Here is a 72,089-nt window from a genome sequence, read left to right on the forward strand (position 1 = left end):
TTTATAGCAATCCGGGGTCTGTACTCGATATCATATTCCCCGAGTTCCACAGTCCATTTGATCATTCTCCCCGAGATCTCTGCACGAGTCATGACTCTTCCAAGAGGAGAATTAGTAAGGACCACAATGGGATGCGAGAGGAAATACGGCCTTAGCTTTCGAGCAGTCATTACTAAAGCCAATGCGATCTTTTCTAATTCACTGTATCTTAATTCGGCTCCTCGGAGGGCGTGACTGACATAATAGACAGGCTTATGATCGGTCCCTTCTTCTTTGATGAGTACGGAGCTAACAGCAACTTCGGTGGCCGAGAGATAGACCAACAATTTTTCTCTGGGCTCAGGCTTTGCCAAGACGGGCAGTTCAGCCAGGTGTTTTTTCAAATCTTGAAAGGCCTGCTCGCAGTTGTCATCCCACCCGAATTTTTGCGCTCTCCTCAGAACTTGAAAGAAAGGGTAACTGCGGTGTGCAGATCGGGAAATGAAACGTGATAAGGCTGCAATTCTCCCTGTCAATTTTTGCACGTCTCGGACGGACTGAGGAGAGGGCATGTCCACAATGGTTTGGATTTTTTCCGGGTTAACCTCAATTCCTCGGTCCGTGACCATGAACCCCAAGAATTTTCCGCTTTTAACCCCGAACACACATTTGGCCGGGTTAAGTTTTATTCTGTACTGCTTCAGAGTAGCGAAAGTTTCAGCTAAATCATCAATAAAATGAGCGACTTCCCGGGTTTTGATTAGAATGTCATCCACATACACCTCGATATTGCGACCTATCTGTTTCTGAAAAACCAGATTCATCAACCGCTGGTACGTGGCCCCCGCATTCTTTAATCCAAAAGGCATTACAACATAGCAAAAGGTTCCCCCGGAAGTAATGAAACTAGCTTTATCTTGATCTTCTGAAGCTAAAGGGATCTGATGATATCCCTGATATGCATCTAGAAAGCTTAACAGTTCACATCCAGAGGTGGAATCGACTAGCTGATCGATTCGAGGGAGCGGATAACAATCCTTCGGGCAAGCTTTATTCAAATCCCTGAAATCAACGCACATTCTCCATTTCCCGGTAGACTTTGGGACGAGAACTACGTTCGATAGCCAAGAAGGGAAACGGACTTCCCTAATGTGCCCGGCCTTCAGCAATTCTTCCACCTGTTTTTCAATTACTTTATCCTTTTCCGGGCCGAAATGTCGTTTTTTCTGCTTAATTGGCCGGGATCCCGGGAGGACGTTTAATTTATGCTCGGCCACTCGGGGTGAGATCCCGGACAATTCCTGCTGAGACCAAGCGAAGATATCAACGTTAGTTTTCAAACATTGCAAGAGGTTTACCCGGGTGGTTGTGCAGATATCCCGGGCTACCCGGACGTTCTTCCCTGGCTCCATTTCTACCACTTTCTGTTCTTCTTCAGCCACAAAGTGTACTTCCCTTTCTCGGGCCTTCTCCTGGTACTCTTTTCCCTTCCCTTCCTTCCATGCTTTCTTTTGGTCAACCCGGACTGTTTCTCCATAACATCTTCAAGAAGAGGGTTGATCGCCTTTAACTTTTCCAACCTGTCCTCGCACTTCCCAATATGATAAGTTGAGGCCACGGCCTTCATTTCATTCATGGCCGCCCTTCCCAATATGACATTGTATGAAGACGGGGCATCCACCACTGTGAACGTAGTCATCACAGTCTTCCTCAAATCTCCCATGCCCAGGGTCAAGGGTAGAGCAATTTCTCCTTCTGGATATACGGCGTGGCCGGCGAACCCGAATAGGGCAGTTTCAATGGCTTCCAGCTGGTATTCATGTAAATCCATTTGAACTAGGGCCTCTTCGAAAATAACATTAACGGAGCTCCCATTGTCTACAAACACCCTCAATACGTCGTAATTGGCCACCCGGGCTTGAATGACAAGAGCGTCATTATGGGGCAGGCTCACCCCTAGGAGATCTTCTGGCCCGAAGCTTATGACCGGCTCGTCTCTCCTCCTCCCCTCAACCTCTAAACATTCCCTCCTACTTCTCGCCTTTCTAGCCCGATTAGAGTCACCATCAGTAGACCCTCCTGAAATCATTTTGATTATCCCCCGACTTGGGGAGGGATCTTTCCTTTCTGCTGGTTTGATTCTCTCCTCCCGGGTATTCATGTCCCCTCCCCGCCTCCCACTTGAGGTGCTTATTGTCTTTGATGGTATATTTGATATCGGACGTCTAGACACCCAGGGTGGCTGTCTAGCCTTATCTCTCGAAGGGCGAGGCGCTGACATAGGATGTTTATTGGAATTCCTCCTCAGGACCCGGCATTCATTGGTATGGTGGGCACAATCTTTATTGATGGTACAATACCCCTTCTGTGCTGGCCTGGGGGTTCTTGCCACAGAATTGGGAAGGGGGGCTTCATCTGATCTGCATTCTTGAATCTCTCTGTCTCGGGCAACTCTCAAAGGCACATGGGAGAAGTGTCCCGAGCTGTTCTTCTTGGGAGCTCTATCTTCGGTCTTGGTGACCCGATCCCCTCTTGCTCTTTTCAAGGCCTCTCTCTTCTGGTTCTGTGCTTCTTCCATATTGATGTATTTTTCCGCTCGGGACAAGAGATCCTCGAAATTCCCCGGCAATTTTTTCGTCAAGGATCGGAAGAAATCCCCTTCCCATAGACCTTGCATAAATGCTGTGGTTTTTGTCTCGGGTGCACAGGTTGGTACATCCAAGGCCACCCAGTTGAACCTTTTGAGGTATGCTCTCAAGGTCTCGTCTTGCCTCTATTTTACCTCAAATAGGCTGAAAGCGGTTTTCTTGTACTTCTTGCTGCTGCTAAATTGGTGCAAAAACACTTTTTGGAAGTCCTCGAAGCAATGGATGCTTTGTGGTACCAATCCCTCGAACCATCTCTGTGCAGAGTCTATCAGGGTGGTGAGGAACACTTTACATTTAATTTGGTCCTCATAACAATGTAGCATGGCCATATTTTCGAAACTAGCAAGGTGTTCCTCCGGGTCAGAACTCCCATCATATTCTTTGATTTTTGCTGATTTGAAATGCCCGGGGAGGGGTTCTCGAACGATGGTGTCAAAGAACGGGCAACCCTTGACAATAGGAATGCAGCCTTTTGAACCAACCTGCCCTTCTAATACTTTCACTTTTTTTCTCAACTCTTCCAATTCTTCCGCAACGGTAGGAGATTTAGAACCGGCACTTGATTCCCTTTCTTCCTCCCCCCTTGCTTCTTCTAAAGGTCGCTCCTGCTGCTGTTCGGGATGACTGTCATGACGAGAGGGGGCCTTCTTGGTTGCAGCCATCTTAACTGCATCAGCTATAATCTTCTGTAACTCTTCGGGAGTTAAATGAATGGTGGGCTGAGGGCCATTAGGAGGAGGGCCACCCGCACCAGAAAGACGGGTATTGTTTTCCTCTTGGACTCGAGAGGTATCTTGGTTAGCTCTCCTAGTGGGAGCCATATCAACGCCTTTAGAACTCAGTATTTCCCACAGACGGCAGAATACTCAAGCAAGAAAACCAATGTAACCAAGTGATGGCTGTGGTGATTGGTGTGTAATAAATGAGAGTATTAAATGCTCATTAATATCTGAATGAATGAATAAATGCGAAACCTGGTATTTATAATGGAGGAGGTAATGATGATCTCGTTTTTGGGGGTGTGCGATCATTAAATATAATAGGGTGGCTGATTGTACCCTATTGTTCTGACGTGTCAAATCGTACTAATCATGTCCAATCTGTCTTGTCACCCATTAATGTTAACCAAAGGAAGATAGGTCGGCCGCGTGCACTCTACTAAGTCAACGTAATTAAATGCTTCCCTCGCATCGAGATGTCAGAGGAGAAAAACTTCTTGGGTAATTGTGCCAGAACTCGGGCGCCAGGTCCTAAACCCACAACCTGTTATACGAGCATTAGTTATTGCATTTACTACTGTCCTGACCCGGGCATCGCTCATGGGCGGGACCCATGACCCGAGAATTCCCGGGATATATCAATGGCCCGGGACATATCGGGGCATCAACATGTAATGTCTACTTGTTTTAGGAAGTTTCTCATTTATCCAGTGATTCTAATGTTCTGTATGTGCCATAAGCGACCATCTGCTATTTTGTTTCTTAAGGTTCGCAAGGAGGATGTCCGCTCACTCGGTGAATTTTCCTAATTTTTGTAACATTTTTATTTGATTACATGTTTACTATTTTTGGGGTCGAAATATTTCTTTTAAAATTTTATGTTTAGACTTAAAGGGTAAAATATAATATTGTGTTATGTCTCGTATACTCGTTACCCTCCTTATACAATGTAAATCATGCCTGCTCACTACCTCAACGAGCATTTGAGTTGGTAAATTAGGTGAACGTTTGACAAGTGGTCAATAATTCGATTTCATTTGTTAATACTTTCTAGGATAAGCATGTTGCACATGTCTTGCTTGGTGCTTTTTACTTAGCTAACTTGGTTTGTAGACTACTACATTATTCCGGATGTTTATCTAGTGTATAATGATGAATAACTAAAAAAAAATAATCATGTCTTGTTGCTATTATATTGTAGTATGATTTGTTATCCTTAATGTTATAATTTGTTCATTAAATAGATTTCAAATTCAAAAAAAATATTCAACAAAATATCCGATTGTTACTTAAATTTGAAGAAGTATCAAAGTTATTTCAATATTTGTTTTTAACAAATGAAAGTTACATAATAGAGGCCATTTAGAAAATTCTTATGACACAAAATTAAAACAAAAAATAAACACTATTTAATTGGTTCTTAATTGATTTATAGTAGTAATAGACCAAGAGGAAAGTAAGCTGGTAGAGGTGCTTCATTCAGTACAGATAATACAATCATCAAAGACAACACAAGAAAAATCGTAATAATATAATAATATAATTTTTTTTTGAAAATAATAATAATATTATTATTACTTATTGATATTAATATTACCATTAATAATAATAACCCCCGCCCTTCCTGCCTCGCTTTCCCATTAATATTTTGAAACGAAGATAGAGATTTGATCCCAACGAGGGTGAGAATGAATATTGAAACGAATATAGAGATTTGATAACAGCGAGGGTGAGAATGATTATAAAAAACCCGCCCCCCGTCTCGTTGTCATCCCTAAGCTTACACTACTAATTGTGATGGCTGACATTTTATCAAATATTACAACAGTAAGATAACTGGCAGCAGTCAAACCCCAATAAGCAGATCGGCATGATCACTTATGGAGTAGAAATACAACAATCAAAATAAGCAACGAACAAGCGATTACAGAATGTTCTACAATTATATAAGGAGCATGAGGTGTGAGCAAAGGTGTGTTCACATGTGCAATCTACTGCTTGATATGCTGAAGGAGCTAACTTTCATTGGAGTTGCCACCACAAGTGGTGCTTCAGGTGAGTCGCTAACCGCAAACTTCTCATGCATGAAACGACTATCAACAATAGACTCGTCTTTCGGAACTACTTTGTAGCAGTAGCAGCTCTTCAAACCCACCTGATTCTGATAGCATTTGTGGGATCCATCCTTCACCTGTTGGAAATTCCATATCACACTAAACTTTCCGACAGTTGTAACCAGGTGGCGCTCCTGCTTCCCGTTTTCGGTTACCTAAGTGAATCAGCATGTTCCTTGGTTAAACTATCAGTTAAATATGAAGGCTGTAACAAAACATATGGAAACTCGAACAATAGATGTAGGGCAAGATGAAATGTCATCATTTTCCAAGAACTGAACGTCCAGAAAATGTAAAGATGTCTACCACTAGTGAGACTAGAATGCAGCCAGTAATTCGAAACAACATATCCTTCCCAAAAATGATCGATAGTAAGGAAATTAATTGAGGTATTCCTACTGTTTCAACATAGTGGTGGCATTACCATAACTCTGCAAACAGAAAAGGGATTAACAGAAATTCCTTATTTATGAAAGAAGCCATTAATTCCATTCGTGAAGTTACTAAGACCACCAATGTCAGATTCCTTAGTCCTTACTAATACTTTATACGTATTCCAGCCAAGAAAGTATGGATGAGCCAGTAACCCTCTGACTCTATCAAGGGTTACCGGTTAATTATTCGATAAAGGCCACAATCGTTATACGACCCTTGATTTCTTGAATAGGTCAATGACAACATGGGCTGTAAAGCACATGCACATAACAAAGAGTAACAATCACAATATCAAATATGACACAAACAAATCATCCATCTTTCTCTCTTCTTCTTGTCTAAAATATCACTTAAAAGTCTCAGGATGAGATTTCCAGAATTTGATTGATACATATGCCAGAAAACGGCATGGTTTAGCGGGTTTATAGATTCAGCACCTCTCAAACAGAATCAAACCATGTCAGATATAAGACAGTATTAAACACCGTAAATCTCTTCCCAAAATATTTCAATATCTACAGTAGTCAATACCCAGAAAATAATAACAATGATGTTGATAACAACAATAACAGCAATGACGACCGTTGTCGTTATATTCAGAATAATAACAATACAGTAATGATAACAGTGATGATAATCATGATAACAATAATTATTATGATGGTGATGAACAAGATCATGATATGAATGATTTTGATATTAATATTAACCAGCTCTTTTAATCCATCGTGAATAAAAAGCTTTTAATAAGACAAGTAGAATACTACTAAGTCAATACTATACAGAATGAAATGCAAACAGGACTACATATGAATGTTAAAATTCACCAACAATAAATGAAGTCTGAAATTCAAATGCTCACATACCCACGAGAACTGTGCGTTGCGAAACTTGTTGTTTGCCCCTGCCATGTGTGAATCCAGAGGATTTAACTTCAACAATCTCGGTGCCGAGATTTTATTCCCCATGCGACCAGCGAATCCAGTTTTTACCTTCCCATCCTTGTCCGAAAACAGACTACATATGAGAATCAAGTAAGTATCGGTGGTTCCCAAGATCCATTTCCCATCATAGGTAACATCCACATGAGAAATGGGGGAACCAAGTCCTGGAAATGCAGTTTTGGCCTGCCTCATAGAACTTGTCGAATACAGTCTAATCTTGCCATCAATTGACCCGACCACAATCGATCCATCACCAGTGGTTGCAAAGCACTGAAAATTAGTCCCTCTTGCAAACTGATGCCCCTGAGTCCAGTTCAATACAGGGGTGTTCTCATTCACGATATCCTGAACGATACCTTTGCGATCACGCATATCCCATCGACACAACCTATTATCATCCAGACCCAAGAAGGTTGCTCCTGATGGATCCATTTGAGCTCCTTTACTATCATTCGTTATATCCCTCATAGTAATATCAGTCCCATCCTTCTCAAACCTCCACTCACTCACAATCCTCCCGGTTTCAATGTCAAGCTGATGCAACCCCGTGGAATGTGGTTTCCCATCCATCACTGGACTCATGAGAAGCATATTAGTCTCAGCCTTCATCAGCAAAGTCTTCCTCGGAGTCATGTAATTCGTGCCACTACCCCCATTTGTCCTACTCAACCTTCCTTCGTTGAAATTCACATAAATCCCCTTCCCCTGAATCCCATGATGATAATTTCTCACGACCTGAATCCCGGAGTCACCAACCAAGAAACTGTTGTCTAAAGCACCCAATGTCAAGCTCTGAATTGCGGTACCAGTGACCCCAGCCTCCTCAAACTCCTCTGTCAAATCATGCCCTCTTACATTTGTTTTCACCAGAGGAGTCACTGAAGAATTCTCTTCCGCATCTTCCCACATAGAATCGTCCGCAATCTCGGGGTTCGCCCACCCCATAAAGTCCTTCCCATAAACCTTCAGCTTATTCTCATTATTAGCTTCATACCCATAAGTATTCTCGAACATACATTCCTGATACTTCTTAGTAAAATCATCATACTCTTCCGTGGTAAAAAATTTGGCTGCCCAAACCCCATTGGCCACAAAATCCACACGCTTCTGCTCCTTAGACGCCTTCAGCTGCAAATTCTCATCAACCTTAGCTCTCACCTTCGACCCAATTCTCAAAACCCAGGAGTCATTCTGCTCAGATCCTTCTTCATCTCCATCATCATCGTCTCCGTCAGCATTAGTCTTGCAAAACGAGTATGAAGCGAGCTTTTCCGACAGAACCCATTTGGATTTAGCGGTGTTCCCCCCGATGTGGAGGTACAGCTTCACCGCATTCTTGGGACTCAGGTCGTTGTTGACGTTATTGTACTTGAGCTTGAGTGCTTTGAGCCTGGACTCAACATCTTCCAAAGAAGACGGCGATTTGGGGTCGCGTTTCTTGTCCGAGAGGTACGACGATGGGGTTCCGTAGCTGTCTTCCGATTCAGATTCATTAGTGGCGGTTTCAAGGAATTCTGATTCGGATTCACAGTCGGAGAGATCAAGATCTTCTCGGCTGTGGCCGGCTCCCATTACGGCGGCGTTCGGAGGTGCAAATGAAGGGAGAGAGGAGCGGGAGTTGAAAAGTTTGAAAATGAAGCATTTGAAAATCTATCTTTGTTTATAAGAGCTTTTGTGCATTTCAAAATAAGTACGCAATTATTGAATGGGCAACTCTCTCACGAATCTTTATCTCTGACACAGATTTACTTTATCGATATTCACAATAAAAAGTAATACTCTTAGCATAAAAAATAATATTTTTTAATGGATGAACCAAATAAGAGATCCATCTAACAAAATACGATTCGTGAGACCGTCTCACACAAGTTTTTGTTTTGTTGAATAGATAAGGATGGATTAATTTATTTCCACGTTATTTGTGCATGAAACTTTATATTTTCAAGCATTTTGAAATTACAATATCATAACTATTTAACTTTTTTTACTTAACTTATGTTATAAATATAATTTCGAACCGATCAGAAATAGTGGACCCTGTCAATTTTCGATGTGTCTAAACGGATTTAACTTTAAGTTCAAACGAGTCGTGATTGGTGTGGATCTTTCATAAATCATAATAGTTCGGTTTGGTTCTAGGTGCAACAACATGAGATATATATATATATATATATATATATATATATATATATATAGATAAAATGAACACAAAAATTTATGTAATAAAACCTTTAAAATTTCTTACGATAAAACAATATATAAGAGAGAAAAAAATCTCTATGATATTTTGTTGGTCACAACATCTCTATTTTACGAAGAGAATATTACTCTAAATATTAAAAGATTTGCAACTCACAAAGTATTATAGAAATGAAATCTTAAACAACTTGAATGTGTTGAGATGAATAATGTAAGAAATTTTAGAATGGGATGATTTCAATTTATTGAGAGCTCTCCTTGATGTGAAGACAAAAATGAAAAAACATATCATCCTCATCTTTGCATCCTTCAACTTTGAGAAGAAAAGGCTAATAAATCTATTATTTTACTATCTTATTATAGTATAATCCCCTTCAAAAACAGTTTCTTAATTAATTGTGTAAAGTTTTAGAGAAGTGTTAGGCTATTTGGTAATTTCAAACACTTCGATTATCCCTCAAGCTTCTCATCACACTTAATTTATTCTTGTAGATTTTCCAACGAATGTAATCCGTCTCTCACTCCTCTCTTCTCATCTCCTCTCGACACAATCGTCTTTGTCCTCTACGGTTTTGCGCCCAAAATATCGTCGCCCTTAAGCACGTCGTATCTGTCTCCACCTCTTTCAATCCCAACGCACAAGCCCAATGCAAAAAATGTACGTTGGGTCTTTAAAACAATTATGATCATTCTATTTGATCTCTTTTACCAAGAAAGTCAATGGTTCGAGCCCGTATAGCCCTAAAATCACTGCAAATATCGTCTTTGTCCACGATACAATCGCATTTGCCCTCGTCATTGCTGCACCTAAGGTACTGTCGCCCCTGAGCTTGTCGTATTTGTCTCCACCTTCTCTGTCCCGTCTCTGCACCACTCTACATTTCAATTTTGAGATGTCGATGGAACTTTGATATGAAGATTTTTAGTTTCAAGATATAACTCGGTTTGGTTTACTTTAATATTTGATCTACTGTGTTTTCTTCATCATTTAGTTCATTGGTTTTTACAAAAGTTACTGTACTTTATTATTCGATATATTGTGCAACAAACTTAAAACAGATTACTCATTACGTGGTTTGTTTCAGATATGAAACCAGCGTGCAAAGTGAAACTAGTCATGTTGTCCCTATTGTGTCGCCTCAAGTTGTCCCTCATATTACCCCACGTGCTGTTGTGGTTGCTGTCACAGCTAGTCACGGTGAAAAATCTAAGAAGTTCACTGGTGTGGACTTCAAAAGGTGCAGCAGAAGATGTTCTACTTGACGATGCTGAACCTGGCAAGATTCCTGTCTGAGGATGCTCCTAAACTCAAAGAGGGCGAAGGAGATGTTGAATCTATTAGTGCGGTGGAGGCATGGAATCATTATGATTTCTTATGCCGAAACTATGTATTGAACGAATTGGTAGATTCGCTCTACAATGTGTTTTACGAAATGAAAACAGCTAAAGAGCTAAAGGAATCCCTTGACAGAAAGTATAAAACCGATTGTGTAGGGCCCAAGAAATTTCTTATAGGCCGCTTTCTAGATTTTAAAATGGTGGATTCAAAGTCAGTTATCAGCCGAGTTTAAGAACTCCAAGTGATTCTTCACGAGATTCACGGAGAGGGGATGACTTTGAGCGAATCTTTACAAGTGGCCGCTATTGTTGAGAAGCTACCACCAGCTTGAAAGGATTCCGAAAAATATTAAAACACAAGCGAAAGGAAATGAATGTAGAAGAGATCATTGTTCGACTTTGTATTGAGGAAGACAACATGAGTTCTAAAAGACGATTTTTTTCTCCAATTGTTGTTAAGGCAAATGTTGTCGAGCATGGCCGAAGCTCGAAAAAGAAAAATTTGTCTCCTTCCAACAAAAAGAAATAGTGAACCACTTGATCTAATTCACAATGATAGATTTGAAAGGTGTGCAAACACGTCGTGGAAACAAATATTTCATTACTTTTGTTAACGATATCACAAAGTTTTTTTATGTGTATCTTCTTAAAAGTAAAGATGAAGCAAGTGAAAAATTAGTCCATTATAAAAATGAAGTTGAAAATCAACTTAACGAGAAAATTATTTGGGTGAAGTTTTAGAGAACTGTTAGGCTAACTGGTAATTTCAAACACTTCGATTATCCTTCAAACTTCTCATAACACTTATTTTATTCTTATAGATTTTCCAACGAATGTAACTCCTCTCCTCTCAACACAATCGTCTTTGTCCTCTGCGGTTTTGCGCCCAAGGTACCATCGCCCCTAAGCACGTCTTATCTGTCTCCACCTCTTCTGATCCCAAGGCACGAGCCCAATGTTAAAAATTCACATTGGGTGTCAATGGTTCGAGCCCTTATTGCCCTAAAATCACTGCAAACATCGTCTTTGCCCACAACACAATCGCACTTGCCCTCGTCAGTGCTGCACCTAAGGTACTGTCGCCCCTGAGCGTGTCGTATTTGTCTCCACCTTCTCTGTCCCGTCTTTGCACCACTCTACATTTCAATTTTGAGATGTCGATAGAACTTTGATATGAAGATTTTTAGATTCAAAATATAACTGGTACTTCGATATATATTTTGGAATTTATATTTATCTTTTAATTGTGATATTTAGATTAGAGTATAGTTGATCTTGTTGTTTTGTAAGTCATGTCATGAAATAAATGTATTATTCAGCACTTTCATTTATTGTATTATATATATATGTACATGCATTGCATGCTTATAAAACATTCGGTTGATAATAATTTTTGATATTAAATAATTTTTATGTAAGAAATTAGAGATTATAAAAATCAAGAATTTCAAATATGGCAAAAACTTGTGTGAGACGGTCTCACGGGTCAAATTTTGTGAGACGGATCTTTATTTGGGTAATCCATGAAATAGTATTGTTTTTTATGCTAAGAGTACTACTTTTTGTGGTGAATATGGGTAGGGTTGACCCGTCTCACAGATTGATATCCGTGAGACGGTCTCACATGAGACCTACTCTTCAAATATTATGAGATATTTTGATAACTAATTAACTAATTCGTATAATAATTTAAGAAACCTAAATTTTTATTATAAGTAAAATTATGGTTTCATAATATTTTTTGAAATTTTTATATTAAAATAATAGTATCAGTTTGTGTGGAGCCCTTAGCTCCTACTCGTTATTACAATACAATCTGATTAGGATTAATTAATTACAACGGAAAACGAGTTTAAAATTTTCTTTACAATGAACCCAAAACATTTTATTTGAATACTAAAAATAGTATTTCATCTCACGTCATAAACATGCCCACACATAATCTAAGCCAATCATATACAAACAACTCATATCCTCGGGACATGCCCCGGTATATAGATACATATACATATATACTGGGAACAAGACATAAACATAAACCTCAGCCCAAGATGTGCCTTCCTCCAGAAGTACCCTCTCCGGCCTCCTGATATCCTAGAGTACCTGTCATTGTCCACACACACAAAGACAACAACAGCCCCCTTTGGGGGTGAGCAAAGCTCCGTATGGAACAACCAATCATATATACCACAGATATCTAAACAATGATATATGATATGCAATGCATGTATGTCGTGGAGGTATCAGGTCAAATGCTCATCCACTGAGCACAGAATCAAACGAATCGCTATCAAATCAATGCTCGAGCTGGCACACCGACCTCAATAAGGGATACTCGTATGATAGCGTCGACAAAGCGCCATCAAATCCCAAATCTCATATCCAATCATCGTGGCCACAAATGTCTATGTTTTACGGGTCATATAATACCAGCATAGCAATTGTGTTCACAAACCTCAGAATCCAATCAAATCATATCAGGGTATCCAAGAATCATAGCTCAACGTGCATGTCATGTATCGATGTATGCATCAAATGATGTGTGTTAACAAAACATTTATTTTATACATCGATATTCCAATCATAATGTCATGTATGCCACGTCAATCAGCAAATAAGGCATATAGACACGTATTCTCATTCCAATCAATCAAATCAATCCGACATATATCATGTAATACAGATATCTGTCGTATGTTACCCGATCGCAACATACCTCAATTCTTCGTTTCCAGTTGATGTAGCCTGAAGATATCGGTATAATACTTTATCTACATTAATAACATACTCATTCCAATCAATAACATAATCCAAAATCATTAATATGAGTTTCAAATATCATTTGAAACTTCAAAAATTCATATCAAATCCAAATCAGTACATAATTCAATTCCGAATTCAAAACTTAGTTTCTTGTCGGTTATTTTACCGCATATTTAACCAGCAAATAATTCTTCAATTTCAATCCAACGATTAAAATTCTCTAATTATAATAAATTGAGAATAATTCAAAACAACATCACTATAATCATCTATTCTTCGTTAAAATCATACACTATTCAACAATCTTCAATTCTAGTATGATTTAACAATTTATCGGATTTATTCCAAAAATCGACAAATTTCAAACATCTCCAAAAATATAAAATTTATACCTCAAATCGAAGACCTCGTGTCAATGATCCCAGAACTGAAGTCGGTTCGTCAATTGGATAAACCGATAAGTTGCACGATCGAAAAGAAAATTGAACCTCTATTCTTCTCTCACGTCTCACGTTCGGCTATGCTATCTGTTGAATTGAGATTCAATTCAACGTAGTTGCATATTTATCTTTTATATATATATATATATATATATATATATATATATATATATATATATATATATATATATATATATTTATTTTTGTAATATTATATTTATTTTATTATTATTATTAATAATATAATATAATATAATATATACTATTTAAAACTTTAACGCTGGTATATCCCTTTGGACCAGTCAAACGATCCAATTTTTCAAACCTCAAAACATGAAACTTCTATATCTTTGAGTTTTCTACGTTATATCCAAATCTCAAATCATTTGGATTTTATATGACCAAGATATGTCATATTTTATTCTTAAAAATTAATTCATTATTTTTCAACTTATTTACCAAAATACCATCAAAATAAATTGAATATTTTTCAATTTATTTACAAAAATGTCATCAATGCTATTTTGTTTTCGGGGTCTCACAGTTTGGGAATATATCCTAATATGATTATATTTAATTTACATATCTCATTTATTGAAATATATCTCATGATAAATACTGATATTAGATAGATATTTAAATACAATACTTACTATGTTGGTAAAAAAAAAAAAAAAACTGACACATCTTGTTTCATTTCATGATACCAAATTAAGTTTTTTCTTTTTTGAAATAAAATTCAGAAATTAAATTGGAATATCCTGAGATACAATGTTTAGAATCCACGAAGGAGTATGGATGTCAACTTTCTCCAAGGGTTTTGAGCCTCATGGGGAAAACCCGAAACGGGGATGATGATCTCCGATTTTTTTGATTTTGGGTTCGGGTTCAGAGATTTTTTTTAAATCCTCGATGTAGTTCGGGGTGGGTATGAGATTACTATCTCCATCCCCGAACCCGCCCCGAAAATAATATCAATAAGAAAATATTAGTATTATTAGTATCAATAATATAATAATAATATTATTTTTTAACATATTAATAATATTATTGTTGTGCCTAAAATATAATCCAAGAAGACCACTTTGAAGCCCATGAGCAGTAGCCCAACAGATAAAGCCCAGTGGAGTTGCAGTTGGCCCAGTGAGAACATTGCGGCCGGTTACATCCATTACCCAAGATGGAAGACGTGGAGTGATCGTGGAATATGGTGGAAACTTCCATGTGGAGTGTGACAAAAGCAGATGGAGGAATCATAAAGTGCCACCGACAAATCAACACAAAAAATCTATATCAAAGCTTCTTCAAATTCTCTTATTAGCAGTCTGTGTATTTTCAATTTCCCAGCAGTCAAGTTTCTTGAATTTTTGCATATTCCTCCAACCTTTTGTTGTTAAAATGTTGTTCATGTTCATAACAACGTAATTAAATTTGATGTTGTTAATGGATTTTCTCTACAATTTCATTATATTCTTCAGTTTAATTTTTCGCTTTGAAGCCATTTCGAAGGAGTTAGAACTTACGACCGAATCGAGATTCGCAACGCTTGATTAGATATCAGATTATTTCACAAATTCGGCACGAACACATGCCTGGCACGCCCCGCAAATTTCGTGATTAACAAGTTGGCACGCCCGGTGGGACCAATACCTCCAAAGCGTACTGAGAAGAGGGAAGGAATTCCCCCATCACAGGGGAAAAGTCATCGCTCACAAGAAGATTTTCAGGAAACTGATGCAGATGGAAGGACTGTTGAAAGGCTCGTACACCAGTTCGAGGAAGAGACTATGAAAGAAGGAATTGATGTTTCTGGTGGTGATGGGTCTCCACTGAACTTTATGTTGGCCATGGAGAAAAATATTCGCAATGATCTCAGAGAAATGACCCAAACTTTCTCTAATGTTATGATGGAATTTGTGGCAGAAATGAAGGAATGGAGGAAGTCTGCAAAAGGAGAGGCTGTTACATCAGAAAATGTTGAACTTCAAGAAACTGACGTTAATTTGCTAAAAGAACAAGGCCAAGGATCAGGGGTTTCTCAAGCAGGGGAAATTCGCCGCTTGGGGGAGGCACTGATTCCTAAATCTGCCAAGGAAGGAAGGTATACTCCTCCGCACAAAAGGGACGAGGAGTTGGGGTTGAAATTCCAGAATTGCAATAACAGTAAATAAATGGCTGCTAATATGTTCTCTGTGACATCTCCTAACTCACATCCAGGGATGTATGGTGATGGGGGAATACGTGGATTTTCAGCGCCAGGTTCAAGGAATAACACTCGGGGGGCAATCTACCCTCCTTACCAGTTACGACAAACTCCAGTGGTGGATTTTGAGATGGTACGTGATGTTATTCAAGAGTTGTATGGCCTAGGAGTGAGGCCAATCAACCGACCAGAATTCCATAAACCGTATCCTGATATTGTGGATCGTGACAACCTTTATCCAAGAGGATACCGCATTCCAGACTTCACGTTATACTCCGGGGAAGACGGTCAGTCCCGCGTGGAACATGTGGTCAGGTTTACAATTCAGTGTGGGGAATTGGAAAATTTGGAGAATTTTTCTAATTACAAGTTACGTTTGTTCCCCAATTCCTTGACCAGCACTGCTTTCACATGGTATGCAACGCTGCCTCGGAACTCTATTATGACTTGGCATGATATGGAACGTCAATTCCATACGCAATTCTTCCGGACAGTACCTGATATTAGTATAGCGGAATTGTTAAGGGTGGTCCAAAAACCGGGGGATCTGCCAATGATTTCATTTGTAAGTTCAAGAAGGTGAGAAGCAGATGCCGAGATTTCCTCCCTGAATCAGAATACGTGAAGATGGCACAACGAGGACTCGATTTTGAACTTAGAAAGAAGTTCCAAGGGATGGAATTCCGTGATTTTTATGAACTTGCTGTCAAAGTGTCCGAGTATGAGGAATTGTTACGAGAAGAGAGTCATAAAAGAAAGACTACAGTGGGCTCTTATTTCTAGGAAGTGGAGGAAGTTGCACTGGCAGACGTAGCAAATTCCGGATCACACACTATCCCTTTATTGAAGCGCAAGAGTGAAGAACTTTCCAAGAAAAATATTCCTCCAGTGCAAACTCCTTATACTTTCGATGCATCAAAGACGAAGGAGATCTTCGATCACTTAGTAAAGAAAAAGTTCATAACATTCCTCCCAGATCACAAGCTACCCACGAGGGAGGAGTTGAAGGAAAGAGATTACTTTAATTATCACAATTCCTTCAACCATAATACTAATGCTTGTTGGGCGTTCAAGAATGTCTTGCAGGAAAGAATCAACAAGGGAGTTCTGAAATTTCCCGAGAAGAAAGAAACAATGATAGTGGATGAAGATCCCTTTCCCCCGGTGGCCAATGTGAATGTAAACAACACTGACTTGCGTTTCTTGATCAATGAGAGGAGAAGGAACGGGTACAGGGACAGGCCCATCGAACCAAGATTTACCATAAAAAAGTGTTGGGTGCCTCGAAAAATAATATTTGAGGTTGAGGAGAAGAAGACAGAAGATGTTCATGAAAAAGACCACTATTATAGTGGAGGCGGTCTGCATTATACTGGGAAGAATATGAGGTATGACAGGGAATCCATGGCTAAAAGGCCAGGGAACCAGTACCTCAGAAGGGGCCCACATCCTTGGTCGATGAATGGCGAGAGGAGAGCTGACCGGAAGTTATTTCAGAAGACAAGACAGAGGCCATCCTTTCTGGATACTGATAAAAAATATGAGAGGAAGTCCCGCTTTGTTGTTCCTCCTAGAGCAGTTCTCGACGGCGTATGGAGGCGAGTAGAACATCCAAAGTTTCCAAAACCTCTTTCTCGGACCCAAAAGCGACGTTTGTTGAGGGAAAAAGCTGCTGATCGCAGGTTGAAGATGAAGGAACCAGGTAAAGAGAAGAAAAAATTTGGAAGGAGGGCCACTGAAGATTATGGTGAGGAAGATGCTTGTTATCAGAAGAGGACGGTGAACCAGTCAAGAAGGATACTTTCAAGGTGGGGCAGATCCTCGTTTCATTTGAGTGTGCCACTGGCTCGTTAATGTTGCCAGAGGAGTTTAAACGCAAAAGGACGTGTGAAACCGATGTCTTTACTGGAAATCAAAATGGTGCAGAATCCGTTCAATCTGATATGGTGAGTGAAAGTGTCGGTGTTTTTGTTGATGAAGAGAAAAGAGTATTGATGAAGCGACCTACAAATGAAATGACTAAGCATATCAAACCACTCTACATTGTAGCGTATGTGAATGGTAAGTCGTTGTCTAGGGTATTGATAGATAACGGGTCAGCTGTGAATATTATACCCTACAGAATTCTTCAAAAGTTGGGAAAGAATGTGGAGGACTTGATTCCTACCGAAGTCTCTGTGGCGGCTTTTACCGGAGAATCTACAAAAACTTTGGGAGTGTTGCCAGCGAATGTTACTGCAGGATCTCGATCCTCGCTGTCAGCCTTTTTCGTAGTCAATTCTAGTGCTAGCTTCCATGCTTTGTTAGGGAGGGATTGGATTCACACCAATCATTGTGTACCATCATCCATGTACCAGCTACTGTTGATGTGGAAAGGGGATGAGGTGGAAGTGGTACAGGCTGATTCGCAGCCGTGTCAATCTAGTTCCAACGCAGTAGAGGCCAGGTATTATGATGGAGCCTTCGGTCCTATTAAGATTCGGAATTACAAGGTGCGTGGACAATTAGGAGCAGTGTACATGAAAACTCAAAAGATTAAAGAAGCAGTTGAGAAGGTTCTCAAACCTACTGCCATGGGCTCTCCTAGACCCATGGTCCAACCTATTATCGAGGAGGTCGATGATTAAGTTCACTAAAGAGGAGATGGAAGTGGCTGCAACTTTCGAATGGAAAGCCACATTGCAGCATCTGGTGAATGAAGTACAATCTCAGGAATTATGGGACATTGACGGAACTGAAATAATATTTGAGGAGGAATGTGGAGGTAGCGAGGAAGATGAGTTAAAAATGAAGGATTTAATCTTAGCTCCGGCTCAGATGAAAGATCGACAGCCGGATACAGATGTTTTATAAGATCGAATAGATGAGAAATGTTGTACAAAGTAGGCTGGATAGCCACTTTGGCTAATTTTGAGATATTGACTCGTAGAAAGTTTCTGTAATATGCGAGGAATAGGCTTTTAAGCCATTCTCCGCTGAATTTGTTTGCAAATAGTGATGGAGCATCTGTGAATAAAAAAAAAAAAAATTGCTCATGGAATCCTTTGCAGCTGATGTATTTTTAAGAGAAGAATGTGTTGTCTTGATAGGCGAATTGATGACATGTAGAGTACGTTTATTACATATTTTGATACTTTGATGGTGTTTGGAAAGTATGAGTGATAATGAGCAATGGTGATAACATGTTGTGATAATATTGAAGAAAACATGCTATTTAGCCGTTGTTCTTAATTTATTTTACAGAAATCCGAGCAGAGTTTCCCCTGTAAACTTGACATCCCAGGAATACAAATACATGAAAACAAATCCCAAGCAGCATCTATAAGGTAAACAACATGTTTCCAAGAACAAAGTTTGGCTTTTAAGCCACTTTTTCAACTCTACATATCAAAAAAAAAAAAAAAACTTACCAAATCATGGCAAACAAGTGCAAAAAGTTACAGCTATTGTCCCTAGTCTGCATGTTTTATTTCCTCTCAATGTCCATGACACTCCACACGTATATTCTCAGCTGGTTGCAGGGATATTCATCAAAGTTTGGTAGTTTTCTTTTTGATAGGCCAGCGGCACTACCACGAGGAATTTTCATCTCTATTGGTCTTTAAGGTATTTTCTTGTATTGTCTTTTGAGATAAACTCTCGATTTCTCCAACTATGTTCCTGCGAAATAAATGGGACCAAGTGATGAATAACAGAGTGTTGATCAATAAACTATGAATGCTCAAATAATAGTGCAACATAACAGCGAGGAAGAAGAGCATCTACTAAGCATGATGGAGGATGGCCAAGTGAATGACAGTTGGGTGATTTATACATACCTCATTTCTATCTTCTGAAATCCATCACACTATGCCATCTCAATCAGAGCCAATTTATACAGTGCTAGCTAATGATTTGGGCCAAAGAAAAGCAACTCATGTGGTTGTGTTCTCAATATGAAGATTACAGAAGGTGCACTAGCCATAGGCCAAGCTCTGAATATGTACAGCAAGGTAGTCGCTTTGTTGAAGTGCAACATCCATTGTGAATTATCAAAAACTCATTCAGACATATTCACAAATATCTTGGGTGCAGCATGAAATGTGTCAAATTCTACAATGTTTTGGTGATAGAGGATTGGGAAAAATGGTGCAACATACCTATCTTGAGAAGGTGTGGCTTGGGAAAAATGGTGCAACATACCTATCTTGATAAAGCCCATTGGAGTTGCTGTTGGCCCAGTGAAAGAATGTTGCGGCCGGTTACATCCATTACCCAAGATGGAAAACGTGGAGTGATCGTGGAATATGGTGGAAACTTCCCTGTGGAGTGTGACAAAAGCAGATGGAGGAATCAGAAAGTGCCACCGACAAATCAACACAAAAAATCTATATCAAAGCTTCTTCAAATTCTCTTATTAGCAGTTTTTGTATTTTCAATTTCCCTGCAGTCAAGTTTCTTGAATTTTTGCATATTCCTCCAACCTTTTGTTGTTAAAATGTCGTTCATGTTCATAACAACATAATTAAATTTGATGTTGTTAATGGATTTTCTCTACAATTTCATTATATTCTTCAGTTTAATTTTTTCACTTCGAAGCCATTTCGAAGGAGTTAGAACTTACGACCGAATCGAGATTCACAACGCTTGATTAGAAGTCAGATTATTTAACAAATTCGGCACGAACACATGCCTGGCACGCCCCGCAAATTTCGTGATAAACAATTATTATTATGAATATTGATATTAATATTAATATTATCATTAATAATAATAAATAATAATAAGTTTTGGTTTGAGAAAATATCCGAATCCGTCATCGTCTCGAGATATTAATATTTTTGAAACAGGGATAAGGACGAGGATGAGAAGTTGATCCCCAAAGTTTCGGGCTTGGGGATTCCCCGAACTCGAAAAAACGAGGATCGGGACGGGTATGGGGTGAGGATAGAATTTGGGGACGGGGATGGCAAACCCGCCCCCGCTCCGTCCCATTGCCATCCCTACGAAGGAGCGTCACCATGAAGTCATTCAACTGAGTTAGGGAGTAAAAAAAGCTTGACGTGATAACATATGTGTCGCTCTATTCATCGTACGTCGCATATGTTTGATCGATATGAAATTAGCCAGCTCTAACAAGGACTAGATTTCCAAAGCCAAGACACTGAACGGACCAAGCTCATCGAGAGGAGAAATAACCATCCGAATATGATCCAATGAGTCCAAAAAAATACATAACGTAAACAAAAGTCCAAACCACTTTTCATTGCCAACAACTCTGCACCTGTAACGGATCCTGGAAATCTGATAGGAGTGGCAAGTGCTCTCCAAATCAACCCCCGATCATCTTGCACCACAATCCCAATACTGAATCTGTTATTTTCCATGTAAAAACCTGCATCCACGTCTAAAATGAGATGGTTCGGGGACGGAGGAGACCACGTTTGTTCTGCCACCTGCTGAACCGCCGGGCCTCCCACAAAAAATTGCAAAACATTCAAAATTCCCTTGCTTAAAAACAATTATCTTTTTCAATAATAATAACATTTAGATAGCTTATCAAAAGCCTTACGAAAAAATTATGATGTTAACAGAGGTTTTTTCATATTTTTTAATATAAATAATAAAAACAGAGAGAACAAAAAAAAATTAATAAAAAAAAAACAGAGAGGACATAAGAAACACTGCAGTATTCACCTAAAGTTTAGATTCTGCATTATGGCCTTATGGGTATGAATACAACGATTTTATTGACAAATGAGTAACTAATATGCAACAACATCACTAGCCCAGAGCAATGTCGCGATACAGCAAGATGACTACTTCGATTCCCTATACCTATAATTATATTTAAAAATGTCACTACACAAAAAAATTTCTAAGTTTCCAAGGTTCAGCACCATGATCCAAACAAGAGAATATATCCAAGCGCTGAGACTGTTCATGAATGTCGTCGATTCACGTGAACGATGGAGATGTTGAAACCCCAGTTCACTAGGCTCCAACTGCACTCCATGGTTGCCGCCCGGACAAAAATGATCCAAGAAACTGGCTGTTATCTCTAATTATGTACAGTGTCTTTTTTAAGTATAGTGTGATTTCAGCTTTTGTATGAACTCTAAAGTGTCTTTATAAGAAGGATCGCCACGGCTCAAAGGCTTGCAAGAATTTATATGATCTGTTGAATCCAACACCTGAAGAGGAACAACAAATTGCAAATCAGTGTTCAACATAAAATATGAAATTTAACATATTAATGTGGCATTTGGCAATTGGATCCAATCCTGGTTTGTATGATTATGCTCTGAATATGGATGCAATCTTGATTGAAGCTGATTAAGATCTGAATCAAACAAATTTGAAATAAATCATTTGTTTTATTAGTTATCATTGATGTTACGAATTTCATGATCATGTTACACTATTTCTATACATAAAAACAAGACTGTAGTGAGATGATTTTATTACATATATCTTTTGGAATGAGAACCGCGTACAGCGTAAATTCGGACTTTGATAGAAAAATGACGATCCTATTGGATCTGAATTTGAACAAGTAAACTAAAAGTTTTGATTCAGGTCCAGGAGTACATACATCCGAATCCAACCCATAGATTACCCCATCAAAATATGAAGCTAAAATTTTGCACTGCCGCCCTTCCCGTCGCTAAAATGACCAAGATTTAGCATGCTTCCCACTAAGTGATGAGTTTTTCAATCAATTGCAATATAAAATTATAAAAATATAAAGATGCACAGAAAAAGCATATATATATATTTTTTTTAAAAGCAAACTCAATTTCACGTGCACTCTGAAGAGCTCGGAGTTGCACACTTCCACCCAGATTCCCTATCACATAATCACGTGTTCACTCAACTTCTTACTAGTACAAGTATGAAAAGCAATCTACTATTGAGGTAAATCTCAGATGTCTGTAACATGTTAGACACCATAATGATAACAATTCAATTACGCGATGCTGAACGCTAGACATATGCCTCAAAAGTTTAGACTGAAAAGGTAAATAATGAAATAGCCAATACTTACAACAAGTTCACCAAATCCAGGATACGCTGATTCCAAGGGTACAATCTCCATTCGAAATGCCCACCCTCCATAACCTTCAACAATTGGGGTTACCTTGGTCTGCCAAAACGTAGATAGACATCAAATCAACAAATGATTGGCACGAAATGAATTAATGATTCAGACAAAATGTAGGTAACTACCTCACAGAAACTGAGGACATCAAGCAACCTTTTCTTGTGAAGTTGACGGACAAAATCATTAAGCTCAACTAACCGTGGAGATCCACTTCTTAGTTCTCCTATCTGGTGACAGCAAAAACAATCCACATCATCTCAATACTCGCAGTACATTACTAGTTATGCAACAAGGAGATAAACTTCAATCACACTTGCGAAGAAAAGGGGGGATAATTTAAAGGACAGCACACATGAGAATGCAAAATACGAACAGTAGGTGCAGGACGCAAAACGAGACCCATACGCCATGGCATGTCTGCAAGTTTGCTACCAAAATGTGGACAACTGTAGAACACCTAAAACATACATGCATAAGGAACCTTTTAGCGCAAACTTAATTTATCTAACAGAAAGGTGAACACGCATAATTTAATCAACTGCAGAAACACATACAATTCCTATGGTATTATTAACAAAATTGTCCTTGTTTTCTGTCCTTGCTTGAAATAACATCTGCTTGACCACCAAGCCTCCCATGCTGCAAAAAGAAAGAAATTTATGACATAAATTCTCAGTAGGCAAATGCCAAATGTATCACAATTTTCCACAATGCGGAGACATGGGATGAAAATCATCTGTGATATCTTGTCATATCACGGAACAACTCCGATATGGAGGTTGACTGAACCAACTATAGTCAACTACAATAGGAATATTCTAAGTAATTGTTTTTTATTTCTGAAAAATAAACAAATTCAACAAACCAAGCCTGTAAAAATACTGTTCTACAGGTTCAAGTCTGTATCTCAGGCAAACAGAAGAAAAATCTTCCTGTACATAGTTGTGGAGTCTAACAATAAATTTTCTACACCTGCCTGACTTCATGAATCTCCTTGACGTCTTCCAAATATCAATACCATTCATTAATTCATTCAAGCTCTTTCGAAATTCAGAGTCCTATGTAAAAGAGAATTGAATATGGGTGCTATATTGTGCTATTATTTTATTTAAGTGATTTGCTTGCCACCTCCTATCTAAGACAGGTTTCTCTTTTTCTATAGACATAAACATTAATTATAAACATAATAAATACAATTCATTAAAGTAGAATTGTATATATTGAAGCAAAAAGTAAGAATGTGAGTTAAACATCAATTTTCCTAAGAGAAATTGTGTATGCGCAGCAAGATGGGAGCTTGCCTATGAGTAACAAATACAACTGGTCGATCCCCAATGCCTGCAGCAACAAGTTTTTCCAACATCATGGAGCTAACTTCCTGTAAATTGCGAAGAAAGCAGAACAGCTAAACATCTAAATAGACCATAGCATAAAGTGAAAATAAGAGAAGCAAACCAAAATGACTGGTGAAAAAAATAACAAAATTAAAAGAAAATTAAAAGTCAATTCTAAGAATTAGACAAGCCCCAAACAGTTATTTCACTTGACTGTCATCTCAAGGAACTAATAAGCATAAATAGAGCACAACATTGTCCTCGTATAATTCATTGTAAGGCTATACAAAGTAGAATTTCTATCTAACCAATTTATGGATCACATTTTATACCTACTATCACACCCCATTTATCTGTTTTGTATCCAGTAGAAATTTAAGTAGCTGTGAGTTGTGGTGGTATGAAGAAAAAAGGTTTGGTATCAGCGAGGGTTAATCATTTGTGGTTCATTTATTTACACAAGACAAGGTTACTGTGCTATGGTAAACAAATACAGACACGCTGTTATTTGGTAAATGATTAAGTACCAAATGTTCAGTAACTTATCTACATAATTGCTAAAACACAAGCACCTGAAGAGGTAGGCTTGCTCCAGACCATTGAGTAAGATTTGTCTGCATGTATCATTGGCTCAAAAGTCAGAGTTCGAAAAAGTAAACAATAATCCCCCAAAAGATCTCTTAATCCAAGTATCCAGCTTCTTAATCTGATTAAATAACTCAACTTTGATGGTAGCATATTGTTGAAATAAATCCAAGAAACTGGAGTAGTTTAAACACGGTAATGAGTTAAATAAGACAACTTGAACCTTGTATTTGAGGCTAAACAAGCGGGCATTGGGGAAGTCAGCTGCAAGCCATTCTCCAGGCCAAAATGTTCCTTGTTTGCCAGCCTCTTCGTCAATCTTTTCGACAAGGCCAGACTTTGTTGATGACTTGTCCTCAGATAACCGCCAAGTTTTGAAGGGACCTCCACGAAGGCCATGGACAAAAACGACGTCCAATGGAGGAACCTCCATTTCCGAGCTGTTTCTTGTTCCGGGTGTGGAAGCAGGAGATTTGTCATCTTGTGAAGATTTGGTATGTGACCTATGTTCTGTATCAATGGCATCATCATCAGCTGGCGACGTGTCAACAAAGTTTGGTGCTTTTTTCTCTATACATTTCCAGTGAGGCAATTCAGGATTAATTAAAAATATCATATCAGAATACCGAGGGCAGGACCGCTTTTTGTTTAAAGAACCACTTTCAGAAGCATCGTCATTTTCAGAGATCCAACAAGCTGGATCACTACAAAAAGCATTCAAGAGTATTGCCCTGGCATAACTCTGAATTTTAAGGTCATTACAACCAGGAATATGCCCTGTAGCACATTCCTCGAGCCATTTACACAAAGATTTATCATCTACAATTGCTTTCTGGATGTCAGGAAGAGCTGAAAGTACAGTAAGTAGTCGAGCTGCATGCCTCCGAATATGAGCTGTAGCAGGAACTCTTATATTAGATGGGTCATATGCATCATCAACAGATGAATCAGCAGGGGAAGATGGCAATCGCTCCTGTGCCTCTAGATCTCGTGATGCATCATATGCTTCAATTGCAGCTAGTTGCTCGTAATCATCTTCCAACAAAAGACGTCTAAGCAAACACAACACTCCGCACTCGGCTATTTTGTGTTGACAAATGGGATCTTCAGCACATATTTCTGCTAGAGCTTTGATGCCTTTTAGAGTGGCCAAAGCAGAATCTGCAGCAGTAATTTTTGGTGCTTTGTCCTTCTTAAGATTCTTAAATGGTCCTGCAAAGGGTTCGAGGCAGAAAAGCTCAGCTAGTGGAAACATATCGTCATTGTCAGTGGCCATTCCAAGTTGCCTTCCTGCTAAGCTAACAACAGCATTCGCCAACTGACTTGCGGTCTGGGTAGCTGAAACAACATTCGACAGATCAATTTGAGTCTGCAAGGAAGAAAACTTTCACAAAATCATGAGAATGACCAAAATAATTTGATGGAATCAATTTTTAGTAAAAACAGGATGGTATCGATATTTATTCAAAACAGGATACGTAAATCTATGCGATCAATAACTCCAGTGTACAATTCATCAACAGACCTTCACTTTATCACTATCAAGCTGGGCACTTCCCTTTGTTAATGTTGCTTTCCTGCTGCTCAGAGTATCTGTCAGCATAACAGTCAACCATCCTTGAGAAATTGGTATCGAGGATGGCCCATAATCTTCGAGAATGTGTGAGAGGATATTTATTGCCGATGAACGAATTGTGTCAGAAGAAACTTTGCCAAATATCCAAGGAAGTAAAATCGCTGACCATTTTTGACTCTCTTCAAGAGACATATGCAGTTCCCTGGAGCATAATAATTTCAAAGCTTTTGACAATGATTCTTGGACAGGTTTATGCATCACCGTTCGCTTAGCAGCATCCCTCATCAAATGAAGACCTTTATCCATCACTACTTCCTGAGCTTCAGGGCTTCTCTCAATGGAAACCAACAATGCAGATAAAGCCACTTGAGCCAAAGGTATGTCCTGAGTTTTGCTAGCTTGAGAAATAGTACAAAGAAGGCTTGAACCCCATTCAGAAATTGAATCATTTAGAGGCAGATTTTGGTCCTCTAAGAGTAACTGAGCCACCAAGCTCCCATGCCATCTCACTGATCTCTCAGGTGCCATCAAAGCGCTCATAACCGCATGCCCATCTCGATCTAGTTCTTGAATATGAGACCTATTACCTGCAGAAGCCATTGCCCAGTTCGCTAGTGCCCATGCCGCAAATGGGACAGCCACATGTTCAGAATGCAAATCATCCCAAAGGCCAGGAACAACAGCAGAAGACAATTTAGCTTGTGCAGGAGAGGCTTCACTTATTTTGTTGAAGAACAAATTCTTTGGCACCAATTTTACTGTCCTGAGGTCACTGGCATCAGAATGCTCCATTTCTGCAACTCCATTAACTCCTGAAAAGCCCAAAACTGTGGTACCTCCAAGAACCTTAATTCCGATACCCTTCAATCCTGTTCCACCATTATTATCATCTCCGTCCTCATGCAGCTCATCCCAGTGCATGCCTCCCTCGATCACTTCGATAGCTGCTGCAATATCTCTAGTTTCGGCATTCTCTGGTAGCAATGGCTTGAAAGTTATTTTCTCCACACTGTCACAGTTGGAAGTAACAACATCCATAATAGCAGCCACAAGCATGCTCCTACCTTTCAAAGAAGTAGAAACATCGAATGAACTACGTCTTGGTTGCTGCTTCACAGAAACACGGTATATAAGAGCCAATAAAACCAAGAGGCTCCAAAAAAATTGGTACTTGCGATTCCTCCACAATTTGGGAGTAAGCCATCCCACATAGTCAATGATAGATAAAACAAACATCTACAGAAGTTATACCCAGAAATGATGGGGCTCTGACAAAGCCAAGGACATCTCCTTTGAAGTAAAGTTTTTAACAAAGAAGCAGTTTGTCACGTGTCTATCATTTACATAATGGAAACGACAATAGTACACAAAGTCTCTAAAATTGTGACTCGAAGAGAAAGAAAAGAATTGGCATTCAAGGTTCCAAATTTCTGAACACTGATACTTCAATCGGAGCTAAAAATTTTAAATAAACCAAATAGCATTAGCGTTTCCCAAATGATTGGACTGCTATGAATCAGACAGATAAAATATTTTCCCTTGTAAGCACATTGCAGGATCATCTACCACACAATGCTCAAACATACAACAATTCCATCAATCTAAGTATACTTTTGAGAACAGAAACACATGCATAAAACATGAAAAAATCAATGAAATCAACAAACATAACCGCTTACGTTCTTTGATCGCCGAGGTTGAGCAGAGAAAATAAATTTCAACAAATAAGGAACAGCATGAGGCCGTGCAAAAACCTCCTGGCACACATTTGGATCCGCAATCAAGTACGCTAATGCCCTGGCGGCTTCAGACTGCGTCCCATTACCCTCCTTGGGCACCGCCACAGTTTCCAACAACCAATCGATCACAGCACCGCCTCCGGCACCAACTATGGCAGCCCTCCGGCTCTCGCTCACCGCTACAATATCTGCCAACAGCGCCGCCACCCGCAGCTCGAACCCCGCCCTAACCTCATGGTTCGCCGACGACATCACCGACCTCAGCGACTGCCACAAAACCGACGCCGCCACGCTGGTCTGCTTCATCTTATGCAATACTCTATTAAAAGATTCGTTGTATCTTTCGACTGCAATTTCGAGTTCCTCGTACATCAATCTCGTTCTCTTCCAATGGTCCGAAGGGGCCTCGTTTTGGGAGGTTGTCAGGGTGTAGGAGGCAAGGAGTACGGTGGAGGTGATGGCGGCGGCGATGGAAATTTTGGAGAAAGAGGAGTAGGACGACGACGGGGAGGGGAGTGGAGCGGGACGGTGATTTTGGAGAATAACTGGCGGCGGTGGAGGGACAAGGCTGGCATCCTTGAAGGGTTCAGAATTGGAAGAAAACACACGGCGGAAGAGCGGGAGGCGAAGATTCCGGCGATAGAATCGGTAGAAACGTAGCATTACGGAGAATTTTGCCACATCGAATCGTGTTTCATGTTATCTATGTATGATCACAACAAAGTATGTCGCCGGAGAGTGAGGGGCAATTTGGGAAATACGGGTGAAAGAATAAGAATGCAATTTTTTTAATCAAATAATTAATATCATTTTTAAAATTTTAAAATTTTATGGTTAAAAATTTTGTCTTGGTTTGGAAGTGTTTGTTTGTTAATGGTGTAATTATAAAAATATTATAATGATATTAATTATGAGCAGTTCTCTTGTTATACGATCTCATGAATTTTTATTTATGAGATTGGTCAACACTACCGATTTTCACAATAAAAAGTGATACTTAAGATATCCGTTTCACACAATACGACCCGTGAAACCGTCTCACACAAGTTTTTGCCACTAATTATTCAGTTATATGATTTGGATCGCAAATTGATAAAACGATAAATATAAGACTAAAAATGTCACATTACAAAACTGAAATTGAAATTTTGTCGATAAAGCATTGGATCTAGTAATCTTAGTATAACATCTCGTTAACCTCTTTTGTTTAATTTCCATTAAAAATGGAATATTTTCAATCTTTTATGGTATTTGATAATTGATTTATTTAGTTAAAATATTTTTCAACTAGTACTGTTATTTTTACCTAATTATTAAAATTTTTAAAAATAAATTTTACTTTAAATCGGTTTAGATTAGAACAAAAATAGTAAACGAAAGCAAAACCGAATTTAAGATATTCGTTTTTTATTCCGCATTTTTCTTTTTTGTTTGAAATCTCCCATTTCGGTCAAACACTTGATCTAAAAGCAAGAAAAGTTATTTAAGAAAACTTATTTAAAATTCAATATTTTCTTTTGTTGTTGGAAATTTAATAAAATTATTGTGGTAATGAAATCTCGATGGCAGATAAGAATAGTAAAATTTGAGGCTAGTGTTGAATATTATGTCTTTAAGAAAAATTTGTTTGACTCTAATATTTTGGTGGTAGACGATCTTCTACCAAGATATAATAACACTAAGAAAATCACAAGTTTTATAACCAAAAAAAAAAAAAAAAATAGAATAGACTCTCTTTCTTTAAGAGTAAATAAGTTCAAACAAAACAAATGAATAATGTATTCATAAAAAAACATATTTCAGAATGACATTTGATCCTATATTTAATATTATTAAATTAATATGCAGGGACATGTTGTTTCATAAATTAGGTGTCTCTTAATCAAAAATTCTAATGAATAAATCAAATATCATCATCTGGAAATGCACTGATCCATGAAAAAGCTCACATCGGATTCCAAACAGCATTTTGGGTAACAAGACGCAACTTTATGGGTGCTTGGGAGCCTCCCTTTCACCTGGACAACAAGCCAGTACATACAACATTCTAACAATCTCTCGTATGAATGAAATTAATGCATGAACTGCATCAAGAAAATGTATTTTTTGGCTTTAAACATTCCTTGATAGAATACTATTGGATTTACTAGGTCACCAATTGAAAATTATGCATTGAAATTTTTGTAGGTTTGTGTAAAACCAGAAAACTATACATACACGATAACTTCTTTATAATTTTCTTTTGGTTTTCCGTTGTGTCTGTTTGTCCATGGAACACATATGGCTTCATAAGTATTTTGTTGAGGTTGCACGTCCTCGCACTTACAAATGTGGTCTCTTTTTAAGAGTATGTTATCATACTTTGTCTCTTACAAGCAAATGAACCGTTAAAAGTACAAAACTTATACTCACTACATTTGCAGGAAAAAATATTTTTTGTCCTAGGACTGAGAAATGAGTAATTCCCCGATGCTAGATGGAAAGATATTGGGACCTCCAATCAGCAATGTTGGGTTTTCACTACGAAAATTTTATTTTTTAGGTTTTAAACTCATTCCTCTTAACAAGCTATACACATGGTCTATATTCAAGGCTTTCGTAAATTGATCTAATAGTTTATCATCTGATTTGACATAATCAATAATGATAACTCCATTTGAGATCAATTATCGAACAGTGGTATAAGCTCCAAAATACGATAATGTAACCCAACTGCATACAAATATAGAAAAATAGAAAATGCTTAATTAATTATTTTAATTGAATTTGGTAGGCATGTTTACATGTTTAAAATATGGTTTGTTATTAGAATGCATAAAACCGTGTTTAAAGGTTATTCGAGACGCGATCGTGGAATGGAGACCGGTGACCATAAAAGAGAAAATAGTTTTATTAAATGATTATTTTTTAATTGTTTAATATATGATATATTTTAAATGCTATTTTCGAAAATGGTGGTTTTTGATATGTTTTTACGCGCCGAGTCGTATTTTAAACCGATATTCGATTTTTGCCGAAAATAGGGAATTTTTGGGAACTCAGCTAATATTTTCGAAAAAGTTCTCTAAACGAAATATTTTATCTACTATCTAATGAAGGACTTGATGGTTGAACTAGCTGGACTGATAGTGCACATAACCTGATGATCTTTGCTAGTTTTTCCTCACTTATATGATTAAGATTACTTTTAAAGATTTTATGACGTTATGCTTTTGAGTGGTTTTGATAGATTTAAGAGTTTATGCTTTATTTTGAAAAATGTTAGTTTTATGTTTGGTTGATGATTAACGATTTTATGTTTGGAATTGTATTTTCAGATTTTCAAATAATTAGTTTGTGAGTTTATTTAAATGGTGCAAGGAATATGACCAAATTTTTATAAAAAAAATTATAATACATTTTAAAGAAAAATGAATAGTGGACGTTTCAGTTGATAGAGCTATGTTCTTGCAAAAGCTTGTGCCATTGCCAGTTCCGGAAAGATCAGTCATCAAGCCTCAAGTATATAAGTTTAAATACTTTAAATGATTTTAATGATGCACATTTACATGGTTTATATGCTTAAGTTACATGTTTAAATGATTTTTAAAGCTAAACGATATTTATGCCTAAAGTTGCTCAAAAGAGAATTTTTTATATGCTGCATGATTAGAAGCTTAGATTTAAATGCATGTTGGTTACGTTTAGAATTTAAAAAACGTTCAGATATAATGTCTCTTAGACGCGCAGTTATTACCGATAGGCAAGCTGAGACTAATGAAGATCGTCAAGGAAATGCACCCCCACCTCTTAATGGGGATACTGCTACTCGTGTTCTAGAGGATATGGCACGTTTGTTGCCCATCTATGAATTTCTTTTTATTCCTTTGTTGATAGATTCCACCATCTTAAATTTTCATATCATCTTATTTGTTTTGACGCCATATTCAATCCTCGATTGAACAATCAGACCATCGTGTCCAATTTTTGTTCGTGTGTTCTTCAATTAGATTTTGGAATCCTTCCACAAAGGATGAAGTTTCACAATCATTGCAGCAACTTTAAAGACTCATTTAAACTAATATATTCCACGTGAATCTCCTGCAATAGTACTTGTATTTCTTGAACTTGACTCACCACAGATTTGGAGTCTACCATCTCAGTTCCGTTGAACTTTTCTAGTTTTTATCCTTATGAAAATGGATCATTAATCATTGTTGTAGATGAGGAAGCCATATTCAAATTTTCAGTAAAACATTATTCTAAACATTATTGGTGATAAAACCTCAAAGATGGCAGATAAAAACAGTAAAAGTTGAGGCTAATATTGAGAAGAAGTGGAAACTCAATTTGAACTACCTTCCATTGACGAAAAAGCCAAATGGGAGGGGATGTTGATCGAGCTAGAGAAAATATCAAATGCTCAAGAGGCCGTCAACCTGGCAATGCAAAGGGTTGATGAAATTTCTAAGGAGATAATGAACTGGTTCCACATGTGAGTATATTATCGAACCAGCATTAAAAATGAGAAAAATCTCAAGGTTGTGGCCGAGCTAGAACAGATTTTGGCATGGAATGAAATAGATCTTATCTCTGAGCACTCCAATGACGAGACTTTATTGAGATGAAAATACAATAAAGCTCTTTGAAAAATTGACAACTTCAATTCCTATTGTCCGACATCCAAAGATGATGTTGCAGTCATTAGCCACCTAGAGATGGACGCTCTATCTCTGTCAATGATGGTGAAAGTCAAACGGCAGGATTATGAACTTCTAGTTGCTGAGGAAGAAGATCTTTCAGCTATTATTGACTAAGGAAAAAGCTAGGCTAGTGATCATCCAGTCTCAAAAGAAATACCCACCCAAACTCAAGCTGTTGAGGAAGTTGTGATAGAAAAAAAGTTCATACGACTCCTACACAAACCCAGAAAGAGTCTACAGCCTCTTTACCACTCCAATTACTGATTTAACCATTTCAAATTATCCCACCATTACTATTCTTACAGAAGCACCTTCATCTCCTCCTCCATAAGAAAATCAGACTGGAGATATCCGGAGATGCCTTTGAATTTTGTGGATGAAGTGGTTCGTTCATTATCTCAGTTTGAATTCGATCAGTCCAAGATGGACCCTTCTCCTTTGCATCAAGATCCAATTTCTGAGAAATAAGGAGTCTATACAAAAGAAGATCTCCAAATTGATTCACTTTCAACCACTCCAACTGGTGAATTTATGGAAGAAGATCAGATAATATCTCCAGAAAATATGACCATCAAGGACATAGTTATTCACAACGTCTTTAAATAAGAAGGTGAACATGTACAATTGGGACCATAATAAATGGAAGAAGTGGAAAACCCATAGCCCAATCAAAATCAAACTATATGTCCCAACCCTCTTGATATGTTCAAACTTGGACCTTCAACATCACAAAGCACTCAAATCTAAGAAACAAAGGACGAATAGATTGAAGATCTTTTGCCCCCAACAAGTTTCGAATCATTTGCATATTGTCTATCAATCAATCAATCAATTCACTTGAAATCAAATATTTTGCCCATATAATGGCATTCGATAATTTCAAATATCAAATTATGAAGGAATTGAAATCCATTAGGATGCAAAGCCGCATACTTGCTGCTGATCAATTTAAAATGAAGCATCAAACAATAAACATGAATATTGAACTATTCGGACAGATGCCCCAACTAAAGAATCATATGAATCAGTAGATGGATCATCTTCAAATAACCATTGGTAGCCAATTGTAAGAAATCCTTGAATATATGCAGCGTGATGACGTGAAAAATGGGAAGATGTGGATTAAATAAATCTTGAAGAGAGGGAAATGCGGGTTGAGAAAGAAAGATATGAAGAATCGAAATAGCTGATGAGATAAGAAGGCAAGAGGAAGGAGTCATAAATAAAAGAGAAGGCGGAAGCAGTGGTGCTGGCAACTCGATTCTACGTATATAGGTTTTCAATTTATTTTTTAGATCTAATCGGCTGTTGTTTTTCTTATGCAATATATCAATGGGCTTTATTATTTCAATGAATACATTTTTCAATTCATGTATTATTTGCCTTAACAGTTTATCTGTATTTTTTTTAGTTTTGCAGCTTGGTTTTGACAAAAAGGAAAAAATTGTTAGAATCTAAATCACCATAAGTTTTGGTAATGACAATAATAACGTCGAGCTGTTTCAAGAGTCCAAATGTCATTTGTATTGCAGGACTTTCAACCCCAGGATCAACTCAAGATACTCAACATATTATCAGTGTTTCAATATGAAAACTTCAAAATATCATTTGTCTCTGACCAGACCATTGAGATGATTTAAAACTTACATTTATCCGACTGGTCAGACTGTGTATCAAAGTGGATAATTTTAACTCCAACCTTTCATAGAATACCAGTTAAAATATTAATACACAATATCCTACCAACTCTCGATTTATAAAATGTTTCCTAAAGTATCTAAATTCAATTAGCTTTTTCAGAAGATATGAGCTAAAAATCGCAAAAAAAAACATTAAATGGGATTTAATGCTGTGAACAATTATTGAAAGCGACAAATTCATTATGTCAGGAGATAGTACATATGATCGTCGAAAATAACTTTCGAGTATTGGAGCTTTTCGACTATAAATATGTAGATTCAAAAGTCGAGAAAAAACATACGTGTACTTCGATTTTAAATATTACAAGATTTCGAGAACTTTTATTAAAACAAATATTAAGATCCTCAACATAGCACACTCTTATCAGATCTTCTAAGAATCATTTTGTGCTACCCTACTATCTCAAGCTGCAAAGCTAACTGATGGCGTTTGTATTATTTTATGGTGAACTGATGATTCTTAAACAACCATAAATTATTGTGTGATAAATAAGAGTTTCGATTTAGGCAGAGTCTTATTTGAAGTGAGTTGTTATAAATTGTTGTAAAATAAAAGTCTTTCAGTGAATTCATTCCTAAATGTAAGAAATGGTGACACATGAGTATTCATCTCCAAACATCCATAAATTGTGTCTTATTTACATTATACACTTTATATTGTCTATTTTCATATCTAACAGTTGTGTTAACAGTTGCTTGATTTGAATATTTAATATATCAAAAGTATAATCAAATTATTTTCGTACTTATTCACGTTAAGTGGTCCAGAAAATTCTAGTTGTTTAAGAAAGTACCTTAACAACCTAAAAATAGTTAAGGAAGAAACGATTTTAGCAAATATTTTAACAGAATTTATTTACTCCTTTTAAACTGTTCTGATCCCAAAAAATACCAAACCTATCTCCTATGAATCGACGACGATAATATAGTAAGATGCATCATAATTTTGTGAACTCTGTATATTTGCAGTTCCCATATGATATAATTATTCATATTATGATAGAGTAAGTGAATTCTTGATCAATATTAGTTGTAACTTCGATTTTCTTATACCAACATTTTATTAGACGAGCATGTCGCACAAGATTTTCCCAATTCAATTTACCTAGCTATAAACTCAATTTACCTAGCTATAAACATGCTTTGCAAGATATTATATTAATACACAGGTTTACATAGTTCACACCAAATTATAGCAACTACACATCCATCTTCATAAAAAAAAGGTGCATTTAGCTAACGAAACCATCGTTCTAGAAGTCAACCCTTAAATGCAAATATATATATATATAATGAGAATAAATAGAAGCTTCTGAGGAATTTTGTTCCTGGGCAAAGACTTGACCCAACACAGCCAATTTTCTTGATCATATCCTCCAAATAATTAACCCATCGACGAATAATATAATTGTCCATCTAGAAGCATGATTTTCATATGTATACGAAACATATAAATTTAATATACAACTTTTAAATTTAATAAACTATCATATAACTTAATATACACCAATATTCATCGCCACACGATATGCACATGCATATATATCAAACTTTAATATAAACATCATTTTGTATATACTAAATGTTCATACAACTAGTAATTATATTATATTATAATAAAGACAAAAACTTGTGTGAGACGGTCTCACGGGTCATATTTTATGAGACAGATATCTTATTTGGGTCATCCATGAAAAATATTACCTTTTATTGTGAATATCTGTAGAGTTGATCCGTCTCAAAGATAAAGATTCGTGAAACTGTCTCACAAGAGACCTACTCTATAATAAATATTTATTTTTCATAGTAATTTATATTTCATAAAAAAAAAGTATATTATCGAGAGGGATTTTTTTATAAATTTTTAGTTTTTTGATAAACTTGGAAGTTTCTCCAAGAGTTTCACACTAGCTAGTTAATACTTTAATTTACATAAATTATATATATAAATGACATTGACTGCTTGGCTCTCATTTTCTTGGATTTAATCCATTCAACTGAAGAAAAAATAAATAGCCCATCGATCCAAAAACATCATCGAAAGGAACCAAATCAAAATTAGACACGTTAATAACCAGATGTTCATCTGTGGCAGTGCAAGCTTCAGTCATCAAGATGAAGATGATAGAGTAATCAGTTCGTATCCGGCACCGAAGAGAACGACGAAAAAGAGCTTGAGTTTCTGCAGGATCGGCAAGAATTACACCACGAAGAACCCTTATGCAAACCGAGGATTGGACAAATTCTACGCCCTTTTGTCCGAACTTGACGAGAAGCGACAGATGATCTACGCACGGATGGGTTCCGAAGCGATCTCCTTCGTGCAGTTTGTCTACTCTAACGACTCGGATAAAATCAAGCCGGTGGTGGTGAGGGTTAAGGAAAGAAAAGAAGAAGCTAACCCTACAAACCTCGCCAAGAAACCGGTCATTACTACTGTAAATAATCCGGTCGGAATACGCAGGAGTCATTCCGCGATAGGATCCGAAAAAGTTCATCAAGAGAAGATTAATCAGGTGCCCGATGAAAAACAAACGCAGAAGAAAAAGTCATGCCTCACATGTAGCGAGAGTTTTAAGGTTGAAAACTTGAGACAACCTTTTTGCTCTTTCCCAATGATGGTGGTCTTGATTTTGATCTTTCTGGCTATCTTTGGACGATCTTTCGCGATATTGTGCGCTTCGATCGGATGGTATTTGATCCCTGGAGTCACAGGAGATAGCTGGATTTCGTCACCACATGCAAGAAAGGCGAAGAGGAAGGATTTCGATAGGAAATCGAGTGAAATAACGAAGATTGCGAATAAGGATAATAATGATATTGGTGTTCCAACTTATCCAACCAGTGTTGTCAATAAGTCTGCCAAGTAACATAGTGGCCAATGAAGAAGATAGTGAACATTGGTGCTCCTAAGTTCTTCATCTCAATTTTTTTTTTTGTAAAATTTGGAATCTTGAGAGGCCGGCTCGAAATGTAAATATTTTTGTTCGATTCGTGTTAATAAGTTTGTTCGAATGTTTGCGAAAAACCGAGGCAAGAGTACTAGATCATTTCTGGTGTTAGATCTGCCTAGTTCTGGTCTTGTTTTTTCTGGTTTTGTGCATGCATATTTGTTCTTGTTATTATTTTATTTTATTTTTAGCTGTTTGATTTTGAGTATGTTGATTTGATTAATTGCATTGAATGAATCCATATATTTGACTTGTTCTTTGCGCGTAACATTATGTATGAAATCAATGTTCATGTTCAACTTCAACGCTAGCTCTTCATGAAATACGTGTGATCTGCTCAAAATTTGTGTTCTTTTTATGTCAATGTTGGTATTCTCTGAAATCGGAACAAAAGTTCAGTGAAGTTCATATATCTTTTTATTCAGAAATTTGGTTTCAATTTTCTTGCTTATGATGATTTTAGAGCTAAAATGTTGGATATTTTATGAAGGGAAGATTACGATTTTTGGGTTTTGATGACGTCAAGTTGCATAACTTGTTTTGAGTTTTAGTCATGTAACTTGTCCAAATTGCTGGATAAAGATCAAATTTTGACATGTTACACGACTGATACACAAAATAGGTCAACTTACGTTACTGAAATCATAATTTTCTCTTTTATATATGAATTATGTGTGATTTTGTGGCTTGAGTACAAGTTACTTTAAGTCATGTGTTATCTTAATAGTTGATCTGATGGTCATATTTACCACATTAACAATATACATATTATTATTAATCATATGTTAAAATATAGACTTTTTGATACACAATCGCTTGATCATAGCAATATGAAATTAAAGTAGGTACACGGAGTATCTACTTATCATGTATATTTGCCAAAAAAATTAGCATTAATGCAATAAATTGAGTTTGTTTTTTGCACAATTATTAACCTTAATTTTCGATGAACTTCACAATTTTAGCCTAAAATGTCAGCAATACCGAGTGTCATGTTAGCGACGTTCCATATCGATATTTTGACGAAAATTGAATTAAAAATATTAAATATCAATTATTGTACAGAGATCAAGTTTTGAGCAATTAAAATGAAATGTTATTAATTTATCCCTTTCAGACTGAGAAAAATAGTTCACGATAAACCAAATAGAACATCGATTGACCATGGATTTAGGGTAGATTATTAACAGAAGGTTATGACCGTCATATTAAATAAATAAATCAAACAGAAGGTTTCTTTGAACAACCTCTTCACAATTTTGTATTTTTTACTAGTATTTTATTTTAGAGCAAGTTTTTATGAGACGGTCTCACGTGAGTTTCTGTGTTTATTTTATGTTATACTAGCGGATTCTGACATATACGATGTGTGTGTGTTCGTGTCTTATGTAAAAGAATAAAGAAAGAAGTAATTTTTTTTTAAATTTGAAAATAAAAGTTGTAAAATTTTGAAATTGAAATGATGTGAGATAAAATAAAATATATAATAAAATCATGTAGTTAGATGTGAGATATTTAGACAAATCCAAAATTAAGTCAGGACTCCAAATATAAAGTTAGCACACAAAAAATTAATGTAAATTTAGTTATTTCTAATCAAACATCAATGAAATTAATTACATAAAAATATAATATATCCAAAACTAATTCATAAATTTCAATTTCTCAAAGATACAAGAGACTCAAAATTCAATCATTCTGAAATATAAAATATCCAAAACTAAATTCATAAATTTGTTATGGATATTATAAGAAAGGCAAAAACTTATGTGAGACGGTCTCACGGGTATTATTTGTGAGACGGCTCTCTTATTTGGTTTACCCATAAAAGAGTATTACTTTTTATGCTAAGAGTACTATTTTTTATTGTGAATATGGGTATTGTTGACCCGTCTCACATATTATGATCCGTGAGACGGTCTCACATGAGACTCACTCTATAAGAAAAGAAACCCACGTCGTTTTAAACTCTATATCAAAATTTTAATGTAATGTCCGGTTATCTCTACAAATGATCTCATTGCTAATTACGTTGTTATGGCTATCATTACGGGTTTAAAATCTTCATTATCATATGTTTAAGTTTTATATGACATGATATATGGTAAATATAATATCATTCATTTTATGAAAATGAAATAGGATTGTACAAACTATGTAAATGTATGGATATTACTTTCTAGAACATTGATGCATTAGTATTGACATTGAAATATGTAAATCTAGAAAAATTACTCCAACAAGTGTTCTTATGTTTTGAGAGTAAGTTGACCTTATTCTTTGATGTAATATATGAGAATAATATGATTTTCATCATGGTTTTCAAAGGATTTATGCTATTTGAAGATAATTTGGTGACTGAACATGGGTTGTTAATACCTGAAAGATGGAAACTTATCGAATTTATTGGTCAATAATGATTACAGACATGGATCGTACGACCCATTTACCCTATGAGCATCATGGATCGTATGATCAACCACAATAGTATATGAACATATTAGTATATATGATCAACCAAAATAGCTTGTGAATATCATATAACTTGACCACGGTTTTCACGCTATAAATGCATTATATTTCAAATAATTCAGAGTTTGAACACGAATTGAATAGTATGACCTTTCTTTCCATATTGATATGTACAAAACCCAATTTTCCAAGATTATAAACTCAGGATTATGTGATGATATCCAGGTGAATTGAGTGAGCAGGGTCGGGACAATCCACCAGATTTGATAAAAGTTTTTGTTTAGGAAAATGAGCAAGGAATATAGCTTCAATTGTAACCTGCAAATAAGGGAAAGAACTCGTGAATGGGCGCCGGAGGGGTGTCCTGCGTGGCTACTTCGATGCTTAAGTCAGCAGGTTGAAAGTGAAGGATAATGACAATATATGTGAAGATATATGTGAATGCCAAGAGCTTAGAAACAAGAATGTCTCCATCCATTAAAATGAAATACATACCTGCTATTTATAGGAATGAAGGTGGTAGGTACCTTATTTTCAGTGCCTACTTGCCACTTGTAAGCTTAGATGTTGACGTCATGTCACGCCGTCCTATTTTTTCATCATGTCACATTAGTAGGATTCTGTTAGGAATGCTTATCGAGGTAAGATTTTACCTACTTTCGGCACTCGAGTATGGCATTGTTATCGGTGTCCCGGGTAGAAATCACCCGAGAGCTTATAAGAGTCAGTCCAGGCAAAAATCAACAAGATCGGGAGGTGACTGGCTATAAAGGCATAAAATTTCGTGTTTGAAAATTTGCGGAAAAATTAAAAATTTTCTTTTTAAATAATTAAAATGTCTCATTCATAAAATAAACTGATATATAAAGTTTAATGTTCAAAGTGGCAGAGGAAGAAATTATTGTTTTCAAAATAACAATTTGAAATAATCCAACAACTATAAAAGTGTTTGATCATAAAAACGCTAAATGCTGAAAATGAGGTCATCGGGTTCCACTACAGCCAATCCAAGCTAGCTCACTGGTCCCCGCCCTCGGTCCCAACCTCATCAGTACCTACAACAATCAAGTCTAGTGAGTCTAAAGACTCAGCATGCATATATCGTACATAACTAAAAAATAAATAATAAAATCACATGCAAAATGAAAATATCATGTCGTGAGGCATAACGTAAAATATCGTGTCATGAATAATTATAATACGTGCATAACTGAACTGAAAATCATAAGTGATCTGTTTGCTCGATAGAGCCCTGAAATAAGATAACATGTCATAATTTTGTTGAGATTATGTTCTACGCAAGTGGCTCATGAACTGAACTGAACTGAATCGCCTGATCAGACTAAACCACAATATACTGGGCGGTATAGATCATCACAGCCCTTGGACTGGATATCCGTACCAATAAATGAACATGACCGGTAACTGACAACCGGGTGAAGTAATAATCCCATAATAAGCTGCTATCCCAAGAAGTACATTGGCCACAAGCAATATTGCATAAATCTCAAAAATGAATATTTTACATTTTATGCACGTAATATAATTAAATAGCATAATCAAATATCCTGTATAAATTTTACCACATGTGTTGGATCGTTCCCAGACTCGCTGCGACTTAAATCTAACAAGAAAAATATGCAAATTATTTATTTGACCAAACTATGTAATTAAATCCGAAAACGCAACTATTACGCCCAACGACTTCGTATTTAATCATGACTCCATACCAACCCGGACCAACACCGAACCACCATATAGTCATGATTAAAATATGCCTAAAATTATGAAATAATGCTCCTAAATTTACAGTACTCGAAATTTAGTGAATGGAGGCCAAAAACGTGAAACGCTCTTTCGAGAGTCATTTTGGCACATTGCACCGTAAATTCTCGTACGACCTCTAAAATGATCCGAATCACGAACGGTCAAACACGTGACCTTCCTAACTCGATGATGCACTGTCCAGTTCAAGGACATAGGCTAAAAGCCAACCAAGAACCCGGAACACACCTCTGAACCGAAACGTCACTTGCTGTCAAAATACAGCAGCAGCGGCTTTGATTACTTGCGTCGTTTTCGAGACTACCGGACATTAGGGCTTGAACCACCGACCAGAGCCTCTTCCCAACATTCTAAGGAGTGGCTCAGACCATGGCTAAGGGCATAACCCAGCCACAACCCCAGCAAAACCGTAGGACAACACGAAACTCCCACCCGAGGAACCATGCTGCGCGCGTGGGGAGTATGACTGAACTTGCTGTCTTATTTCATTCCAGTGGCCATGTGATCGACCATGGCTTGATCTAGACAATGATAGTAAATGAAACCCAACTATGACACTTGTTTCTTGCTTGTTGTTTGGAGCATCTAACTCACGGTTTGGGGGCTTGAACCCTTGATCAAACTTGACCCTAACACACCCTAGAACATGACCATAAGCAGCCTTGGGAGCCTGGAATCGAACCACATGCTGAAATCATCAAAATCATGCAACTCGTGAAGCATAAAAATGGAGAAAAAGCTGTGCAGAATTTTTGTAAGATGTTGCTGTCATATTTCGGTTTTGCTATTAAAATCATGAACATGAGATGTTTAATAATACTTATAGGACTTGATTGAAGATCAATGAATAATATAAACATGCCTTGGATTTGTTTGAAACGAAAACAAATCAATACGACGACGCGGCGCGGCGGAGACGGAGTTTTTTCTTTCTCACTTAATTCTCTTGCTGTTTATCGATTTGGCTGCTGGTTTACACACTGTTCTTGCTGCTGTTTTATTATGAGATTTCGAATGAGAGGAGGGGAAAAGATACTCAGAAATGAAGGGGGGGTCTACTAGGAAAAATAAAAGGGGTAATGCTATGCAATAAGATGGAAGGTGCAAGTCTTGGGATTGATTGGCAATTCAAATGCCCCTTCCTTCTTGCTGTACGTGAACTATGGATGGATAGGCTAGGATGGTGGTTTGATTAGGAGCATAACGGTGCTTAAATTATCACTAATTGATGGGTTAAATGAGAGGAAATTATTTATTCCATGAAGGGCTAATCAAGGGTGACTAGGATGAAGTATTGCTAATCATAAATGTTGATTTATGGGGTGGCCGAACTTGCTAGGAAATTCCAGGGAAATTTGTTGATAAATTCATGGATTTTAAAGGTTTAGTGTTTTTAACATCCAATATATATTTTAGTGACTTAATACATTAAATTAGGATAAAGTTTTCATGCAAGGCATAGTTGGTCTTAAAATGAATTACTAAAATGTTAGGTTTTAATTTCTTAAATAAAATAGGCCTAGATTAATTTATCCCAATTGGTTACCCATTTAAATTTAGGCTTTTAATTAATTATTAAACATAAAATAATTAGTTAATAACTTAAATCTAATCAATTAAATAAAATCCTAAAACCTTATTTATCATTGAAATAAATTATTTCTGGGCTTAAATTAAATTTAGGAATATTTTCCTATTAATAATCTTATCTCCAATCTCCAAACTCCGGTCCTGGCCTCGCGTAATTAAGTGAAAAGGTAACACTAAACTTCTGCGTAAAATAAATAATCATGACTCAATAAATTTAAAAGAATGAATTTAAAATCTTCATGCATAAAAAAAAATTCATTTTAATTTAAATAATAGAAATTATGCATGGCTTATACGTAGTCTAATTTAATGGGTTCTACAACTCTCCCTCCTTAAAAGAAATTTCGTTCTCGAAATTAAAACTCACCGAATAACTCGGGGTAACGACTCCTCATCTCTAGCTAAGATTCCCACGTAGCTTCCTCCTCTGAATGGTTAAGCCATCTGAATTTCACTCGCTTAACCAGCTTGTTCCGAAGCTTCTTCTCCTGGCTGTCTAAGATATGCACTGGTCTCTCTTCATAAGACAGGTTCGGAGTAAGCTGCAACGGCTCAAGTTTCAGGATATGCGAAGGATTTGACATATACTTCCTCAGCATAGAGACGTAGAACACATTGTGTACTCCGACCAGATTCGGCGGAAAAGCCACACGATAAGCTAGCGTCCCAACTCTGTCGAGGATCTCAAATGGTCCAATGAATCTCGGACTGAGCTTTCCTTTCTTCCCAAATCGCATGACACCTTTCATAGGCGCCACCTTCACAAAGACATGGTCGCCGACGGTGAACTCCCGATCTCTCCTCCGCTGGTCTGCATAACTCTTCTGTCGACTCTGAGCAGTCCTCATCCTATCACGGATCTTGACTACTACCTCGGCAGCCTGCTGAATAATCTCTGGACCCAACTCTGATCTCTCTCCTACTTCATCACAATGAACATGAGATCTACACTTACGGCCATACAGTTCTTCATAAGGAGCCATACCTATAGACGACTGGAAACTGTTGTTATAGGTGAACTCTACCAATGGCAGCTTAGACCCCCAACTCCCTGAGAAATCAATCACGCAAGCGCGGAGAAGATCCTCCAAAATCTGAATAACTCGCTCTGACTGCCCATCTGTCTGAGGATGCAAAGCTGTGCTAAACAACAACTTCGTCCCCATAGTCGAATGCAAACTCTTCCAAAATGAGGAAGTAAATCTGGGATCTCTGTCAGATACTATAGAAACTGGAATACCATGAAGTCGGACTATCTCCCGGATATACAACTCTACATACTGAACCATGGTGAAAGTCGTCTTAGTAGGCAAGAAGTGCGCTGACTTGGTAAGACGATCAACAATCACCCATATAGCATTTGATCCTCTGACTGATTTCGGCAATCCGGCCACAAAGTCCATGGTAACATTCTCCCATTTCCACTCGGGAATAGGAAGAGGCTTGCTCATACCTGCTGGTCTCTGATGCTCTGCTTTCACAAGCTGACAGGTCAGACACTCGGATACAAACCGTCTGATGTCCTTCTTCATTCCCGGCCACCAATACAATAGCTGCAGATCTTTGTACATCTTCGTACTCCCAGGGTGAATAGAGTACGACGACATGTGGGCCTCTGATAATATATCTGCTCGAAGAGTAACACGGCTAGGAACCCACATCCTGTCTCGGTATCTCACAATACCGTCTCTGACTGAATACAACACACTGCCCTTGGCCTCGTCTTTCTGCTTCCACTTGGCCATCTGCTCATCTGCTAACTGCCCACTGCGAATACAGTCCAGAAGGGAAGAGTGAATAGTCAAGGTAGATAGACAGGGAACTCTAACTCGAGGATAAGTCTCTAGCTCAAACCTCTGCATCTCAGACTGAAGAGGTCTCGAAATCGCTAGATGTGCCATCACTGCGACTTTCCTGCTTAATGCATCCGCAACTACATTAGCTTTGCCCGGGTGGTAGCTAATGTCCCAGTCGTAATCCTTCACAAGCTCCAACCCCCGCCTCTGACGCATGTTCAGCTCTTTCTGCGTAAAGAAGTAATTGAGGCTCTTGTGGTCGGTGAAGATCTGGCACTTCTCCCCATACAAATAATGCCTCCAAATCTTCAAGGCAAAAACTACGGCGACCAACTCTAGATCATGGGTAAGGTAGTTCTTCTCATGAGTTTTCAACTGTCTAGAAGCATACGCTATCACCTTCCCATGCTGCATCAATACTGCGCCAAGACCGAGCTTCGAAGTATCGGTATACAACACAAAATCTCCGGTCCCTGACGGCATGGCCAAAACTGGCGCTGAGATAAGAGCTTGCTTCAAAGTATTGAAGCTCTTCTGACACTCCTCGCTCCACACAAATTTAGCATTCTTCTTGGTCAATGATGTGAGTGGAACGAAAAATAGGAGAATCCCTTAATGAATTTCCGATAATATCCTGCTAGCCCAAGAAAACTGCGGATCTCTGATGCATTCTGCGGCACAACCCAATCTCTGACTGCTGCAACCTTCGCTGGGTCTACCTCAATACCGCTGCTAGAAACAATATGGCCTAAGAATGCCACATTCTCTAACCAGAATTTGCACTTACTGAATTTCGTGAATAACTTATGCTTCTACAAGGTCTGCAACACTGTGGTCAGATGTCTGCTGTGATCCTCTTGATTCTTGGAGTAGACGAGAATATCGTCTATGAATACTATCACAAACTGGTCAAGATACGGCTCAAATATGCGATTCATGAGATCCATGAAGATCGCTGGCGCATTCGTCAGATCGAATGGTATCACAAGGAACTCGTAGTGGCCATAACGAGTCTTAAAAGCAGTCTTGGAAACATCGGCATCTTTCACCCTCAACTGATGATAACCGGAACGCAGATCTATCTTGGAGAATATCGAAGCTCCCTGCAACTGGTCAAAAAAATTCTCAATCCTCGGAAGTGGATATTTGTTTTTCACTGTATCCCTGTTCAACTCCCGGTAATCAATGCAGAGCCTCATAGAGCCATCCATCTTCTTCACAAATAAGACGGGCGCGCCCCATGGTGAAAAACTCGGGCGAATGAACTTCTTATCCAGAAGTTCCTGAATCTGATTCTTAAGCTCTGCCATTTCTGTCGGTGCTTTTGAGATCGGGACCGTACCTGGCATAAGCTCAATGGAAACTCCACCTCTTGGTCAGGTGGCATAACAGAGACGTCTTCCGAAAAAACGTTTAGAAACTCTCTGACAACTGGGACATCTGAGGCTGACTGACTGGGTGCCTCGGGGACAGATATAAAAGTTGCTAAAAATACCCGACACCCTCTATGCATGAGCTTCCTCGTCTGGACATAAAGAATAATGCGCGTAAGGGAAAGTACCTATCTAGCTCAAATAAGAACTGCGCCATCCCAGGCAGTCGGACGAGAACAGATCTCTGCTGGAAGTCTATCAGTACTCTGTTCCGCAATAGCCAATCCATGCCTAATATGATGTCGAACTCTGGCATCGGCAACATGATAAGATCTGCATACACAAGATTTCCATGCAGCTCAAGGTCTTTATCTCGGATCAAATTGGTAGCTGCCATCTTCTCACCAGACGACACTATTACTGAATCGGATACATCTAGCCCCACGGTCTTGACCTTGAGAAAATTAGCGAAGGTCTCCGAAATAAAGGTATGAGTAGCCCCTGAATATATCAGGGCTTTCGTAGCTGACCCTGCTATAAAGATTCTCCTTGTCATAAGCATGGTCTCTGGGTTTGTCTATGTCGCATGAAGGGCAAAAACCCTGCCTTGGGTAGGCAGGTTTTTCTGAGGGCACGGCGGCAGTAAGTGGTCTGGACTACCACACTTGTAACACTTTCCTGAGCCAAACATACACGCTCCAGCATGGCGGCCCGTGCACTTAGGACAAACTGGATGCTCAAAAGTCCTCAGGACTACGCGTCCCCGTTGCTGTTGCTGACCTCTGTTCCTCAGCGGGCCGTGAAAAGTCCTCTTATTCTGCTGCTGCTGAGGAGGAGGGCGGTGCGGTACCTAGATTGGGCACTTGCCCTGGCGATCCCTCTCAATATCATACTGATCCTGTTCTGCGGCTAGAGCTTTGGAGACGGCGACCTCATAAGTAGTAGGGTCAGCCACCCTAACATCACGGCGCAAGATCGGCCGTAGACCCACCAGAAAATGCATCAACTTGGCTTTAGCATCATTCGCGATCAAAGGCACAAAATGACAGCCCCTCTCAAACTTACGGATGAACTCCGTAACAGTCAGATCTCCCTGCCTCAGGGTCATGAACTCCCTGGTCAATCGAGAACGCACCTCATCAGTAAAATATTTGGAGTTAAATACCTCTGTGAAGCGTGTCCAGCTCAGCGTAGCCAAGTTCAGGGCTACTGACGCTCCTTCCCACCATAAACGGGCATCTTCTACGAATAAATAGGTGGCACAACGCACTCTGTCTGCATCTCCAAGCTCCATAAACTCGAAGATAACCTCGAGGGACTTGATCCAGCCCTCGCCAATCATGGGGTCCGTCGTCCCTGAAAACTCCTTAGGACGCATCTTCATGAATCTGTCGTAGGTAACCTCGGGCCCTGTCGGCGTAGCTGCCACCGCGGCATTGTTCCCCGCAAACTGTGCGAAGAACCGATTCATCCCAGCTAGCATCTGGGCATTCATATTTGGAGGAGGGGGTGGGGGTCCGTTCTCCTCTCGCCTCTGATCCTCACCGTCCTCATGACGGTGCTCGCCACCACATCTCGGGCATCCAACATGACGTCTAGGAGGCATACTGTTCCATATATAACCCATACATAACTAACATGCATAATTCCATAATTTATTTAAATTTAAACAAAGATTGAATAATTGAAATTTGAACGTAAAATATTTCATGAAATCATGTTTGTTAAAATAATTCATGCTTTAAATAAAATGCATAAATGTAAAACTTACAGACCGAAGACGTGACTCTATGAGCTTCTTGAGGTCAGTAGTATTACAACCCTATACAGAATCATTGCTCTGATACCAGCTGTAAAGGCCTAAAATTTCGTGTTTGAAAATTTACGGAAAAATTAAATTTTTTTTAAATAATTAAAATGTCTCATTCATAAAATAAACTGATATATAAAGTTTAATGTTCAAAGTGGCAGCGGAAGAAATTATTGTTTTCAAAATAACAATTTGAAATAATCCAATAACGATAAAAGTGTTTGATCATAAAAACGCTAAATGCTGAAAATGAGGTCCTCGGGTTCCACTACAGCCGACCCAAGCTAGCTCACTGATCCCCGCCCTCGGTCCCAACCTCATCAGTACCTACAACAATCAAGTCTAGTGAGTCTAAAGACTCAGCATGCATATATCGTACATAAAAAATAAATAATTAATAAAATCGCATGCAAAGTGAAAATCTCATGTCGTGAGGCATAACGTAAAATATCGTGTCATGAATAATTATTAAGACGTGCATAACTGAACTGAAAATCATAAGTGATCTGTTTGCTCGATAGAGCCCTGAAATAAGATAACATGTCATAATTTTGTTGAGATTATGTTCTATGCAAGTGGTCCATGAACTGAACTGAACTGAATCGCCTGATCAGACTAAACCACAGTATACTGGACGGTAGAGATCATCACAGCCCTTGGACTGGATATCCGTACCAATAAATGAACATGACCGGTAACTGACGATCGGGTGAAGTAATAATCCCATAATAAGCTGCTATCCCATGAAGTACAGTGGCCACAAGCAATATTGCATAAATCTCAAAAATGAATATTTTACATTTTATGCACGTAATATAATTAAATAACATAATTAAATATCCTTTATAAATTTTAACACATGGGTTGGATCGTTCCCAGGCTCGATGTGATTTAAATCTAACATGAAAAATATGCAAATGATTTATTTGACCAAACTATGTAATTAAATCCGAAAACGCAACAATTACGCCCAACGACTTCGTATTTAATCATGACTCCGTACCAACCCGGACCAACACCGAACCATCATATAGTCATGATTAAAATACGCCTAAAATAATGAAATAATGCTCCTAAATTTACAGTACTCGAAATTTAGTGAATGGAGGCCAAAAACGTGAAACGCTCTTTCGAGAGTCATTTTGGCACATTGCACCGTAAATTCTCGTACGACCTCTAAAATGATCCGAATCAAGAACGGTAAAAAACACGACCTTCCTAACTTGATGAGGCACTGTACAGTCCAAGGCCATAGGCTAAAAGCCAACCAAGAACCCGGAACACACCTCTGAACCGTGACCTCACTTGCTGTAAAAATACAGCAGCAGCGCCTTTGATTATTTGCGTCGTTTTAGAGACTACCGGCCATTGGGGCTTGAACCACCAACCAGAGCCTCTTCCCAACATTCTAAGGAGTGGCTCAGACCATGGCTAAGGGCAAAAGCCAGCCACAACCCCAGCAAAACCGTAGGACAACCCGAAACTCCCACCCGAGGAACCATGCTGCGCGCGTGGGGAGAATGACTGAACTTGCTGTCTTATTTCATTCCAGTGGCCATGTGATCGACCATGGCTTGATCTAGACATGATGAGGTCTTGTATGAATCATGGCTAAGGGCTAAGAGCCAACCAAGATCAACTCAACCTCATAAAAACCGAAACCAACTCACACATAGGAGAATAGAAAAATGAAACCGAGGGACACTTGTGTTATTTCTGTTCAAACGACTTGGGACATGGCTCAAGCCACTTAGGGCCGACATGTCCACGTCCTATACTTGCTAGTGAAGGGTCCTAGCCATGGCTACTGGCCTTATGCCAGCCATGACTCGAACTCTACCCCAAACAAGCCAATGACAGTAAATGAAACCCAATTATGACACTTGTTTCTTGCTTGTTGTTTGGAGAATCTAACTCACGGTTTTGGGGCTTGAACCCTTGAACAAACTTGACCCTAACACACCCTAGAACATGACCATAAGCAGTCTTGGGAGCCTGGAATCGAACCACACGCTGAAATCATCAAAATCATGCAACTCGTGAAGCATAAAAATGGAGAAAAAGCTGTGCAGAATTTTTGTAAGATGTTGCTGTCATATTTCGGTTTTGCTGTTAAAATCATGAACATGAGATGTTTAATAATACTTATAGGACTTGATTGAAGATCAATGAATAATATAAACATGCCTTGGATTTGTTTGAAACGAAAACAAATCAATACGACGACGCGGCGCGGCGGAGACGGAGTTTTTTCTTTCTCACTTAATTCTCTTGCTGTTTATCGATTTGGCTGCTGGTTTACACACTGTTCTTGCTGCTGTTTTGTTCTGAGATTTCGAATGAGAGGAGGGGAAAAGATACTCAGAAATGAAGGGGGGTCTACTAGGAAAAATAAAAGGGGTAATGCTATGTAATAAGATGGAAGGTGCAAGTCTTGGGATTGATTGGCAATTCAAATGCCCCTTCCTTCTTGCTGTACGTGAACTATGGATGGATAGGCTAGGATGGTGGTTTGATTAGGAGCATAACGGTGCTTAAATTATCACTAATTGATGGGTTAAATGAGAGGAAATTATTTATTCCATGAAGGGCTAATCAAGGGTGACTAGGATGAAGTATTACTAATCATAAATTGATTTATGGGGTGGCCGAACTTGCTAGGAAATTCCAAGGAAATTTGTTGATAAATTCATGGATTTTAAAGGTTTAGGCTTTTTAACATCCAATATATATTTTAGTGACTTAATACATTAAATTAGGATAAAGTTTTCATGCAAGGCATAGTTGGTCTTAAAATGAATTATTAAAATGTTAGGTTTTAATTTCTTAAATAAAATAGGTCTAGATTAATTTATCCCAATTGGTTACCCATTTAAATTTAGGCTTTTAATTAATTATTAAACATAAAAGAATTAGTTAATAACTTAAATCTAATTAATTAAATAAAATCATAAAATCTTCTTTATCATTAAAATAAATTATTTCTTGGCTTAAATTAAATTTAGGAATATTTTCCTATTAATAATCTTATCTCCAATATTCAAAATCCGGTCTGGCCTCGCGTAATTAAGTGAAAAGGTAACACTAAACTTCTGCTTAAAATAAATAATCATGACTCAATAAATTTTAAAAAATGAATTTAAAATCTTCATGCATAAAAAAAATTTCATTTTAATTTAAATAATAGTAATTATGCATGACTTATACGTAGTCTGATTTAACGGGTTCTACACTGGCTCCCACGAGGAAGATGAAGATCTTGTTCCCCCCGTCCAGAGGAAAAGAAAGGCTACCACAAGCCCGGAATTGGTGTTGATTGAAAGTACCCAGGGAGCAAGCCAGGGCACCACCTCCCAAGCAACACAATCCAACCCTCATCTCCAAAGCCGGCCACTCCAAGAACCTCTGCCATCCCGGGCCAATATCTTCACAGTGGGAGCCACTCCAACTGGTCTCCTACTCCTAAAACAGATCCTGCTTCCAATCGAGGAGGCACATTTGACGAGCTCCTTCCCTACCCCCAAACTCTTCGAGGGGTCCAACCAGATCTTATCCGTAAGTTGTTCGATCCTTTATTTCTCCTATTTTTTTAATTACTTCTTGTGAACAGGGTGTTCAAATACTGATATCAGCTATTGAAGAGGTGGAATTGGCGGCCACCACTGCCAATAATAGAGCCCAGTCCTTCCAAGAGCTTCAAGAGCAATTGCGAGGGGAGATTTCCAGGGCTCAATCAGCCCATGAGGGAGAAATGGACAACCTCCGCGCCACTTTGGAATCGACTCGAGCAGATCTGAGAAGGCTCGATATGATATCAATGAAGGCCTTGTCTGGGAAGAGGCTATGCAAAGGACAATATCTGTCTTCGAATCGAGGAGTAATTCTCTATCCGAGCAGGTAGAGTTACAGCAGTCCCGGACGGAGAGAGCTGAGAGTTCCCTGGCTGCGGCTAACTACTAGAGAGATAAGTGGCAGGCTTCCTTCCTCCAATCTCAAGAGTTCAAGGCGAATGTAGAAGATCGGGCCTACCTCTCTTCAAGACCTGCTTTAACAAATGCCGAGAGCAATTTGAAGAGGCCGGGCTATTGCATGAGGATTGGTAAGGCTTCCCCGACTATGAACGAGCCATAACATCCCTTCCAAAGGATGGCAAAGAGGAGAAGGAGGATGCTCAAGAAGAAGAACAGCCATGGTCTAGCCATATAGATGTAGAATAGGCTTGTATTTTTCTTTTGATTTTCTTCTTGTAATCACCGCCTTCGGGCCTTTATTATTGAAATCTCCTTATCTCTTTAATTGTTTGCTTCCAATATAACTAGTTAATAATTCATACATACCCGGCCTTAGAAATAATTAGATCATGAATTGCTTGTAAATGGTAAAATACAAAAAAAATTCTAAGTGTTGGAAATAACCGAGAACTTCAATAAGTAGTCGGGATGTTGAGCTCTGAGCTGGATAAAAATCCATGTACTTAGTAAATGTTCGAGGTGTAGAACCCACAAGTCAGGGTACAGAGCCATGAATTTTATAAATAACCAGAGTGCAGAGCCCTGGGCCGGGATCATGTCCCGGGACTTAAGAATCGTCGAGGTATGGTGCCCCGAGCCAGGGTATGGAGCCCTGGGCTTATTAATAACCAAGGTACGGAGCCTTGAGCCGGGGATCATGTCCCAGACCTCGAGAATGGTCTAGGTGTGGTGCCCTGAGCCAGGGTATGGAGCCCTGAGCTTATTAACAACCAATGTAAGGAGCCTTGGGCCGGGGATCATGTCGCAGGATTTGGGAATGGTCGAGGTGTGGTGCCCCGAGCCAAGGTATGGAACCCCGTGCTTATTAATAACCAAGGTACGGAGCCTTGGGCCGGGGATCATGTCTCGGGACTTAGGAATGGTCTAGATGTGGTTCCACGAGCCATGGTATGGAGCTTGAGCTTATTAATAACAAAGGTACAGAGCCTTGGGCTAGGGATCATGTCGCGGGACTTGGGAATGGTCGAGGTGTGGTGTCCTTAGCCAGGGTGTGGAGCCGAAGCTTATTAATAACCAATGTATGGAGCCTTGGGCCAAGGATCATGTCCCGGAACATGGGAATGGTCGATGTGTGGTGCCCCGGGCCAGGGTATGGAGCCTTGGGCTTATTAATAACCAAGGTACGGAGCCTTGGTCCGGGGATCATGTCTTGGGACTTGCGAATGGTCGAGGTGTGGTTCTCCGAGCCAGGGTATGGAACCCTGGGCTTATTAATAACCAAGGTACGAAGCCTTGAGCCGGGAATCATATCACGGGACTTGGGAATGGTCGAGATGTGGTGTCCCGAGCCAGGGTATGGAGCCCTGGGCCTATTAATAACCAAGGTACGGAGCCTTGGGCCGAGGATTATGTCTCGGGACTTTGGAATGCTCGAGGTGTGGTTCCCCGAGCCAGGATATGGAGCCCTGGGCTTATTAATAACCAAGGTACGGAGCCTTGGGCCGGGGATCATGTCTCGGGACTTGGGAATGCTTGAGGTGTGGTAACCCGTGCCCCGAGCCAAGGTATGGAGCCCTGGGCTTATTAACAAACCAGGGCTTTGTACCTCCCGGGTTTAGATATAACATTCATACACAATCTGGAAGAAAAAAACTTCATTATATCTTCAATCAATAATTACATCTTTCAAGAAAAATATTTTTTAAATGAAATAAATTCCATGGCCGCTTGAGAGAGCGTCATTGAGCATCCTCCAGATAAAAAGCTCATGAGCTAACCTTCCGTGTTATCTTAAAAGGCCCTTCCCACCGAGCTTCCAATTTACCGACGTTTCCAGCTAGATTAACTTTTTTCATTACCATATCTCCTATTTGAAAGTCTTGGATTCGGACTCTTTTGTTGTAGGATTTCATAAACCGGCCTCGGTAAGCTTCCATAATCATAGCCCCGGGCTTTGGCTTCACTAGGACAGGAAGCTCTGCCAGGTGACTTTTAAGGTTTTGGAAGGCCTGCTCACATTTCTCATCCCACCCAAACTTCTGTGCCTTCCTACGAACCTGGAAAAATGGATAACTCTGATGTGCTGACTGGGATATGGATCGCGAAAGAGAAGCGATTCTCCCGGTCAACACTTGACTTTCTCTTGATTCACCTCGATCTCCCGGTCAGTGACCATAAAACCCAAAAAATTTCCAGTCTTTATGCCGAAGATTCACTTGGCTAGATTAAGCTTAATCTCATAATGCAAAAGAGTGGCAAAAGTCTCTTCTAATTCAGAGATGAAGCCAAAAAATTTCCTAGACTTTCCCAAGATGTCATCAACATACACTTCCACATTTCTCCCCAGCTGCTTTTCAAATAATTTGTTCACAAGAAGCTGATGTGTGGCCCCCACATTCTTCAACTCGAAGGGCATGACAACATAGCAAAATGTGCCTCCCGAAGTGATGAAGCTGGCCTTTTCTTGATCATTATTGGCCAGAGGAATTTGATGATACCCGTGGTAAGCATCCATGAAACTGAGCAATTCAAATCCAGAGGTGGAATCCACCAACTGATCAATTCTGGGCAGGAGATAATGGTCTTTAGGGCAAGCCTTGTTGAGATCTCTGAAATCAACACACATCCTCCACTTACCGGTTGATTTTGGTACCAGCACAACATTCGAGAGCCAGGTAGGAAATTGTATTTCCCAGATGTGACCGGCTTTCAGCAAATCTCGAACATGTCCATCAATTACTTTGTCCTTCTCTGGACTAAAGTGTCTCTTCTTCTGCTTCACATGTTGAGATCCCGGGAGGATATTCAAATGATGCTCAGTTATCAAGGGTGAGATCCCGATAACCTTCTGCTGAGACCAGGCAAAAACATTAATATTAGTGTCCAGACAGTTTATTAAACTGACCCAAGTGGATAAGACGAGATCTCGAGCCACCCGGATATCTTTTCATGGTCTCATCTCCACTATTTCTTGCTCCTCCTCCGCCATAAACTGGACCTCCCCATTCTCTACTACCCTTTCCCCTCCTTACCGTCACTTGCTCCCTTATCCTCTCTCCGAACCTTGTTTTGATCCACCCAGACTGTAATGCTCGAGATTTTATCCCGGTAATTAGACAGTAATTAATTGACAGAATTGAGATTACAGGAACTAAATTAAGAGGTGAGTGGAGAAGTCGAGCGCCGGTACATTACCGTACAAACCTTGTGACAGAAGGTCTGACGCCCGAGCGGTAGAAAATGACCGCCCGAGCGCTAGTGCATCACAAGTTGAGGGCTCGGACAAAACGTTCCGCGCCCGAGCGGTAATCAGTGACCGCCCGAGCGCCGCCTGATATGTATGAAGAATAGGACAAGTGTCTTGCCATGCATGGAGATATATATATATATATATATATATATATATATATATATATATATATATATATATATATATATATATATATAAGTTCATTTGCTTCACAATTCTTCAGACTTCCAGCACAGAGAATCGAGAATTCCTTGGAGAAATTCTCAAACTTCATTTTATTCGAGAAATTCGATTGTACAAGATTCGGTGAGCAGCTTTTCGATCCGAATACATTTCCGTGCTCCTCTTGTCAAGAACTTCAACAAGAGGTAAGTTTTATTGATTTTATTGATGGTTTGGAATTTATGTATTGGGGGAATCTTGATTTGATTGATATTAGGTGTTCTCGAGATATTAGACATTGTAGAATTGAAATCGGATCGAAGAATGGATATCATATGAACTTATGATTATTTTTTAGAGTTTATAGAATGAGATTGAACAGATTGGAGATTATGGATTGTATTGGCTATTGGTTATAAATTGTAATTGGTATCTCTTGTTGTTTGAGTTGACGAGGATATCGTGATTGTGCCGTTATGCCGTTGACATGAATCTAGATTGAGTATTGATCAGAGCAGATTGTGATTTGAATGGTATATTGATATCGTACCTATCGAACATGTCATTTCAGATTTGATATTGACAGCTTCAGATTCAAGACTTCGATTTCGTCAGAACTACGACAAGAAAGGTATAAATCAATGTTAACCGGGAGATTGACTTGAGTTAGATTCGACTTGAGTTTCCAAAAACCACATGCTTATTTGTATTGTTTAATACCTTTGTATTCTTTGAATGTTTATGCTTATTCTATTGATTTATAGAAAAGCAAAGAAAAGAAGATAGATATCGAGAAAGAGTCATAGACAGATGTTCCTAGTCATTGACAGAAGTGCCAAGGAGGATGTTCCTAGTAATTGGCGGAGATGCCATGTCTTCGGCTGAATTGCCAAGACACTGGACGTTTGGTTATATCGATGTTGCGTAGAAGTAGACCGGTACGCCACCCCGAATGGAATAGTAGGTGCGAGATTTGTTACGTTCTTATTCAAACCGGGATCCCTACATTAAAGATGAGTCGAGTCTGAGATGATGAGTCACTAGTTTGATTTAAAGTTTTATATCGATTCATGGCTTTCAGATTTTGACACATGTTATTGATATCTGTTCCATGCTTTTATATTTGTTATATGATTGCATGTGCACGTTGTTTATACTGGGAATGTATCTCACCAGAGTTATCCGGCTGTTGTTGTATTTGTATGTGTGCATGATAACAGGTGGGACAGGATCAGGGTCAAGAAGAGGATGAGAGATTACATTTTAGCGTGGAGTTCCGGGCCCGGAAGTAGATTAGGATTCAGCACTTGATATATAGCATTTGAACACTAGTTTGATTTTAATGTAAATTGTACAAGACTTGTACTTTTATCTTGATGTTTATATCAGATTGATTTTCTTATGTTCCGCACTTGTATTTAAAAAAAAAAATTAGACCAAGTTTATTAAATTGATTCAATTATTCCCAAGAACGATTAAGAAATGAATTAACGTTCGGGTCCCCACAGCAGGTGGTATCAGAGCAGTAGGTTCCTTAGACTGAGATAGAAGAGTGAGCGGGGTAGATTGAGTTATTTTTTCCTTGCTTTTGCAATGTTAGCATGTTTTACTTCTTTAATACATGCTTACTTGATTATCTGATTTGATTAGTAACTTGTATTACTGAGAATGAATCAGAACCGATTCTTGATCAGAGGTAAGAAGATCAGAGGAGGACTGAGACATATTTGTCAGATTTGATTTCTAACCCTTGTGGTAATCAGATCTACTTCCTCAAAGAATCCCAGAACAGGATAGTACCCGACTAATCCGATGGATGTGTCAGCAACTCCGATGGAAACACTTGTGAAGAGGTTTCAGTCATTTAAACCGCTGATTCTGAAGGGTACTGAGACGTCTGTTGATTGTGAAAGTTGGCTAGATGATATAGAGATTCTGTTTGATTCACTTGATTACCCAGATGAACGTAGAGTCAAACTGATTGGGCAACAGTTACACGAGGCCGTGAAGAGTTGGTGGCTTGCAACCAAGGAATCCTTAGAACAGCGTGGTGTGATTATTACATGGAAAATCTTCAAAACTGAATTTTATCAAAGATTTTTCCCAGTATCATACAAGAAAGACAAAGGTGCCGAGTTTGCAAATCTGAAACAGGGTCAGTTGAACATTGAAGAGTATGTAGCCAAATTCTCTACCTTGCTACGTTTTGCTCCTCACGTGGCTGGGAATGATGAAGCTGTAGCTGATCAGTTCATAAATGAATTGAATCCTGAGATATTTACACTGATAAATGAGGAGCGACCCCATAATTTTGCTAATGCCTTGAACAGAGCAAAGGGAGCTAAAGCAAGCTTGATCCAACAGCGAGGAAGGTTGTATGTGGCTCAACCACAGAAACAACAACAACCTCCAGCTCAATTCTTGCAATCCTCTCTTAGATTTGATAGTGGCAGTAGTAGCAGTGGAAGAAAGATAATCTAAAAGCTAAGGGGAAACGCTTTAAGAAATCGAGAAGTAGTTCATCTAGTTCTAGTCGCTCATGACAGACCGGTTCTGGCCAGAGTTATACCGAGGTTTATTGTAAAACTGATAAGTGCAAGATTTGCACTTAATTTATATTAGAATCTATTTTGAATTATGCTTATTTCGAACAGAATTATGCGTTTTTGGTTTGTTTTGATTGTCTTTTCAGGAATGCAGAAAATAGCGGACACGAAGCCGAGTCAAGAAAACATTGTGCCATGAAGCCCTCGGACAGAACCTCGCACGCGCCCGCGCGAGATCACGTGCAGTGATATGCAAGAAGATCGACCGAGAGGTGCGCGCGACCGTGCCACTTCACGCGCAGCCACGCGCACATGTACATGGGCGGGAGACCAGAAGCTTGCGCGCGACCGCGCAACATCTCGTGCACCCGCGCGCAAGGAGGCAACAGAAAACCCGAGAGGTGCACACGAATGCGTCACATCACGCGCAGGCGGGCGCACCAATACAAGCGAGTGACCAGACACTTACGCGCGGCCGAGCCACATTACGCGCGACCACGTGCACACACGCATGGGCCAGTGCACGAAAGCAGCCGCGCCAAAACTCGCGCCATCGCGCGCACCGAGCGTCCAGAATCCTATAAAATGCGCGAGCTAGGTCAGAAAGAGGGGGACGTCATTTGAGAAAGAATTCCACGAGAGATTCAGCCATCCAGGATAAAAAGACACGAGGAAACAAGAACAAATACGAAGAACGACGGATCTGGGAACAAAGATGACATCTCGGATTTGTTATCTGATTCCTTCATCTTCATTTTCTATTGTGTCGATGTCTAAATATTCAAACATGTGTTCCTTTTATTTAGAATTCGTCATGAACTAATTTTCTAGTCTAGAGAATGACGTAACTTTGTGGATACGATGATTTGACACAGTGGTTTATTTGACTGAATTCCGCTCTTATTTAATTGTGTTCTCTGTATTTATTTCACTGCAATTTGCTGGCCATAAATTGTTTGTTGTTTGATTAATCTTATAACTCGGGAGAGAGATTAGGATTATAGATCATTAGAGACACATCGTTGAATGCGTATAACATTCGGAAGGCGTATAACTTTAGTGAGGCTTAGGAAAGAACATCGTTTGCATTTACCAATCAAACGTAGATTCTATTAGGAATAAGTGAATCGAAGTTTGATTGATACAGTTATTCGTCATTTGGGAAAGGGGAAATAAAATAATTTAAGTGTTCTTGGCCATTAAATAATTGGAATTCATGAATATAAAGTCAACTGGGAATAATTATCGTGGAAACTTTGTGAAATCATTTTTCTAGATATTTTCTCTCATTATTATTTCTCAATTCGGTGATTTAATTAATTCATTGTTTTCAATTAATTCGTTCAAACAAACCAATATTTTAATTGATTATTCTAAATAAAATCGAGACTATTTTAATTACAAGAACTGATTTACATTTTTATACACACTTCTCGTGGGATCGATATCTGTACTCTAATTAGTACTAAAACTTGACATCGTACACTTGCGGTAGTGAAAACACGCAACAAGTTTTTGGAGCTGTTGCCGGGGAGTGTCAAATTTGAATTTATATCAGTATTGTTACCAATTACTCTAGATTTTAATTTAGAGCTTTTATTTTTATTTTATTTAATATTGATTGAGTTTTTCATTTTTTCCTGCTTGACAGTGTATGCTAAGATCGCAAAAATCAGACTTGCTGATTTTCGATCCGGAGATCGAAAGAACTGCGAGAAAATTAAAAAAGCAAGGAGGGAAGAGATCCAAGCAATGGCTGAACACAGAGAAAATGACCGACACATCCCGCCAGAGGCCATTCCTATCAGAGATCACTTCCGACCAGTGATCAACAATCATTACTCTGGTATTGCAAGAGGGACCATCACCGCAAATAATTTCGAGCTGAAGCCTGCTCTAATCAATATGGTTAAGCAAAACCAGTTTGCTGGGACTGCTACTTCTGATCCTCACGTTCACTTGAGGACCTTCTTGGAGATAACGGATACGGTAAAGATTAATAATGTTCCTGATGATATTATTAGACTGCGTTTGTTTCCGTTTTCTCTCAGGGATCAAGCAAGAGGATGGCTCCAATCGCTTCCCTTGGGCAGTATCACGACATGGCAGGAGCTGGCGACGAAATTTCTGGCGAAGTACTTTCCCCCTGCAAAGTCTGCACAATTGAAGATTGAGATTAGCACTTTCAGGCAGACAGATTTTGAGCAATTGTACGAGGCATGGGAAAGATACAAGGAGCTGTTGAGAAAGTGCCCAAACCACGACTTCGAAGACTGGGTGCAGATTGAATTATTTTACAACGGTTTAAATGGGCAAACAAGAGGAATAGTGGATGCTGCAGCTGGTGGCACGATCTTTGTTAATTCTCCCGAGCAAGCTTATGACTTGCTTGAACAGATGACGATAAATAGCTACCAGTGGCCGTCTGAGAGGGCGGGAGTGAAAAGGACGGCTGGAGTCTATGTTGTGGATCCTTCTACGTCACTCACTGCTCAGGTATCTGCATTGACCACTCAAATAGCAGCAATGAATAAGGTAAGCACATCAGAAACTGAGAGTCCATCGACTGTCGCTGAAGAACAAGCTCTTCCTGAAGAAGCTCAGTACGTCAACAACAGAAATTTTGGAGGATATCGAGGTAACCCTCCCCCTAATACTTATCATCCAAGACTAAGAAATCATGAAAATTTTTCTTATGCAAATAATAAAAATGTGTTGAATCCGCCACTGGGGTTCAATACATCAAAGGGGGAAGGAAAGCCTTCGTTTGAGGATTTGGTAGGAACATTTGTTGCTGAGTCTGGAAAAAGGATAGCAAGAACTGAGTCTCGTCTGGACAACATGGAGACTCACATGGGAAATATGGGGGCCACAATGAAATCTCTGGAGACACAAATCGGACAGTTGGCCTCAAATCGGACAGTTGGCCAATGCTTTGAGAGATCAGATTAGGGGTCAATTTCCTCGTAACACGGAGGTTAACCCAAAAGAACAGTGCAAGGCAGTCACTTTGAGGAGTGGAAAAGAGTTAGAGGTGCAAAGTTCCAAGGAAAGAATGGACAAGGAGAAGACATTTGAAAAGGGTGAGTTTGAAGAGAAAAAAGAAGAGAAAAATCAAAAGCCCAATGCCGAAGTTGAAGCCAAACAATCTCCTGTAATTAAGCCGACTCTTCCATATCCGCAGAGATTCAAAAAGAAGAAATTGGATGATCAGTTTGCAAAATTTTTGGAGATCTTTAAGAAGATACACATCAACATACCATTTGCTGATGCTTTGGAGCAAATGCCGAATTATGCAAAATTTATTAAAGATGTGATGTCTAAGAAGAGGAAGTTGCAGGATTTTGAGACTGTGAAACTGACTGAAGAATGTAGCACCATCCTGCAAAAGAAACTACCACAAAAACTAAAAGATCCAGAGAGTTTTACTATTCCTTGCTTTATTGGTGGTTATAAATGTAGTAAAGCTTTGTGTGATTTAGGAGCAATTATTAATTTGATGCCATTTTCTATTTACAGGGATCTGGAGCTTGGAGAAGTCAAACCTACCACTATCACCTTACAGCTTGCAGACAGAAGTCTCACGTATCCACGTGGGATCGTCGAAGATGTACTGGTAAAAGTGGATAAATTTATTTTTCCTGCTGACTTTGTGATTTTAGATATGGAAAAGGATCAGGATGCTCCATTAATCTTTGGGAGACCGTTCCTGGCGACTGGAAGGGCGTTGATATATGTGCATAAGGGTGAGCTCACCTTAAGAGTTGGTGGAGAAGAAGTCATTTTTAATATCTATCATGCCATGAAGGGATCAAATGAGGTAAGCACTTGTAAAAGCATTGATATTATAGACTCATGTATGTCTCTTGAATGTGCAGGAACTAGGGATCCTTTGGAGAGTTGTTTGACAAGCGCTGCAGGATCTGTTGATGAAGAAAATTGGGAAGTGAAAGAGCAGTTGTTGGCTCTTGAAGCATCACAGAAAGAAAGAAAAACAGATGCACCGCTTGAGGAATTGGATGTACATGAGCAAACAAAGGTAATACCACCTTCCCCTGATTTGAAGGAGCTGCCAAGTCACCTTTTCTATGCATTTTTGGGTGAAAAGTCGACATATCCGGTAATCATCTCTTCCTCTCTTACTTGTACTGAAAAAGATAAATTATTGAGAGTATTGAGGAAATTTAAAACGGCTTTAGGATGGTCGATTTCTGATATTAGGGGAATTATCCCCACTGTATGCATGCATAAAATTTTGATGGAGGAGTCATATACTCCTTCTGTGGATCACCAGAGGAGATTGAATCCATCAATGAAAGAGGTTGTGAAAAATGAGGTATTGAAATTACTGAATGCTGGTGTAATTTAAGCTATTTCTGATAGTAGTTGGGTATCTCCTGTACAAGTTGTGGGGACCCGGACGCTAATCTTCTTCTTAATCTTCATTGGGACTAATTTAATCAATTAGAATAAACAGGGTCTAAATTTTTTTTTTTTAAATGCGGAAGGTAATGGAATCATTTTATTATACAAACCAGTATAATAATACAAATATTGCATAACATGCATCTAGTTCAATACTAGATTCAACTACTACAATCAAGTAATAAAACCTATCTATATCCAAGTACGGAATCACCACTCTAATCTCGATATTTCTTCACCTCTGTGACCCTGAACCTGTCCCACCTGTTGCCATGCACACATACAGACAAGACAACAGCCGATAACTTATGTGAGATATAAATATCCTAGTATAAACAATGTATCAATGCAATCATATAAAACATATATAAAAGCATAAACAATCATAAAAACATGTATCAAATCTGACTACATGAATCCATACGAATCTGTACCTAAATCTAGGACTCATTTCTAATCTAGGGATCCCGATCTAATTTAGACTTTGGTATGCTGTATCGAGTGTCTACAATAGACGTCGATCTACATCTAAGCTCATCGATACACCGTAAGTCTAGAGTCTTAGCGGTTCTGACAAGACTCGGCGGTTCTGCCCTAACTAGGCTGATCTGCCCTAGACTCAAACTCTGACTCTGCTATCATTCAATAGATTAAACATATCAATCTAATAATCTGCAAATATCAATGCAATAAAATAAAGTATGTGATTTAGGGAAACTCAAGTCAAACCTAACTCGAGTTGTGCAATCCCGAATTAACATTTATTTATACCTTTCTTGCTGTCGTTCTGATACAATCGAAGTCTTGATTCAAAATCTGTCACTGTTCAATCTGGCAATGACAATATCAATATCAATATACTGTATCAATATTCTAATCAAATCACGACATCTCTGTTTTATCAAGTTTTGACGATACAACAGTACAATCTTGCGATACTGGTAATACCATATCAGTCTATACCAGTTCTATTAACTTATAATCAACCACCGTACAAATCTGACATCACATCTCAGTCAATTTAACTCTGAAATTCATAACAATTCCATAATCAATCTGTTTCTTAATCTGACTTCGATTCTATGATGTCTACTATGTCACGAACACTATATATGAATCGTATCTGATTCTGGACACAGCATAATTTCAAATCTTAGCAAAACGTAACAAAACTTACGTCTTGTTGTAGCTGTCGTTGCTAGGAACACGGTGTCGTATTCGGATTCAAATTTGGACAGACGGATTGATCGTAAATCGAATTGAACGTAATTCCCCCAAAAGCTTTCGTTCTTCTTCTGAGGGAGGAGTGGCATAATACACCACATGTCAATTTTTCCTTTTGCATGACTCGAGCATATGCGCGACATTACTCGTGCATATGCGCTAGACCTACTGGTCTCGGCCTTGGTAGCTCGCGCATATGCGCCACATTACTGGCGCATATGCGCGATGTCTTCTGGACCTCACTTGTATAGGCTCGCGCATATGCGCGACATCTTCCGCGCAAATGCGCAAGGTCTTCTGCCTGTTTGGCGCATGTGCGCGCATCCGGTCGCGCATGTGCGCCGATGCTACTGTCCTCGCACATACAATTTTCACACGCGATCTCATTTATGTCTCCGTTAGCCCTTTCATAATTGTTTCGATTAAAAATTAATAATCGTAATTTAACACGATATAAAATCTTGGGCATTACATTTATCTCCCCCTAAGATACGATTTCGTCCTCGAAATCACAACTCATTAATCGTGTCAATAAGGAGTATATATACAAAAACTGTATAAGAAATTTACATCAACGAAATAACTCTGGGAATTCTTGTCTCATATCTGATTCAGTTTCCCAGGTTGCTTCTTCAGTACCATGACGAGTCCATTGAACTTTTACAAGTGGAATAGTCTTCGTTCTGAGCTGTTTTTCTTTATGATCGATAATCTGAATCGGCTTTTCAATATAACTCAGAGATTCATCAAGTTCGGCCTCGTCTGGCTGTATAGCATGTGAAGCATCAGGAAGGTATTTCCTTAATAACGATACATGAAAGACATCATATATCCCGGATAATGAAGGTGGTAAAGCGAGTCGATAGGCTCGATCTCCTATCTTCTCGAGAATCTCATAAGGCCCAATGTATCGTGGAGACAATTTCCCTTTCTTGCCAAATCTGACAACTCCTCTGAAAGGTGAAATCTTCAAGAATACTCGGTCTCCTGCCTCAAATACCATGGGTCTACGTCGAAAATTGGCATATTTGGCCTGTCTATCTTGCGCTGCCTTCATTTTCTTTCGAATTAGCTTCACTTTTTCTGTCATATCTCTGATCATATCAGGTCCAATCTCAGGCACTTCAGAGATATCATCCCAATAGAGAGGGGATCTGCACTTCTTTTCGTACAACGCTTCAAATGGTGCCATCTCAATACTCGTCTGATAGCTGTTGTTGTACGAAAACTCACAAAGCGGCAATGCATCTTGCCAATTAGTGCTAAAAACAAGCGCTACTGCTCTCAGCATATCCTCCAGTGTCTGGATAGTCCGCTCTGACTGTCCGTCGGTCTGTGGATGATATGCGGTACTCAGATGTAACTTCGTACCGAGAGCCTGCTGCAAACTCTGCCAGAAGTGCGAAGTAAATCGAGGATCACGATCTGATACAATTGACTTCGGCACTCCGTGCAATCTGACCACTTCTTTGACATAGATTTCTGCCATCTGGTCAAATCTGTACGTCATCTTGTACGAAATAAAACATGCGGATTTGGTCAATCTGTCAATCATGACCCAAATCGCATCACAGCCTCGGGAGAAACGCGGCAATTGTGTCACAAAATCCATGGAAATGTGATTCCATTTCCACTCAGGAATGGATAAACTCTGTAATAATCCTCCTGGTTTCTTTCTTTCTGCTTTCACCTGCTGGCAATTTAGACATTTGGAAACAAATTCGGCAATGTCATTCTTCATTTGTTTCCACCAGAACTGTCTTTTCAAATCATTATACATCTTTCGGCCACCAGGATGAATACTGAATCGACTGTTGTGCGCTTCTGACAATATCTGTTGTCTCAATTCTGAAACATTCGGCACAACCAAACGATTATTCACATACAAGATGTTATCACGTACCTGATACTCCGATCGATGCCCTGCTCTGAACATCGATACTGATTTCTGTATATTTTGATCAATTTTCTGAGCTTCCTTAATTCTTAAAATCAGCTCTGATTCTATTTGTACCGTATAGAGTCTCAACGGTCTATAATCTATTTCAAATGCTAATCCAGACTAACAGCAGTCTTCTATCAAATTTGAAACACCAATCGTCGACAAGGATAAGGAACATACCTTTCGACTTAGTGCATCAGCTGCTGCATTGGACTTTCCTGGATAGTGTTTGATTTCAGAATAAAAATCTTTAAGCAAATCAAGCCATATTCGCTACCTCATATTCAATTCAGATTGTGAAAACAGACATTTCAAACTCTTATGATCCGAAAATATATCAAACTTCTCACCATAAAGATAGTGTCACCATATTTTTAATGCAAAGACAATGGCTGCCAATTCTAGGTCATGAATTGGATAACGGGTCTCATGTGGTTTAAGCTGTCTTGAGGCATAAGCAATAACATGCTCTCGCTGCATCAGCACACATCCCATCCCTCTGTGAGAAGCGTCGCAATAAACCACAAAATCACCAGTATCGGAGGGAATAGTCAACATCGGGGCATTGGTCAACCTCTTCTTCAACTCCAGGAAACTGGTCTCGCATTCTTCAGACCAAACAAATGGAGCATTCTTTTGAGTCAGCTGAGTCATTGGTTTAGCAATACTTGAAAAATCTTTAATGAAACGACGGTAATATCCCGCTAAACCCATGAAACTGCGAATTTCGGGCACTGACGTCGGTCTTGGCCAAGAAATCACGGCTTCCACTTTACTGGGATCCACTGATATCCCATCTCCGGAAATAATAACCCAGAAATACTACCTGTCTTAACCAAAACTCACATTTCGACAGTTTAGCATATAATTTCTCAGCCCTTAGAATTCACAACACAGTTCTTAGATGCTCAGCATGCTCACTCATATTCTTGGAATAAATCAAAATATCACCGATGAAAATAATCACAAAATCATCGAGATATTTCTGGAATATACGGTTCATCAATCCCATAAATACAGCTGGAGCATTCGTCAGACCAAAGGGCATGACAATAAATTCATAGTATCCATACCTGGTTCGGAATGCTGACTTGGAGATATCAGAATCTCTGATTCTCAGCTGATGATATCCCGATCTCAAATCGATCTTGGAATATACTGAAGAACCCTGCAACTGATCGAATAAATCATCTATACGAGGCAAAGGATATTTATTCTTTACCGTTGCCTTGTTCAGTTGCCGATAGTCGATACAGAGTCTCATCGAACTGTCTTTCTTCCTCACAAACAATACTGGAGCACCCCAAGGAGAAACACTTGATCTGATGTACCCCTTGGCAAGTAAATCTTCCAGCTGATCCTTTAATTCTTTCAATTAAACCGGTGCCATTCAGTACAGAGCTATAGAAATCGGCATTGTACCTGGCATCAATTCAATGCTGAAGTCTATCTCTCGGACTGGAGGTAATCCCGGGATTTCATCTGGGAAGACGTCAGCAAACTCACGTACCACTGGAAAATCAGCCAATGCTGGACTCGACTTCAGTAAATCTACTGAATATACAAGGAACCCCTCTGCTCCTTTCTGTAACAATCGAGTCATAGATAATACGGATATTAAAGGAATTCTCGATCTAGAACCCTTACCATAAAATTTCCACTCTTCAGCCATATCTGGTTTGAATCTCACTATCTTATGGAAACAATCAACTGTCGCTCTATACTTGGTCAGCATATCAATACCGATAATACAATCGAAATCGGACAACCCAAGTATGATGCAATCTAATTCAATCTCATGCCCGTCATACTGCAGTACACAATGTTTTACAAAATTTACGGATATCAAAACTATCCCCAAAGGCGAAGAGACAGACACTACAGTAGCTAAAGACTCTACAGGCAATGCATGAATTAATGCAAATCGTTCAGAAATAAATATGTGTGAAACACCCGTATCAATCAATACGTAAGAAGAGTAACCACGTAAAGAACAGTTACCTGCCACTACGTCATCTGGTGCTTCCTGAGCCTGCTCCTCTGTCAAAGCGAATAACCTGGCCTGCTGTCTAGTAGGCTGGCTAACAGTCTGGCTACCTCCTGGCCTCTGCTGTGACTGAGCGGGCGCTGGCTGGAATGTGTGAACCGTAGCTGATCGTCTCTCAGTCTGTGCTGCTGATCCCGATGACTCGGCCCCCTGAGTTCTCTGCGAAGCTCTCTGTGGACTCACTTTAGCAAAGTGTTCCGGCTGTTTACAAATGTTGCAACCACCAGTCACTCCTTGGCATTGCTCAGTTGCATGTCTTCCTCCGCAAGTCCTAAAATAAACTCCAGTGTAACTCTGGCTCTGTCTGGACCCACCGGAGCTGGAAGAACTGCTGCCAGATTTCTTGAATTGCTTTACTCTGACTTTCAAAAATTCTTTCTTCCCTCCACTGCTGCTGCCACCCTCAAATCTGGGAGGTGGTTGCTGTGGTCTCGGTGCTGGAGGCACAAATGAAGCCCCTTTCTGTCTCATCAGACCGGCTTCTACTCCCTTAGCTCTGTTCAGGGCGTCAGTAAAATTATTCGGTCGCCCTGTGTTCACCAATGTGAAAATATCGGGGTTCAGGCCATTGATCAACTGGTCAGCAGTAGCTTCCACGCTGTCAGCCACATGTGGAGCAAATTTCAGCAAGTTGGAGAACTTTGACACGTACTCTTCTATGTTCATCTGTCCTTGATTTAAATTGGCAAATTCCGCCCCCTTGTCTTTTCGATACGACACTGGAAAGAATCGTTGATAAAATTCAGTTCTAAATATATTCCAGGTAATAGTCGTACCTCTATGCTCCATGGCTCTCTTTCTCGTAATCCACCAGTCCTTTGCGAAATCGTGTAACTGGTGTCCAATCAATTTCACTCTCCTCTCATCGGTATATTCCAAGGATTCGAACATCATCTCTATATCATCAAGCCAACTCTCGCATACCACAGCGTTCTCTGTTCCTTTCAAGGTTGGCGGATGAAATGATTGAAATCGTTTCAGTAACGTTTCCATTGGAGTCGGGGTGACATCCATTGGAGGATTTGATGTACTTCCCTGTTCTGGTACTCGTCTCGGAGGCATATCTGATAATCAAATAGATTAGTAACAAATACCCCAATTCTGTTCCAATCCTCCTCTGATCATCTTACTGCTGATCTAGAATCGGTGCTGATCCAATCTTAATAAAACATATTACTATATAAAATCAGATAAAGAAGTAACATGTATTAAAGCAGTAAGACATGCTAGCATTCAAAAGAAGGATTAAAAACCTCAATCTACCCCGCTCACTAGCCTCTTCTATCTCAATCTAAAGGATCTATCGCTCTGATACCACATGTTGCGGGGACCCGGACGCTAATCTTCTTCTTAATCGTCATTGGGACTAATTTAATCAACTACAATAAACAGGGTCTAATTTTTTTTTTTAAATGCGGAAGGTAATGGAATCCTTTTATTATACAAACCAGTATAATAATACAAATACTGCATAACATGCATCTAAATCAACACTAGGTTCAACTACTACAATCAAGTAATAAAACCTATCTATATCCAAGTACGGAATCACCACTCTAATCTCGATCTTTCTTCACCTCTGTGACCCTGAACCTGTCCCACCTGTTGCCATGCACACATACAGACAAGACAACAGCCGGATAACTCCGGTGAGATATAAATATCCCAGTATAAACAATGTATCAATGAAATCATATAAAACATATATAAAAGCATAAACAATCATAAAAACATGTATCAAATCTGACTACATGAATCCATACGAATCTGTACCTAAATCTAGGACTCATTTCTAATCTAGGGATCCCGATCTAATTTAGACTTTGGTATGCTGTATCGAGTGTCTACAATAGACGTCAATCTACATCTAAGCTCATCGATACACCGTAAGTCTAGAGTCTTAGCGGTTCTGACAAAGACTCGGCGGTTCTGCCCTAACTAGGCTGATCTGCCCTAGACTCAAACTCTGACTCTGCTATCATTCAATAGATTAAACATATCAATCTGATAATCTGCAAATATCAATGCAATAAAATAAAGTATGTGATTTAGGGAAACTCAAGTCAAATCTAACTCGAGTTGTGCAATCCTTATTTATACCTTTCTTGTTGTCGTTCTCGAAGTCTTGATTCAAAATCTGTCACTGTTCAATCTGGCAATGACAATATCAATATACTGTATCAATATTCTAATCAAATCACGACATCTCTGTTTTATCAAGTTTTGACGATACAACAGTACAATCTTGCGATACTGGTAATACCATATCAGTCTATACCAGTTCTATTAACTTATAATCAACCACCGTACAAATCTGACATCACATCTCAGTCAATTTAACTCTGAAATTCATAACAATTCCATAATCAATCTGTTTCTTAATCTGACTTCGATTCTATGATGTCTACTATGTCACGAACACTATATATGAATCGTATCTGATTCTGGACACAACATAATTTCAAATCTTAGCAAAATGTAACAAAAATTACGTCCTGTTGTAGCTGTCGTTGCTAGGAACACGGTGTCGTATTCGGATTCAAATTTGGACAGACGGATTGATCGTAAATCGAATTGAACATAATTCCCCTAGAAGCTTTCGTTCTTCTTCTGAGGGAGGAGTGGCATGTATATATATATATATATATATATATATATATATATATATATATATAACCAACGTTGCATAATACACCACATGTCAATTTTTCCTTTTGCATGACCCGCGTATATGCGCGACATTACTGGCGCATATGCGCGAGACCTACTGGTCTCGGCCTTGGCAGCTCGCGCATATGCGCCACATTACTGGCGCATATGCGCGATGTCTTCTGGACCTCACTTGTATAGGCTCGCGCATATGCGCGACATCTTCCGCGCATATGCGCGAGGTCTTCTGCCTGTTTGGCGCATGTGTGCGCATCCGGTCGCGCATGTGCGCCGATCCTACTGTCCTCGCACATACAATTTTCACACGCGATCTCATTTTATGTCTCCATTAGCCCTTTCATAATCGTTTCGATTAAAAATTAATAATCGTAATTTAACACGATATAAAATCTTGGGCATTACACAAGTTGTGCCTAAAAAGGGTGGGATAACTGTAGTTAGAAACGAAAATGATGAAATGATATCTACTCGTACTGTAACTGGTTGGCGAGTATGTATTGATTATAGAAAGTTGAACAATGCTACACGTAAAGATAATTTTCCACTGTATTTTATTGATTAAATGCTTGATAGACTTGCTGGCTATTGTCATTATTGCTTTTTAGATGGTTATTCAGGTTATAACCAAATTGCTATAGCGCCAGAAGATCAGGAGAAGACTACTTTCACGTGTCCCTATGGCACATTTTCTTTTAGGAGAATGCCGTTTGGGCTATGCAATGCACCTGCCACTTTCCAGAGGTGCATGATGGCCATATTTGCAGACATGGTGGAGGAGATCATGGAAGTCTTCATGGACGAATTTTCGGTATTTGGCTTTTCATTTGATCATTGTTTACACAACCTATCCCTTGTTTTGCCGAGATGCCAAGAAAAGAACTTAGTTCTTAACTGGGAGAAATGTCATTTTATGGTCCAAGAGGGCATTGTTCTTGGACATAAAGTGTCGTCTCAGGGATTAGAGGTAGACAGAGCCTAGGTGGTTGCCATTGAAAAACTTCCTCCACCAAAGAGCATCAAGGGAATAAGGAGCTTCTTAGGACATGCGGGGTTTTATCATAGATTTATAAAAGATTTTTCTAAGATCACTAAACCCCTATGTAATTTATTTGAAAAAGAGTCGACTTTTATATTTGATGATGATTGTTTGCAGGAATTTGAGAAGATCAAAGTGGCGTTGGTGATTGCGCCGACCATGATAGTGCCGGACTGGAAGGAGCCTTTTGAGATAATGTGTGATGCAAGTGATTATGCAGTGGGCGCTGTTTTAGGCCAAAGAAAGGAAAAGGTGTTTAGGGCAATTTACTACGCAAGCCGACAACGGATGCTGCACAACAAAATTACACTACAACTGAGAAAGAAATGCTTGCAGTAGTGTTTGCTTTCGACAAATTCAGGCCTTATTTGATTGGCACAAAGGTAATCGTTTTCACTGACCATGCAGCTATTCGCTACCTGTTCGCTAAGAAGGATGCAAAACCACGCCTGATAAGGTGGATTTTGCTATTACAAGAATTTGACTTTGAGGTCAAGGATAAAAAGGGGTAGTGAAAACCAAGTGGCTGACCACTTGTCGAGGCTTGAGCTGGAAGA

The 72,089-nt window shown here is 38.9% G+C and overlaps 3 protein-coding genes across 4 annotated transcripts; 1 reads left to right on the forward strand and 2 right to left on the reverse strand.

Moving 5' to 3' along the window:
* Window positions 1–5,232: 5,232 nt before the first annotated feature.
* LOC140819927 (protein CYPRO4) lies at window positions 5,233–8,502 on the reverse strand. The gene is made up of 2 exons (XM_073180206.1): window positions 6,762–8,502; window positions 5,233–5,615 (listed from the first exon to the last, which is right to left on the reverse strand). The coding sequence occupies exons 1-2, from the start codon at window positions 8,409–8,411 to the stop codon at window positions 5,325–5,327; spliced, it is 1,941 nt and encodes a 646-aa protein (XP_073036307.1). The 5' UTR covers window positions 8,412–8,502; the 3' UTR covers window positions 5,233–5,324.
* Window positions 8,503–21,451: 12,949 nt separating this feature from the next.
* Window positions 21,452–28,823, reverse strand: LOC140819015 (uncharacterized). 2 transcript variants are annotated; one of them, XM_073179001.1, is made up of 10 exons: window positions 28,041–28,822; window positions 26,311–27,468; window positions 25,009–26,154; window positions 24,773–24,814; window positions 24,168–24,244; window positions 23,421–23,505; window positions 23,240–23,323; window positions 22,992–23,093; window positions 22,810–22,908; window positions 21,452–21,955 (listed from the first exon to the last, which is right to left on the reverse strand). In XM_073179001.1, the coding sequence occupies exons 1-10, from the start codon at window positions 28,761–28,763 to the stop codon at window positions 21,845–21,847; spliced, it is 3,627 nt and encodes a 1,208-aa protein (XP_073035102.1). In that variant the 5' UTR covers window positions 28,764–28,822; the 3' UTR covers window positions 21,452–21,844. The 2 variants fall into 2 exon arrangements, with proteins under 2 accessions (XP_073035102.1, XP_073035103.1); XM_073179002.1 differs by lacking the exons at window positions 21,452–21,955; window positions 22,810–22,908; window positions 22,992–23,093 and having other exon boundaries at window positions 23,240–23,347; window positions 28,041–28,823.
* A 7,642-nt stretch (window positions 28,824–36,465) lies between these two features.
* On the forward strand, window positions 36,466–37,641 carry LOC140819734 (uncharacterized). The gene has a single exon (XM_073179916.1). It carries the CDS (start codon window positions 36,561–36,563, stop codon window positions 37,350–37,352), a length of 792 nt encoding a protein of 263 aa, XP_073036017.1. The 5' UTR covers window positions 36,466–36,560; the 3' UTR covers window positions 37,353–37,641.
* Window positions 37,642–72,089: the final 34,448 nt, after the last annotated feature.

The sequence above is a fragment of the Primulina eburnea genome, chromosome 18 (genome assembly GCF_022965805.1).
Source record: "Primulina eburnea isolate SZY01 chromosome 18, ASM2296580v1, whole genome shotgun sequence".
Taxonomy (NCBI): domain Eukaryota; kingdom Viridiplantae; phylum Streptophyta; class Magnoliopsida; order Lamiales; family Gesneriaceae; genus Primulina; species Primulina eburnea.

Bases quoted from the DNA above. Each gene is read 5' to 3' on its own strand.
- LOC140819927 (XM_073180206.1), bottom strand. From the start codon at position 8,411: ATGGGAGCCGGCCACAGCCGAGAAGATCTTGATCTCTCCGACTGTGAA. The intron at 5,616-6,761 runs GTATGTGAGCAT...TGATTCACTTAG, and splicing joins GCAACGCACAGTTCTCGTGG to GTAACCGAAAACGGGAAGCA.
- LOC140819734 (XM_073179916.1), top strand. From the start codon at position 36,561: ATGTTCATCTGTGGCAGTGCAAGCTTCAGTCATCAAGATGAAGATGAT.
- LOC140819015 (XM_073179001.1), bottom strand. From the start codon at position 28,763: ATGCTACGTTTCTACCGATTCTATCGCCGGAATCTTCGCCTCCCGCTC. The intron at 24,245-24,772 runs GTGCTTGTGTTT...CGCAATTTACAG, and splicing joins GAGCAAGCCTACCTCTTCAG to GAAGTTAGCTCCATGATGTT. The intron at 21,956-22,809 runs GTAAGTATTGGC...GTTCCTCTTCAG, and splicing joins CTGGATTTGGTGAACTTGTT to GTGTTGGATTCAACAGATCA.